The sequence below is a fragment of the Lepidochelys kempii genome, chromosome 1 (assembly GCF_965140265.1).
Source record: "Lepidochelys kempii isolate rLepKem1 chromosome 1, rLepKem1.hap2, whole genome shotgun sequence".
Taxonomy (NCBI): Eukaryota; Metazoa; Chordata; order Testudines; family Cheloniidae; genus Lepidochelys; species Lepidochelys kempii.
The window spans coordinates 84,949,803-85,021,891 of record NC_133256.1 but is presented as its reverse complement, the minus strand read 5'-3'; positions in this window follow the sequence as shown (position 1 = coordinate 85,021,891).

Genomic DNA, 72,089 nt, shown 5'->3' with positions numbered 1-72,089 from the left:
ACTTCATCGGATGCATACCGTGGAAACTACAGAAGACATTATATACACACAGAGACCATGAAACAATACCTCCTCCCACCCCACTGTCCTGCTGGTAATCAAGTTGGGCCATTTCCAGCACAAATCCAGGTTTCCCCCCCCCCACTCACTCTCCTGCTGGTAATAGCCCATCCAAAGTGACAACTCTCTTCACAATGTGTATGATAATCAAGGTGGGCCATTTCCTGCATAAATCCAGGTTCTCTCACTCCCTCACTCCCCCTCCAAAAACCACACACACAAACTCACTCTCCTGCTGGTAATAGCTTATCCAAAGTGACCACTCTCCCTACAATGTGCATGATAATCAAGGTGGGCCATTTCCAGCACAAATCCAGGTTTTCTCACCCCCCCCCCCCCATACACACACAAACTCACTCTCTTTGCTGGTAATAGCTTATCTAAAGTGATCATCAAGTTGGGCCATTTCGAGCACAAATCCAGGTTTTCTCACCCCCCCCACCCCCATACACACACAAACTCACTCTCTTTGCTGGTAATAGCTTATCTAAAGTGATCATCAAGTTGGGCCATTTCGAGCACAAATCCAGGTTTTCTCACCCTCCGCCCCCCCACAAACAAACTCACCCCCCACTTTGGATGAGCTATTACCAGCAGGAGAGTGAGTTTGTGTGTGTATGGCGGTGGGGGGGTGAGAGAACCTGGATTTATGCAGGAAATGGCCCACCTTGATTATCATACACATTGTGAAGAGAGTGGTCACTTTGGATGGGCTATTACCAGCAGGAGAGTGAGTTTGTGTGTGGGGGGCGGAGGGTGAGAAAACCTGGATTTGTGCTGGAAACGGCCCAACTTGATGATCACTTTAGATAGGCTCTTACCAGCAGGACAGTGGGGTGGGAGGAGGTATTGTTTCATGGTCTCTGTGTGTATATAATGTCTTCTGCAGTTTCCACGGTATGCATCCGATGAAGTGAGCTGTAGCTCACGAAAGCTCATGCTCAAATAAATTGGTTAGTCTCTAAGGTGCCACAAGTACTCCTTTTCTTTTTGCGAATACAGACTAACATGGCTCTTATTCTGAAACCTTTAAATTAATTCTGTCAGCTAATGCCTCCATTGTGTTTTATGTGTAATTTGAATTAAAATTTGATGGCAGACACTTCTTTTTTAGCATGCATTGTATTTATTAGGCTTCATGTAGCAGTATATCTAAGGACACACTTAAGGAATAATAATAAATAAATAATAATAATAATAAAAAACTGGTTATGTTAGTAGCTGCAGTTGTTGAATGATTGATGGACAACATAGGACAGATTCTTGACCCCTGCTATAGTCACTTTTTGCCACTGGAATGATGTAAAGAGACCTCAATTCTGCCCATAATGGACAGCAGTGGAAAGCAAGTATAACTAGTTTTCTGTCTCCTACTTCTCCCCTAGTATCCTCTAGCAGGGGTACTGGTCAAAGCCATGTCAAGGGTGGGAGAAGTTAGCACAAAATGTACTGCAGACAACCTCAGACTGCAGAATCGTCCCTAGAGTTCCTTTGCAGCTGACATTTTCAGTTCAAATAAATTTTCAACTAAGCCAAAATTGTACACCTCTCTCTTCCCCCACTAACACACCACTTCCCAGCCTACTTATATATGGTTTATATATATAGTTTTCAAAACAGTTTCTAAGTCTCTTCCCTAATTTCACAACACCATGGACTAGAGCAAATTGAAGACAGAAATAAATAAAGTATCTAAGGGCCAGGGTGCATGGAAAGCTAAATACCCAGCCCCACAGATCATGGATGGCTGTACAGAAGACCACTTAAACTGAGCTAGTCAAAAAACAAATTTCTTGCTATTAAAAAATAAAATCTTTCCTGTTTTCATCAGATTTTTCCAACCAGCTGCAGTTTTTAATAATGCATAATACTTGTTTATCTCACCTGGCATTATTTTCTTCTTATTTTCTTATCTTCTTATTTTCTTCTTATTTTCTTCTGTTTTTCTCTCTTCTTTACATCATGGATTACTCCACTTCAAGTCAGAGTATTCTGAACATACAATTATATTTTTATGGTGTTTTTCTCACTCCTCTGGTGAAAGAAAAAACATGCACCCTTTGCTGGTGACAATCAGTTTGTCTCAATTCAGTATATTCCGGATTAAACCCTCCATTGTTTAGCAAAGAGTTTTACATGTAAAGCAGGAAGAATTTTTCAGATGCATAATATTGTTCTCATGTTAGAGCTTCCCACAAGACCTTAGGTTAGCAAAAGCTAAAACATGCCTAACTTTTTGAGAGAGGGCACACTGAAGGGGAGGTGCCTGAACCATGCCATGAAACAAACACCTCATCAGTGTGAGAACCGTGAAATCTTATGTTCAATGCTTCCTTTAATCCTGCTTCCCTCTTCCCAGGATGTCTTGCTCCCAGCCCATAGTAACCTGATCCCTGTACTACATGTCCTGTGATTTGGGAGAAAAACTGGCACACAGGTGAGGACTCGATCTGAGCTCCCTTCAAAAGGCCCAGCTCTCCTTGTAACAGATGAACGACCTGCTAATGTTTGATTCTTGATCACAGAGTCACACAAATGGAAATTTTACATTTCTCTTCTTCATCCTAGCTAAACTAATTTTTTTGGATAATCTGTATTGGCCAACAAAGCTCTTAGCTACCATAAGAACAAGACTTCTTATAAATCATATATTTATCTATTATTCAGCTTTTGATATATGATACAATTTAATTATTTAATAAAAAAATGACAATGACCACCCTGCCCCTTTAAGCGGGGGGATATTTGGCTGGCTGGCTGAATGAAGGGAACTATGCTTTGTGGCTTGCGGGAGTGGAGAAGATTAGAACTACTATAAAAGGGTTAGTGTGTGCTCTGATTCATCCCCTGGGAATGAGGGTTTAAAAGAGGCAGCCCTGTGCCTTAACCCTTCCTTTTTTGCATGGAGCAGGCTGAGGCGACACCCACCCTCCCTGCCCTTTAAGTGGTAAAATACCAGGTTTGGTCTAGATCTGCTGTGGCATTATGCTAGCCACCCCTTTGTTGAAGGGGGCTGGGAAGGAATTGTTCCCTTGCCACCATATTAGCCTAGGTGGAGTTGGGTTTTTTTCGCCTTCCCCACAGTAGGTTCAGGAGTGCTCTGTTCATGCATGGCATGAAAGGCAGTAGGCTATATGTCACAATTCATTAGTTAAGAGTAGAGCGGATGTCCTGTGCAGGTACTCCATAGGAAAGGTATACAGTGACCGGATAAATGGCTTGGAATATGACTTAAAAAGAGTTTGGTAAAGGAGAGAATGGGGGTCATTGGGGACGCCTATGATTGGTACAGCAGAGAGCCAACCCCCTTTATTATAGCCCACCTTACCCCTCCTGTGAGGGGGGGTGGATGGTAAGGTCCTGGCAATGGATTTGCTGGAGAGACCTGGATGGAAAAAGGGGTAGCTGGTAAAAAGCATCCCCTGGGTAATTATGGAATAAACATGGGGTTACCTGTACTGTACACTTGTATCCACCTGGTAGTCCCAGATATCTAATGATAAAGTTGTGGCCTGTGTCAAATGTCTCCTGTCCCTCTTTCAGTATACCCAGACAATTCCTTTCAAGTAGTTAGAAAATTAATTCACTGTTCATTACTAAAGTTTTAGAAATGTTTTGAAAGCCAATGTTTTGTCCATATAGTACACTCTAAGGTCTGATTTCCCTAAAAGTATATAACTTGGAATTATTTTAATTTTAGTCTTCAGAAAGACTCTTTTGGAATTATTACAATATTATTTGCATGTACAAACTGTCAAGCTTTCCGTCTCTGTTTGGGAGAAGTTGATCTTCATTTCCAATATTTATCAATTTCATAAGCAAACCTTAACCAAAGAAGGTACTTCTCAATGTAAGATAAATATTATAACAGTCTTGACTAAATATCAGTGTTATAGGGTAGTGGTTTGGTAGTAGATGGGGAGTAAAAATCTCTTCTGCCGTTTAAAAGTAAATGCTTTATTTTTTTTAACAAAGAAGTGTCTGTTTTGCATTAAATAGTAATCAGTATATTACCGAGAAGGGGAATACAAGAATATACCATACGTCACTGAAGGCTTAATTTTGCCTCTGAGTATATATAATGAACCTGATTCTTTAGCTTTTCTTTACTCACATGGGTATTCTGTTGGTTATGTAATTGAAATCAGTAGGCTTGCACATGTGAACAAGGGCTGCAAGATTGGGATCAACAATAGTCTTTCCTCACATGAACCAGTAGCAATGGGAATCAAGCCAGGCTTTTAAACAAATAATGCAGTGCTGAATATGTCAGGTGTAATTTCTCTAGGCCATATAAAGAGAGAATACTAAATCTCTGTTCCATTATTTACTGCCTTTCTTGGCTTCTCCTGGAAATCCCAAGAGGAGGCAGCATACACCACCAGCCAGCTCAAAGTAGGGCCTAAAGGGGTTGTAGGCACTTAAGATTTTGATAAGATAAGGAGGATGGTCTAGGGACCTAGTAGGAGAAGGGGATTTTTTGTGATGGGAAGCGATGAATCTATCAGAGACTCACAAGGGTTCATGGTAAAATTTTGCATTACCACCATCTCTATCACTCCAAAGCAAACCCAATGGGATAAAAACCCTGAGATCATTACCTGCTTAGTTAGGTTTGCCAAGCCAAATAAAGTTTTGCTTTTCACACACCTGTAGTCTAATAAGCATTGCTGCTAGTGACAGATAAGAGAGAATTTCATCTCCGACAAGTGAAGAAATGATGGCAGTTAGATTGAGGGTCTTTAATTACAGTTGTAGTCACAGGGCAAGCTTTCTTCACACTAGGCCAACCCTTTCTGGCAAAGTATATTTGTACCTTTATCTCTGTTTTAGCTTATATACACGATATGTTTGTAGCCACAAGAAACAAAAGGATTAATCAAAATTTCAACTCCTACATTTTTAACAGACTTGTGCAGATGAGTTTATACCACACAAACAAGTTATACCACTGACTATATGAGGGATGTGACTAATCCCCAACGCACAGTGAAAGGATTTAGGTTCGCCAATTCTTGAACATAAACAATGCAAACAATGAATAAATACTTAGTTTAAAAGTAGTCATTAACAAATACCAGAAACATATTCCAATGTAAAACAAAACAAAACAAAAATTAAGTTCCTTACACAAATAAATAGAGCAGCACTATATACCATGTCAATAGCACATGCTACAGAAAAAAGGATTCAGAGAAAAGTTTTAAATACATTTACATTTATTATAGAGTAAAAAAAGCATGTTAAGGGCTAGACTGAGCTTTTTGCACTTAGCCAGGAGTTGGGGGGGGGTAGTGGGTGTGTGTGTGTAGGAGACAGGGACAAAGCTGTGCTGACCCAGGAGCACCCTGGGAAATAATGGAATGCAGTCACAATTCCTTCATACTCCTTCTTGCTCCAGGTAGTGAAGTTACTGCTTCTATTGAAGGGTGCAGTTTACCTCCTTTTGTGTGCCCAGCCAACTACCATGGCCAGTATGTAAGGAGGAGGAAGCAAAGGCTGAACTGCTCCCAACTCCTCTCTCCCCTAACCCAGCCACTTGCTTCACTGAGATATACCTCCAGGCTGCAGCTTTTGCACTCAACACAGAATCCCAACTGAAGACCATGGTAGCCCTAATGTGGCCACACAGAGTTGATAGGCCCCTTATTTTCCCTTACTCCCCTGCCTGGCTGTGTTAGGGCTAGTTACAATCTAGCCTTCGTATACAATAAATGGCATTTTAAATTAATACCAAAGTTTAAACAAAAATAACTTCCAGCAGAGACATTTATGGCCAATATTGTTCAAAGCATAAAATCAGGCAAACATAGCATTTGGAAAGGGGAAAGAGACATGTTTTAATTTTTTTCCTGCCCAACAGCCTACCTGGTAGCTTCAATTGGTGCATACATCATTACTGTCAGAGGAGTGGCCACAGATGTCCCCACTAGCACCAATCCTATTCACAATAGAGTCTCTTCTGTGGGTTGGCCATCTCAGAAAAATCATCTTCACTCTAAACATGCTTTGGGTAGCTGCAGACGGACTCTGGTCCCTGTGTTTTAAAGGCTTCTTTGGTTCTTCACTTGACACTAACTCCAAAAGTGTATTGTATATTCCTGTGTCTAGTGTTATACTCCTTGCCTAGGAGTGACCAGTTTTCCTCAATGGGTCAAGTCACCAGTGATTCTCACACTTCATTATGGAGGATGAGTCCCCTGCCTTGGAACCTATGGTGATTACCTGTTATTATTCTATAGAGATGTTGGTGTCAAGGCAAAGAACAAATGTTTTGGAAGGTGCAGTTATGGACTGCAAAGCCCAGGACAGACTGTGGCTGGCTAAAGCTTAAAGCAGAATCTCATTGTTGTGTTATATAATGTTTAAATAAGATATTAAATACAAGCTTTCTGTTCCTTAAGACAAATACAAAACCTTGACTCCAGGGATTTTAAGAGGTAGCTTTGAAACCACTTGTGAGGAGTTTTGAAATGTACAAATGTATGGTTCACGGTGGAGCAGAGGAGTTTCTTCATTCAGGTGTTCTTGTTCTCCCTATAGATCAGGGAAGAGTTTGTACATAGGGCTTCACTAGCCTGCTGGGGCAACTCTATGCAAGATGTCTTCTCTTAACCTCCATATAATCCTAAGGAAGACTTTATGAAGACCCCATTATTCTGATATCTACACATGATATTACCATAATCATGGTATAATTTATATATTAATTAGATGAGATATCAGAATGTTGGAGGGACTTATAACTCAGACACTTTAATTTATAGCTGGCTAAAATTTGACATTTAAAATTGTCACCCAATTTGACATTTTTAATTGCATTTTGTGCTTTTGTGGATTATTTAACCCTCTCCCCTTTTTCAATGCAAGTTATTTTTGTTAGTTTGAAAGGCTATTTTCTAACCTCTCTTAAAAAAAATTAGAATTTTGTAGAATATTAGTCCATATGGAATTATTTTGACTTTGGAAGATTTATTTTGACTCAGTTCAGTCCAGTTGATTGCTGTGTATAATCCAAAGATGTCTTTTATAGTAACCATATACCAGTAAACTCTTTGTAGATACAGAATATGGAAAGTGTTTGGAGCTGTGTGAAACCTACGGATTTATATAGGAAAGCAGAAAGGGAGGGATGGAGGGAAGGGTGTGTGTGTGTGTGTGTGTGTGTGTGAGAGAGAGAGAGAGAGAGAGAGATGGGGAAGAGTAAGTGGGAAAAGGGAAGCAAGAAGAATGACTGATTTCTACCGTGCTATCAGAAAAATATACCTTTTTTCTTCCCCCTTAATATATGGGAATCAAGTCAGCACAGGCTGCTTGCTTATTCTTTAGTAGACTGAAGAAGAATGTTTTCATTTAAATGGTCTGTCGTGGAAAGCAGGCCTTTCAGTTTTCAGAGGATTTGTCTTTATTAATATCCTCAACTCATCATGTAGATCAATTGAACTATATGTTCCTGAAAGAAATAAAAAAATTCCATACAAGAGTCTAGCATTGATATGCTTATCTGAAAACAAGTTAAAAGAGTAAAAAACCTCACTGAGCTTTTATATTATTATAGCCTCAAGCAACATGGATAATTGGTTGGGTAATTTAAAGAAGACATAAATGATACATTTTAGGTTTTCAGATAATTTTAACACTGTTCTTAAGAGTTTAAAAGCACATCGTTAGTGAAAAGACAGCTCTGAGTTTCCTACTGAAAAGCAGGTAAAGAAGTAATGATTTGTCTCCTTTGTGAACCACTTCCAAAAAACAAAGAAAGTACCGGATTGAGGATTTGGATGAACCTAGTAATAGGAAATAAAAGTGGAAGTGTGTGAAATGGCCTTAATTTAATTTAGGTAATTGTTTCTCGACTTGAATTTATTGAACAGGAGCAGCTGTGGATTTACTGGCAGAAGATTTTTTTTTTCTATTCACAGCCATTTACCCATAGGGTAATTTTTTTTTAAAAAAAATAGCAAGTGGTAAATGAAATATGGCATGTGTAGTATTTTGTGCAATGTGTTGATCCAATGATATCTAGAAAAGCATTACAGCTGTATCACAGGAATTTCTACAAAACACATGGGAAATGGCACCAGCAATGAACAACACATCTCCATTAAGGGTTTATTATTGTTCTAATACTAAAAAACCCTTTCACAGTTATTATTATACAACAATATTTTTTTCTGTACATTGTTTGCTGGAAAGTTACGGTAATAAGAACAACGTAATTGCAGCAAACCACTAAGGGCTGTGATATATAAAAATGGTCAGAGAGAGGGGGCATTTGGCACCCTAAAAAATAGATTTAGGTGCCCACCTCAAAATGGTGGGTGTGACAGTCTGTACCCCAGTGTTCACCCCTTTTACAAGACTATGATAAAATCTGTACAAAGTATACCGTGTGAGGTATCATTTGAAAATTCATAATTTGCTGATCATTATTGTCCTGGACAAATATGTGTGGCAACAAATTATAAAATTCTACTGTGTGACATTACTGAGATATGTTTCAGATTCAGAAAAGCAGACACAAACCAGTTCCTCAAATACAAAAGGCAAACTGATGCCTCAGCCAAGTGTCAATGAAAGCAAATGGACCATTACCTGATTAAGAGGCCATTCTTTGGCAGGAAAAAGGGTCTGACTGAGAAATTTACATCTTGGCAAAGAAGCAGCTGGAGATTCCCATCCCCACAAATGTTTTTTTATCCTGAGACCCAGATGGAGATGATTTTCAAGGAAGAGGAAAAAGTGTAAGAATTAGGAACAGATGCCCCAAGTTATTCTTCCCTTCCTGTCCTCTCCTGGAAGCCACAACATCTTAGCAACAAAGAAACAATTGAGGACTGAGATAGGGATCCTGCCTGAAAGGAATTCAATCAGTAAGACCAGTGAAGCATGTGGTGAGAAAGACTTTTGCTTTGAATTCAAAGCTTTGCTTGTTAAGTTATATATTAGTTGCATTTAGTTTTATTTCCTTGTAACCAATTCTGACTTGTATGCCTCATTACTTCTAATGACTTAAAATCTATCTTTCTGTAGTTAATAAACGTGTTTTATTGTTTTATCTAAACAAGTGTGTTTGGATTGAAGTGTTTGGGAAACTACATTTGAGATAACAGGATTTGTGCATATCATTTACTATTAATACAATGATGGACTTTATATGAGCTTGTATGGTCCAGAAGGGTGCTGAGTAATACAAAATGCACATTTCTGAGGGAAAGTATTGGACTGAGAATTTGCTGGTATTGCTCTGTAGTGTAATTCAAGAGTGGCTGGCCAGAGCACTCATACAGTATAGCTGAGAGTAATTTACAAGCTGTTGCTTTAACAGCAAAGCAATGTAAAAGGCACACTAGGTTGGAGAATTGAGGGGACACAGCTGTTCAACAGTCCAGATTGTATCCTTTGTTCTGTCTAAGTGGGCCAGTATTGTATCATCAGAAGTAAGGGGAGTTGATCAATAAGGGTAGTTTGGATAGCTTCATAAGACTCAAGTGGGAGCAAAATAGAAATGGTTGTCCTATAGAGTCCATAAGAGGTTCTGGGGAAATAGAATTGTGCTATTTTCTCCTAGGCTTTTTATATGATGGCACTGCGGCATAGGATTTAGTGGTCTGCATCTGTCACTGTACTTGGGAGCAGAGCCACCTGAAATTGTTTCTTTGCTCACTCATAACAAAGTATCATTGTGGATAATATTGTCACTCTCAGTCTAAGTTTCAGGGGTATCAGATACAGGGTGTGTAAGAGATAAAGAAGAAGTTCATCTGCAGTAGTGGGAGTAGATGCAATGCTCTGAAGGGATGTGATGATTCTAACTGCAGTGCATGTGGCAGCTTCTGTCTGCTCAACATGTATGGGTGAGCTGCATGAGCCATGATGGCTCTACTGACACATGGCTAGCAGCTGATCTGCAACCTCCACAATGGCTGCTTGGGCCTCATCTGCAGAATTTAGGAGGATGTCCTTTAGGAGTCTCTGTGTGAATCTTGTCTCCTGGCTATTGTGTGAGTGTTCTTGCAGACCCAAAATAGGTAGCAGAAGGAGGGAATGGTGGGACAGAGATCAAGATCTTGCCTAGGGGGATGTTGTCATCAATAGTTAGGGTGAGTCAGAGTGGTAATTTTCAGGCCTTTCAGGGTCTTTGGGTAGAGGATTGGATAGAGGGAATAGAGTCACAGATGACACTACTACCATCCTCACAGAGACACCTATTATCACACAAAGATGATGGAGGAAGCATCGGTGACACAGAGACTTCCCTTATATTGGTATTTTAACTGTCCTGAATAACCGAAACATGCATTTGTCTAAGGCTCCTGAGGGCTTTAGACTTGAGGAGAAGGAAGCATCTCAGAGGGATACTTCAGTTGATTGGGATACTGTGACTATTTTTCCAGGGTTTGGCTACTTTGAGGCAATGGTACATGCTTGGTTTGCTGGATAAGTTAATGTTTTGAGATTTACAATAAACATTTCACCTGTATATGCTTCATATATGTTTCTGACACTCTTGTGTGGTCTCTGGAACGCTGGGAAGTAAAGTTATTTCATTTTGTCTTCTCTTGATGGGCTGCCAAATTGTCTGTGCCTGCAACAAGGTTCTACAAAATACGTATACCAGAGCCCATATCCTGTCTCCTTGCCCAAGCTGATACAGAATAAACAGATACAATTTTTTTTCATATTTTAACAGACGGGGAGAGTTACACAATATCTTTTATTGGACCAACTTGTGTTGATGCGAGAGACAAGCTTTTGAGCTACACAGAGCTCCTCTTCAGGTCTGGGAAAGGTACTAAGTGTGTCACAACTAAATAGAAGATCAAACAGATATTTTACCATAAGTAGATAACTGTGGCATTCTCATTACCTTTCTCAGACCTGAGGAAGAGCTCTATGTCGCTCAAAAGCTCGTCTCTCTCACCAACACAAGTTGGTCCAGTAAAAGATATTACTTCACCTACCTCATCTCTCTATATACTGAGACTGACACAACCACCCCACCACTACACACAACATATTTGGAGAAATAGCTCGTGCTGGTACACCGCAGCATGGATTTCCCCAGAGGGCCATAGTGTCCCTTACCAGATTCAAATTATATTTTTGTCCCTCCTTGTGGCCAGACTAATGTGGCCTGCTCAGTAGGGGAATGGCCTCAGTCACAGGCTGCTTGCATCAGACCTACTGTCATCAGTAATAGCCTGGGTGGCCTGGTTCCTTCATCTGTGCACTTATATGTGGTCTTCCGATGCCTGTGTTTTTTTTTCCAGGCCCCAAAACCCAGCCCTTGGTCACTGTCAGGGAATTCTGAATAACCTGTGGGCTTTGGGGAAAAAAAAATCATTGCCCAGCCTTCAACCCCAGCTAGCTTACATTGGTTTAAAGGGGCTGGAAATTAACTTATTAAAAAAAATGAAAACAGTAATTTTTTGCTCCATTACTAGCTACCTAAATTATGGGTCCCACAAGTTGGTGGGCTTTGCTGAACCACAAAGGCTTGCTGTGCCTATTAGGTCTGGTCCTTAAACTGCCCTGGCAGAGCATGTTTTTTTTTTTTTTTCAGTAGTAGGGGGCTTCTGAAAAGTATTCACTGTTTGGCTGCAGTCCTCTTGTGTAGTTATTTTTAGCATCAAATGGGAAGTAAACAAGAACCAGAAGAGATTTCTATGACTAACCCCAGAAAAGCTCTCTCTCCTCCCAGCATCTCTTGACGATCTTTGTCAAAACTGTCATTGAAAAAAATTATAGAGAGAGAGAGGGGGACATGTCTCACTTTAAGGCGGGGGGAGGGCTGTAAACTAAAGTGTTTGTCTAACCTTAAAAGTAAATTTTCCTACAGTCCCCGCACAGTAGAACATTCTAATGTAGTTACAAACAGGTGCAATGTGGGACAGCCTTGTTGCACAGCCTATATGGAGACTTCTGTAATGATAATTAAGTCAGATAAATATGAATTAGCTATGTAAACTGGCCTAAAAAAATCCCCTCATCCTGTTACAGTCATGTAGATACTTCATTGAGAGATCTGAGCATGTGTCTGTATGGAGGTTTGTGTGTGGTCTCATAATGTAAGTAAATACACCACTTCATTTTTTATTACACATGCCTGCTCCAGCAGTTCCTTACCAGTGCTTTAAGATTACACGACTAATTTTAATAAACGTGGGCCAGGTCCTCAGCCAGAGTAAATTGGCACAACTCCAGAGAAGTCAATGCGGCTCTGCTGATTTTACCCTATGTCTGTAATGCTATTTCTAGGATTCAAATATTTAACAGTAACTAGGCTTTTTCTAAACACAGGAGGCCTGATTAAGGCCTTAATCACATTTACATCAGTGTAAATCTGGAGTAGCTTCACTGATTGCTGTGGAGCTATAACAGAGATCAGTATCTGGCATACATACTGAGAACAGAGCAGTGACACTCACATAAACTCTTCATTTTTCATGCTGATCTTTTAGTGTTACTCCCAAATGGTGTTGTAGAGATTTTCACATTGTTATGGGCCATAATGGGCCAGATTCTCTCTTCTGCTGTGACAGTTCTAAGGTTGTAAAGGGGTTGCAGCCAGCCTCAGGGAATACGCCTCAGCACAAATGCAGTGTAGATTAAATTACTTTATGTTCATTCCACCCTTGCAGTCACTTGTGCAGGAGGAGCAGTGTCTTTTACCCAGTAGTGCAGCCATGAGAGCCTGTAATGCTCCAGGCACAGACAAAGCTTGGACTCAGACAATGGAGAAAGGCTAGCGTTTTCAAAATGCAAATGCTTGTTCCAGTATTAAATGTTGATTTTTTTTTCTTTTACAAACTTTACCTGAGCGTGTATTTTATTTACTAATTTTTGATTTGTATATTTTAAGCCCCAGTAAGCAATTTTGCATCAGTATAACACAAATGGTATAATGTGTTTTCTAAACTTCTCTTTGTAGCTCTGTTTGTATAAAGCTATACATTGTAATTTTACGCTATAAAGCACTACCCTGTAGAATACCTTCATTGATCTCTCTTATAAAGTACAGCAGGGATATATGTGTCATCTTATTATCTGCAGTAGTATTTGGTATCAGATATAATTTCTGGGCTGGATCTGTCACATTCCTAAGCATAGCCAGTGGGATGAGTGTCATTTTCATCAAGAGAGGAATCTGTGACAGCATCAATATGATTAGACAATAAAAAATGAGTGAATAGTGTCAGGATCTGAGAAACACAGAAGATTAAAGGCAGCAAGATTGAGATATCTCATCTTGAAGAGAGAGAAACAGGGATCAGCTCTTGAGGATTCTATCCTACCCCAGTGCACAGATAAAGCAAGAAAGTAAGCAGGGAGAAAGTTGGAATAATGCCAGAATAATGGATGTAATGAGCAGAGATAATAAGCATTGAGCAGTAATGCCACAATAATGAAGGCTACTATTCCTTATAGGGTGAAGTAAGTGTGAACGGTTTACAGAGATTCTATTCTGATCACAATAATCAACTATTACTGGTGCAAATCATAGTTATTACATTAGGCAAAGGTAGCAAGAGACACAGGATTTGTAGGTTTGCAGAAGTACAAAGTGCTGGATCTTAATGAAGATATTAGGAAAGGAAAGCAGGCGGAGGTGAAGATTATACTGAAATTTAAAGAGCTAATATATTAGCAAAGCAATACAGCCAAGCTATCCTTGATGAGAGGACTTTAAACATTATGGGCAAAATTTATACCTGGTGTAACTCACACTTTGACTCACTGATTACACAGTGATTGTCATTTAAATTTATATATTTTAAATACTCTCTCTTGCTTAATTAATCTTACCACAGATTTTGGGATAGTCCCTGTATTTAGCACCATATTTAAAACAGCAATTGCAAGAATTTTATTGGTGACCAATGTAGATATAAATTGGTCAGATTTTTATATTACTCATGTACACAAGTGACCCCCATTGACTTCAGATGATCTGTTAGTGGAGTAGACCACTATGCAAGATCAATAAGGGTAACAGAATCTAGCCCCAAAGTATAGCTTCTGAACACTGTTGTACAATTGAACCCCGGCTTTCTACTAGCAATACAGCAACAGTAAAAGAAATTGTTTAGTCCTTTACACATACACACACACACACACACACATGTGCCTGATTCTGACAACTTCAGTCATACTTAGTACTATCGAAATCTGCAACTTGTTGAAATAAAAAGTTCTTGCTTCAGAGTACAGCACTACTCACTGTAAATAAGGCCAATAGAATGGGGTCTTCCCCCCCCCCCCCCCCGTGATAGTAGGGCAGAAGGATAGTAATGCTCCATTAGCAATGTAAACAGCCTGCCAAGGTAGGTAGCCTAGTTACCATAAGTTTGATGGCCTACTTGTCACCAGTGTCAGGTGATAGTCTGTCTAAATCTTATATAGCTGTGCAGTCAAGGGTGGAGAGAACAATAAAAGCCTTCTCTCCTCTTATACAACCTTTGAAATGTCCAAGCAGAACAGTAGCCCCTGTGTACTCTGTGGTGCTGTGGTGGGCAGGGAGAATGGGGGACATGGAATTGCCCCTCTTCCAGTTCCAGCTCATAGAATCATAGGACTGGAAGGGACCTCGAGAAATCATCTAGTCCAGACCCCTGCACTCATGGCAGGACTAAGTATTATCTAGACCATCCCTGACAGGTGTTTGTCTAACCTGCTCTTAAAAATCTCCAGTGATGGAGATTCCACAACCTCCCTAGAAAATTTACTCCAGTGCTTAACTACCCTGACAGTTAGGGCATTTTTTCTAATGTCCAACATAAACCTCCCTTGCTGCAATGTATGCCCCTTGCTTCTTGTCCTATTCTCAGAGGTTAAAGAGAACAATTTTTCACTCTCCTCCTTGTAACAACCTTTTACGTACTTGAAAATGATTATCATGTCCCCTCTCAGTCTTCTCTTCTCCAGACTAAACAAACCGATTTTTTTCATTTTTCATGCATAATCATGTTTGTTGCTCTTCTCTGCACTTTCTCCAATTTGTCCACATATTTCCTGAAGTGTGGCGCCCAGAACTGGACACAATACAGTTGAGGCCTAATCAATGAGGAGTAAAGCAGAAGTTTGTGATCAATTCAGTCCTGTCCAGATCAATGAAAGAGCTAAGTTTTAGGCTGTTGCTTATTCTCTAAGAATCACCTTCTTCATTCTTACCTCCATTAATGCAGTATGCACATTTTTATAAGATTTGTAGCTTCATTTGTAATTCACACACATTGCAAAAATACTCACCGGGATGGGAATTCAGTAGGATTGCTATGAATGTTTGAAGTCCAGTATGATTCACTGGAAAATTACTGCATCACCAGTCTTGGGACTGCAGTATTACTGCTGTTAATATGCTTAATTCAAACTAGCGTTGAAAAATGTCATCTCAGGCTTCCTGGACTGAAACAGCATTGCACAGAATTAACATGTTAGTAAGCAGTGACTGAAAAGGCACTTCTCAGATCAAAGGGATTAATTTAATACTCCTTTAACTAGGAACCTGTGAGTGGATTAGAGCCTCTCCCTACAGTATCACTGAGCACATAATGTGCAGTGCTTCTGCTTGTTTGTGACACTTGATTCATGACAGCAGAAACAGTGTCATAAATTCAGGGACCCATATTGTTTTTTTTCCCCAAAATTAAAGCTAAATGCTGCTCTTGAATATTGGTGCTGAACTCCATGAAGCTTGCAAGAGCTGTAAATCTGCACCTTCAGGCTGACTCTGCCCCTTCGAAAACTGCCTTCGAAAACTCCCTTCAAAAACTGCCCCTTCGAAAACTTCAGGCTGACTCTGCCCCTTCGAAAACTGCCAAAAACCAAGTGATTGGGCTCCAGATTGTATGCCACTGTTTCTCACCTAAGAGAGACTGTGGTAATATGAATTTCTGCTTCTAAATGTTGTGGGCATATGGTCATACATAATATATGGGTGTATTTTTTCTGGTATTTTCAAGGTATCTTTAGTCAAAATATGATTTCCCCCTTCTTCTTCTGCATTGTTTTAAGGTCATTGCATAAGGAATAACAAGCATTTAGGACTAGATTATGACTCATGCTTTATTCCTATGCTAAGGAGAAAAGAAACATAATCTCAAACACCCATACAGCAGCTACTGCACCTTGGGTATGCAATATAAAGAAGGGCTACTCACCTGCTTTCTCCCTTTCTTGGAGCAGAGGCACCTTGGCTCTATTCCCAGCATTTGCTGGTTACAGTTAACTCAGCTGGCATGGCAGGTTGTGGGAGGGCAGAATAGCAGTTTACTGTTGTTCTGGACCAGCAGGAGACAACAGTTCCCAGGGAATAAGGAAGAAGCAATAGAGGAATCATGACTCAGAGAGGTGTCTCTGATTCACAATGCCTCATATAGGTATTTCTGGGTTGGTACAGCTTATGCATTACCCCTTACTCAGGGTGGTGCCTAAAGTAAGAATCTAACATTTAATAAGCAACACAGTTTTCCTCATTCTGTCTCTATTATTGTCAATATAAATGTTAAATTATTTCATAATATCATATGAAATGTAATATTCCATTAATCGTTATTATGGTTCCAAAAATAAATGGATAGCAGTTTCACAGCTGCAAAGGAACTATAACCTGGAAAGGACTAATCTGTGGAGGTACTTACAGTTAAGAAAGAGTCAGTCAAGATCAGCAACTAAATGGAGATGACTTGCCTGTAAATCTGAGACTTCCAAAACATATGCTGAATGTGGACTAGACATATTGTAAGGCTTTATTTTATTTTATTTTATTTTATTAAATATATATATTAGGTTCATAAGTAAATACTTCAATGAAACAAGTCTATCTGGCAGATAGAACTGAAAGGACATGTAAAAGAATCATATATTGGTCAAACAACTAAATCCACATGAGATCTTAGTTTGAGGATGTTTCAGCAACAACTTTTTGCTGCATATAATGGAGTCCAGGACAGATGTGCAGAGTTGAGTCAATATAACTTTTGGAAGTAAAGTGAACTTACTGGTTCACTTAGACAAATGAATAGGATTGTTCTATTCTATATAGATTCTTATACCATACTCACCATCCTAGTATGTAAACAGTTTCCATTAGGACAATAAAAAAACATGACTAACATCTGTCACTTGTTTGTTCTTTCAGCATACTCCCAGTAGAAGAAGTGTGTGCTGCTGATGGTCATCTTTTGGAATATATTTATTTTTACAGAGAGAGAGAGAGAGAGAGAAGGCAAGTTGAAAAAGGATTCTTGCATTTTAAGCAGAAGATAGTGGGATTTGGTCTGTACTTCCTGTAAGTATTCTTCGTCTGACTCCAAGAATGCTCTGTCTCTTGCACAGATGAGCTGTACCTGTATTCTAGAAAGTTGCATTGTTCTACAGGAGAAAAGTATGGCTCTCAGACAACCATAACCTGACCTATACTCTCCCATCCCTCGCCACCTATACCCCCTTCCAACCAGACACCTTTTCTCAGCCCTGCCCTTCATGACCCATGTGTTAGATCGGGGTGGGCAAACTATGGCCCGCGGGCTGGCTCCGGCCCCTTAGGGCTTTGGATCTGGCCAGTGGGATTGCCCCCCATGGTGCCGCAGGCCCCATGCCACTCTCAGAAGCATTCAGGAGCACATTCCTGGGGCCTGGGGCAGGGAGGCAGAGGGCTCTGTGCGTTGCCCTTGCCTCCAGGCACCGCGCCCCGCAACTCCCATTGGCCAGGAATGGGGAAACGCAGCCGATGGGAGCTTCGGGGGAGGTACCTGGAGGCGTGGCAAGGGCAGCGCGCGGACGTGGTTCCTGCCACTTCCCAGAGCGCCGCCGCGTGGGGCCAGGGCAGGCAGGCAGGCAGGCAGGGAGCCTTCCCTGGCCCCTGTGCATGCCGCTGCCACGCTGGAGCCACTTTAAGTAAGTGCACCAGGCTGGAACCCGAACTCCTCCTGCACCCTACCCACCAACTCCCTGCCCTAAGCCCCCTGTCTGCACCTGACACCCCTCCTGCACCCCAACTCCCTGCCCTGAGCCCCCTCATAAACCCCACACCTCTCCTCTGCCCCACGCCCTTGCCCTGAGCCCGTTCCTGCACACCACACCCCCTCCCACACCCGGCACTCCCTTCCACACTCCAACTCTCTGCCCTGGCCTTGCATACAATTTCCCCACCCAGATGTGGCCCTCGGCCCAAAAAGTTTGACCACCCCTGTCTTAGATAGTTCAGAATTTTAGTGAAAAGGTTATTAATTTTATTTGGGGCTCTGATATACTTCAGCGTTCTTTGCTATTTATCCTTGGTTATGATGGAGATTTGATGATGAAGGGATTTATTTTGTACTCTTTAAAAAATATCTTCAGAATTTCATTAACTGACTAAAATATTGTTCTGCTAAAATGTAAAGACAAAGGGGGCAAAAAAGTGAAACTGATCCAACCCCTGCCCCTCCAAAAACATACCCCATGAAGTAGGAGAATTTTGCAATATTGACTACAACTTTATTAAATAACAAATCATAAACAGGGGAAAGAAAACATAGAATGAACAGCAAAGGCGACCAAAATTAGTCTTCTGACCACAGGGCACCCTTTGATTTGTTTGCAATTTCCTTTACCCCAAGGTCATGAAGGCTCCCCATGGCCAGCTTAACTATCCAACCTAACAAGACTTGGACACTGGGCTCCGAGCTCAAGCCAAGAAAAACTAGCCTTGTAAAATGCATTAGATCAGCCTGTTGGGGAACAATTGATTATTAAAGCCCTAAAATAAAATTAACCCTCAAAATGCAGTGAAGAAAATTACTGATAAGACCTTTTTCATAATTTACAAAAATGATGCTTCAACTTTGAGCAAAATTGCCTGAAAACTCATGTTTGAAGAAGATAAGAAATGTTGACTTTAGAGGGCACCGTGTTTCCTATAACTTCTCAATTTATATAAAAAAATTGAAAAGTTTGGATGAGGTAATACTTAGGCCTACTTTTGCTTGTCATGATTGTCTTGCCATTATTTCTCTTACATACACTTGTATAGATAATGCTTATTGCTGACAGGACAAAGGTGATGTTTTGTGATTGTGATGGAAAATTTAGATAAAAGGAAGTTATTTAGTATAATAAACATACAAACATAATGTTAAAAGTACTTCTATTGGGAAAAATAAGAGCAAGGTGACATGGAAACATAATGACATGAAAATAGCAAAGAAGCAAAAGTTGTATAAATTGAAGCTTCTACATGTGTATTATATGGGTAATGTAAGACACAATATTTCATGTTGTCTGGAGGAAAGCCAATGAATACCTAATGTGGAAAGATATTAAAAAACAACAGCAAGTGAACAAGGCCCAAAATCAGAGAAATACCAGAGCAGTAACTAAAGGAACAAAACTGAGACAACCATCTTGATGTGGAGTAGGGCTTCTAGGTAACTTGGGCCCCTACCTGTTCTTACTTATCTGTTACTGCCTGACATAAATGTGTGTTCAGAAACTATAAGTGACAATACAGTAGAACCTCAGAGTTACAAACACCGGAGTTATGAACTGACCTCACACCACATTTGGAACCAGAAATATGCAATCAGGCAGCAACAGAGATTTTTTTTAAAGCAAATATAGTACAGTACTGTGTTAAATGTAAACTACTTAAAAATAAAGGGAACGTTTGTTTTTTTTTAAAAATGAGAAGATAAGTAAACTATTTCTGTGCTTGTTTCATTTAAATTAAAATAGTTAAAAACATCATTTTTTCTTCTGCATAGTACATTTTCAAAGCTGTATTAAGCCAATGTTCATTTATACAAATTTGAAGGAACAACCATGACACTTTATTCAGAGTTACAAACATTTCAGTATTACGAACAACCTCCATTCCCAGGGTATTCGTAACTTTGAGGTTCTAATAAAATCTGTCTGAAAATTTATAAATAAAGATGAACATTGATTAAGCCTAAATTGGATGGAATTGTGACTCAGTTTCCCACCTTACACTCCCAACAAACCAGTTGGTCAACCACAGTAGTGAGTTATCAATGAGTTTCATTGTCCCAGGGCAACAATTGTGTCATCAGTTCCAGTTCGATCAAAGCTGAACCAAGCAAGACAGAGATTGTACGGGTGGGTTGAGGTAAATGCTTTGAAGAGTTTGCAGATGCAGTGAAGTGTCCTTTGGTTGAAGGAATACACACATATGAGTCAAATCAGTCCAAAGTTTAGGACTGCCCCTGTATTCCTCACTGACAAAGTATCATGCCTCGAAGGAGACTATCAACAAGTTTTCTTAGTGTTTGCTGGAGTGCTGTTGAAGGACTTCCCGGAATCCAAGGAGAGAAACTGTAAAGGAAATGGTCCTATAATCAGCACAGTTTTCACATTTTGAGTATTTTCTACAATATGCAGTCCCTTGGTTGTTATAATATATATATATTTTAAATCCTAAAGTCCCTATGCAGATAATTGGAGTTAGTGGTTATATTATCTGAGCAGGGTCTGTAGAACTTGGTCTTGTTGCATGTCTGAGTTAATGACTTGAAGTTGTCAAAATAACACGTTAATTGATATTATTGAATCTAAGATTGTTATTCAGGGATTAGTACAGCACTATACAGAATACAGAAATAAATAGATACATTACCACACTTTGTTTTCAGACTAAGAGCTGGTTAGTGTCTTTCCTGCATCTGGAAGGGATATGCAATGTTCATTCCCCCAACTTACATTTTCATATCACTATGATAATATATGGTTTCAGAAAAAGAAAGCCTAGTTGCTGAGAATATTCTCCCATTCTCCCATATGTTGTGATGTAATTTCCATACATTCTCAGTTTACCTGACTCATGTGTGAAGTTATGATTATTTACAGCTGAGAGCACGAACAATTCTTCAAATGAATATCTCTCATTGGGTCTTTCTTAACCCACAATCATTCTTCCATGTTTATTTCCTCAGCAGAAAACATCTGCTATAGGTATAATCTCTTATTAGTTTCCCAAGCCCATGTATACTTATGTCAGCAATTTAAATATTTATGTAAAGAAGATATTTCCAATAATATCTGAAGTTTCAGAGGGGAAGCTGTGTTAGTCTGTATCAGCAAAAACAACGAGGAGTCCTTGTGGCACCTTAGAGACTAACAAACCCACTTCATCAGATGCAGATCTTTCATTCCATGCATAGCCCACGAAAGCTTATGCCCAAATAAATTGATTAGTCTCTAAGGTTCAACAAGGACAAGTGCAGAGTCCTGCACTTAGGACGGAAGAATCCCATGCATCGCTACAGACTAGGGACTGAATGGCTCGGCAGCAGTTCTGCAGAAAAGGACCTAGGGGGTTACAGGGGACGAGAAGCTGGATATGAGTCAATAGTGTGCCCTTGTTGCCAAGAAGGCCAATGGCATTTTGGGATGTATATGTAGGGGCATTGCCAGCAGATCTAGGGACATGATCGTTCCCCTCTATTCGGCACTGGTGAGGCCACATCTGGAGTACTGTGTCCAGTTCTGGGCCCCACCCTACAAGAAGGATGTGGAAAAATTGGAAAGAGTCCAGCGGAGGTCAACAAAAATTATTAGGGGACTGGAACACATGACTTATGAGGAGAGGCTGAGGGAACTGGGATAGTTTAGTCTGCAGAAGAGAAGAATGAGGGGGGATTTGATAGCTGCTTTCAACTACCCGAAAGGGGGTTCCAAAGAGGATGGATCTAGACTGTTCTCAGTGGTAGCTGATGACAGAACAAGGAGTAATGGTCTCAAGTTGCAGTGGGGGAGGTTTAGGTTGGATATTAGGAAAAACTGTTTCACTAGGAGGGTGGTGAAACACTGGAATGTGTTACCTAGGGAGGTGGTGGAATCTCCTTCCTTTGATATTTTTAAGGTCAGGCTTGAGAAAGCCCTGGCTGGGATGATTTAATTGGGGATTGGTCCTGCTTTGAGCAAGAGGTTGGACTAGATGACCTCCTGAGGTCCCTTCCAACCCTGATATGCTATGATTCCATGATTCCTCATTGTTTTTGTAGTTGCATAGACATGAAGGCACCCTAGAGTTATTAAATAAAGCATAATGAATAAATTCCTGAAAAGGGTTACTTCTTGGTCAAGGATCAGTGTTCTGGGCCTTAGAATTCAGACATACTCTTTGTTAAAGCTAAAGATTCAACAGAATAGTTAATATACAAATGAATCAAATATGTAGAAATAAAGAACTAGAGATATAGAATCATAGAATATCAGGGTATTAGTGCACAAAATGAGGTATACCATTGTGACAGGCATGTGTCCACGTCCTTCTTGTAGTGTGGGGCCCAAAACTGGACACAGTACTCCAGATGAGGCCTCACCAATGTCAAATAGAGGGGGACGATCACGTCCCTCGATCTGCTCGCTATGCCCCTACTTATACATCCCAAAATGCCATTGGCCTTCTTGGCAACAAGGGCACACTGCTGACTCATATCCAGCTTCTTGTCCACTGTCACACCTAGGTCCTTTTCCGCAGAACTGCTGCCTAGCCATTCGATCCCTAGTCTGTAGCTGTGCATTGGGTTCTTCCGTCCTAAGTGCAGGACCCTGCACTTATCCTTATTGAACCTCATCAGATTTCTTTTGGCCCAATCCTCCAATTTGTCTAGGTCCCTCTGTATCCTATCCCTCCCCTCCAGTGTATCTACCACTCCTCCCAGTTTAGTATCATCCGCAAATTTGCTGAGAGTGCAATCCACACCATCCTCCAGATCATTTATGAAGATATTGAACAAAACCGGCCCCAGGACCGACCCTTGGGGTACTCCACTTGATACCGGCTGCCAACTAGATATGGAGCCATTGATCACTACCCGTTGAGCCCGACAATCTAGCCAGCTTTCTACCCACCTTGTAGTGCATTCATCCAGCCCATACTTCCTTAACTTGCTGACAAGAATACTGTGGGAGACCGTGTCAAAAGCTTTGCTAAAGTCAAGAAACAATACATCCACTGCGTTCCCTTCATCCACAGAACCAGTAATCTCATCATAAAAGGCGATTAGATTAGTCAGGCATGACCTTCCCTTGGTGAATCCATGCTGGCTGTTCCTGATCACTTTCCTCTCATGCAAGTGCTTCAGGATTGATTCTTTGAGGACCTGCTCCATGATTTTTCCAGGGACTGAAGTGAGGCTGACTGGCCTGTAGTTCCCAGGATCCTCCTTCTTCCCTTTTTTAAAGATTGGCACTACATTAGCCTTTTTCCAGTCATCTGGGACTTCCCCGGTTCGCCACGAGTTTTCAAAGATAATGGCCAATGGCTCTGCAATCACAGCCGCCAATTCCTTCAGCACTCTCGGATGCAACTCGTCCGGCCCCATGGACTTGTGCACGTCCAGCTTTTCTAAATAGTCCCTAACCACCTCTTTCTCCACAGAGGGCTGGCCATCTCTTCCCCATTTTGTGATGCCCAGCGCAGCAGTCTGGGAGCTGACCTTGTTTGTGAAAACAGAGGCAAAAAAAGCATTGAGTACATTAGCTTTTTCCACATCCTCTGTCACTAGGTTGCCTCCCTCATTCAGTAAGGGGCCCACACATTCCTTGGCTTTCTTCTTGTTGCCAACATACCTGAAGAAACCCTTCTTGTTACTCTTGACATCTCTGGCTAGCTACAGCTCCAGGTGCGATTTGGCCCTCCTGATAACATTCCTACATGCCCGAGCAATATTTTTATACTCTTCCCTGGTCATATGTCCAACCTTCCACTTCTTGTAAGCTTCTTTTTTATGTTTAAGATCCGATATGTCTGTTTACTAACAGGTACTAACAGCCTATTAATAACTGCTCCTAACCAAAAACAAATTTTGCACCAGACCCTTGTCTTTCATTAGAAGTTACCAGTGGTTAGTGAATTATATACATTAACATTTTATTTATGGTAAATGCAGCATTGCTCCTGGTTTTTTGCAATGTGCTGGATGAACTAGTAAGAAATATGTAGCAAATTCAGGTGGAGTTTTGCTGATATATCTCCTTTGTACTGTTTTGTAGCTAATCTAGGGTGCCTAAGCATTGATTTAGGAACCTAATTTTAGGCACCCATTTTTGGGATAATCTTAGTCCTTGACATGTTTTGCTACATCTGTAGATGTAAACATATATAGTAATGTGATTATTTAATGTAAGTAAAGATCATATAATAATGCATACACGTAAGATTGCAGGGTGAAGATCGGGAGTTCACTTTTAACTTTACAATTCCTAACTGGAATGTTTAACATAAAAGTCTTAAATTTCCATTATCCCTCCTTATCCTCCTGTTAATTTAACATGAGTTTAGAAAAAAACATTTAGAAAGTGGCCAGCACATCCCTTGGCCCGCGCCGCTTCCTGTAGCCCCCATTGGCCTGGAGTGGTGAACTGCGGCCAGTGAGAGCTGCGATCAGCTGAACCTGCAGACGTGGCAGGTAAACAAACTAGCCCAGCCCAGCAGGGGGCTTACCCTGGTGGGCCGCATGCCAAAGGTTGTTGATCCCTGCTTTTCAGTATTAGTAGGTGAAAATCCTATTTATGAATAACAGTTGAGGACACCAAACTAATGGCTTGATTCTATTACCCCCATTCATGATAAGTGTACCTTACTCAGTTAATAGTCACACTGAAATTGATGGGCTGGACTGTGCTTCATACATGGCCCAGTGTCAAGCTGTCCTGCTGTGGCTCAAGAGTGTAAACAGCAATCTCAGGGCAGACAGTTAAGAACTAGGGCACAAACCCCAAATTGGTTGGGAGGTCAATACTTTGATTTCACAAACCAATTATCAAGTGTAAACTCCTCAGGCACTATAACAGCTTTATCATGGAGTCACAGAGAGTCCCCTGGGGTACTTTGATCTGTCATGCCACACAAGTAAGCTACTTTTGTGATAGATGATCCGTTACACCAAGGATCACTCCAATATTCAGGTTACTCCCAGCCCCAAAGGACCAGCCACTTACCCCAGGTCAATTGCACTTTATATCTTACACCAAAGACAATGTTTCTTGCCAATCCCATAATAAACTACCCAAAGATTTATTATATAGGAAAAGGAAATAAGAGAGTTATTTACAAGGTTAAAGCCAGTGAACATATACACATACAAATGAGTTCTAATCTTAAGTTTCAAAAAGTAACAGAAGCTTTGATTTTAATAAGCAAGACCTACATGTCCTTTAGGGTTAACTCGGGCTAAGCACTGGGGATCTTTTTCTTATGCCTAGTAATGCATGCCCCCCAGAGTCCAAGTAGCATAAAGACACATATCCTCTTTTTAGGGGTTTTTATTCCCCTCATCACTTTTTCTTCAAACTGCAAACTCAGGCAATGGGATGAATTCACTTGCAAGACTCAACTTCATGGGGTGGGGGTGCAAACAACATAATATTTTGTCCTATTTAATGTTCCACTCTCGCCCATCTGGTGTCAAAGGGCCTTCCTTGTCAGGAAGGACATAACTCTTTCTGCTGGAGACCAACATTTCACACTAATTAATTTCCTGTCTGGTGTTTTACACGGTTACAAAGACTTACAATACAAATGCTCAAATATTACCTTACAATATGGGATACAGATGTTACAAGTGAGATTAATGCATGCAGCAACTCACAAGCATTCAATGAAATCTAAACACTAAAACACATTCTTGTAATTCGAATACCTATTTTAACAATACTAATACCCAAGTGAGCCACACTGATTCCAGCTCTGTATTTGTCAGTATTCTTTTGAGGCATGGGGACTTTGGCCTCAGCTGGCACCTGGCCTGCTAGTGTCATGCCCAGACCAAAGTGTTGTGGGCAAGGTGCACCACACCTGGAGAAACATTAAAAGGTATTGTGCCTCACATTCATGCCTCTGAGGAGATGTCTACAGTGTAATTAAACACCTGTGGCTGTCAGCTGACTCTGGCTCACGGACATTGGGTTGCAAGGGTGTAAAATTGTGGTGTAGATGTTCAGGCTTGGGCTGGAGCCCAGGCTCTGGGACCATCCCCCTTCATGGGATCCCAGCCTGAGCCTGAATGTCTATGTTAGGATATAGATATTCAGGCCTGTCTGTAAAGGCCTATACTCTAAGAATGTAGGTATATGTTTATCATTTAGCTAGTAATAGAAGTATACAAGAAAGAATCTGTGTAAGGGCCTTCTCTCACTGTGACAGTCTGAGGCCCTGTTCTTAGGCCAATGCCTTTGGCTAAGCAGCAGAGGCAGCCATAAGCTAGGAAGCGAACGGGCACATCCTCACATTCCAAACTAGTCAATATGGAGCTGTTAGGAAGGTGATCCAATCTATCACCTCCAGAGAAAGGAAAGAGCCTAGAAGATGTAAAAGGAAATGTAGGTTGATAGTTTTCTGTCTGGTAAGAACTCACTTATCAATAGACACAGCTGGGAAACCCTTATGTCTATATAGATGTAGTTGTGAAATCCTCACTTCTGTATTGTTTAGTCATTATAGTTTCCATTTTGCTATTGTTTATTGGCATGGTCTCTGTCTGGTTCTGTGATTGTTTCTGTCTGCTGTATAATTAATTTTGCTGGGTGTAAACTAATTAAGGTGATGAGATATAATTGGTTAGCTAATCATGTTACAATATGTTAGGATTGGTCAGTTAAATTTCAGTAGAATGATTGGTTAAGGTATAGCTAAGAATATTACTATATAAATTAGGGGCAAACAGGAAGTAAGTTGGGATTCGAAAATAAGGAAAAGGGAACTTGGATTTAAGCTTGCTGGAAGTTCACCCCAATACACATTGAATTGTTTGCACCTTCGGACTTTGGGTATTGTTGCTCTCTGTTCATGCGAGAAGGGCCAGGGAAGTGGGAGAGTGAAGGAATAAGCTCTCTAACAGTCTACACCACAATTTTACAGCCCCATACCCTGAGCTCTGAAAACCTGAGTCATTTGACATGGGTCATCGAGGGGGAAGCCGGAGCTAATGCACTGTAGACATACCATGAAGCACAATTCTCTTCCTTCTTCCTTGTTGCTCTGGGGAGCCCAATAGTAGCAGCAAAATGTGACTCCCTCCCCCATAGGGTGGCTCAGCTGTGCTAGCTCATGCATTGGGAGTGCGGGGAGCTTAGTTGTGCCCATTCCTTGCTCCTCTCAGGCCACCTGTTCTTGCACAGGAATGCAGCACATTCACTTACTCCTGCATGCCCATGTTCTGGGTAGCCTTCATGGGGATTCAATAAGAGTTCTAATTCTAGAGCTGGGAAGGAAACTCTTTTTCTGCAATAGTTTGAGATGTCAGAATTTTCCTATATTAGAACAGGATGGAAAGTGAAAAACTCAAAAATGTTCACAAAGCGAGAAAAAATAATATAAATACAATTCTTGGGTCAATCAAAATGTTTTATTTCAATCTTTTCAAAACACTCCATTTTGATTTTGACCTTTTAATGTTTTTACCGCTTTTTTTTTAGTGTGAAGTAAAATTATGAAAGAAAAAAGTCATTTTGAATTGAAACAGACAAAATTTTATTTCAAAAATGTGGAATTTCATTTCTTTTTTTTCCAAAATATTTTGAATTGGCACATTTGTTGAAACCAGCTCTTTCTCAATTAGTTTCAGTTTCAACTAACATTTTCTGGCAAAAAAGGCTTAGACAGAAAATTCCCAGCCAGGTCTACCTACTCCCTTTTACTTCTCTGTCCAGGAACCCAGTCAAGTCACAATCAACCCTAACTGGATAAGAGACAGAACAGGCACTACTCAACACTGCTAAGGAAGTTGGAATTGGGCCCAATGTTTCTTAAAGTTTCAGCCACCCATAAGTATCTCTGGACGACTATCACCTGAACCATTATACGCTATAAAGTCACATATATTTTCAGCATTATTAGATTGTAATGGGAGTGTAGAGTTTATAAACTAAAAAGAAATGGACAAGGTGGAAGGGGTCCAAAATCCAAGCAAAGTGATCATGATAGTGATAAACATGTCCATGTCTTTTTTTTAATTTGCAGTTTAATTATTTTGTTGCAGAGATGGGATGAGGGGGAATGGCAGGAGCTACTGAGGTTACAGGAGAAAAAGAGTAGGAAAATAGAATCATAGAATATCAGGGTTGGAAGGGACCCCTGAAGGTCATCTAGTCCAACCCCCTGCTCGAAGCAGGACCAATTCCCAGTTAAATCATCCCAGCCAGGGCTTTGTCAAGCCTGACCTTAAAAACCTCTAAGGAAGGAGATTCTACCACCTCCCTAGGTAACGCATTCCAGTGTTTCACCACCCTCTTAGTGAAAAAGTTTTTCCTAATATCCAATCTAAACCTCCCCCACTGCAACTTGAGACCATTACTCCTCGTTCTGTCATCTGCTGCCATTGAGAACAGTCTAGAGCCATCCTCTTTGGAACCCCCTTTCAGGTAGTTGAAAGCAGCTATCAAATCCCCCCTCATTCTTCTCTTCTTCAGGCTAAACAATCCCAGCTCCCTCAGCCTCTCCTCATAAGTCATGTGTTCTAGACCCCTAATCATTTTTGTTGCCCTTTTGAAGAAGAGAGACATAAAGAGAAGGGGAGATGAGGGAGACAAGTAAAGAGAAGATCACATAAGTCCTTGCTTCTCCGAGGGACTGGCATAATAAAGTACTATAGCAGGATATTATCTCTGTCATAGAGTGAGAGACAACATAATGGTGAACCATGACATTAAAAAAACCTACAATAGAAAGCACTGTAAAAAGAACCTATTTCATGTGCATATGTTGCAGCAAGAACAGGAATTAGAGATGTAAACTTTTTAATTTCTCTCAACTCTATCCTTCTGGTTCCTTCTCAGATGGTGGAGACATATTCAGAGTTTATTTGAAGGGAGAAGGTCGGGAAAGGAGGAGAGTTTGATAGCCCTCCAGCCCACGATTTCCCTGTGATTGTCACAAAAAAGAATGTTCAGTACTTACATAACCAATGCACAAGGAAACTAATGGTATCATCTGACTGTCAGACACACGAGCAAATTTGTTTTGCTTACACTTTTCCCCTAAACCAGTCACAGGGAAATCCAAAGCAAAAGATTTAAACTCATCGTCTTCACCCTCCAAATGGACTTAACAGCTGTCAGAAGTGCTCAGCCTCCCCATTTTAAAACCTGTTCTTTGTTCTTTCTTTGTTTGTTGTATAAAACAGCTACATTTTTTTTATCCTTTCCTAATGATTACACACTGGGTTATGCACTTTTATTCTCAGACACAGTATATATATGCCAGAAGAAGGCTAAATAAATTATCTAGATTATTTCTGCATCAACACGGCTTCCAATTTAGCTTTACTTTTCACAACCTGAGTAAACTGCACTACTAAAAAATCCACAGTGCACTAACAATTCCATTCTACCCTGAACCCCAAACAATTTCATTAGAAAGACTGAATATTGAGTATCAGCTGTATGTCAGTTTGATGACTCCATGGCTATGGCAGCATTGCAATAACACCTCTGCTATCTGCCAGAATATATTAACCGGAGCATTTGCTAACAGATAATAGCGGGACACATCTCTGGAAAAAAAAAAAAAAAACCCTTTAAGGTTTTGGCTGCTGTGCCTTTTTTTTTTTTTTTTTTGCTGTGCTATATTTCTGTTACAAGGTGATACAATAGCCACTCTGAAAGGAGAACACATTTTGGCACATCATGAATAAGGTGTTTTACACAAAGCAGATGATGTTTCATTAACTGCAAACCCTTTGGCTGCCTGCATATCTCTCCTTTACATATACTGTAGGCTCAGGGATTGCCAATGCCAGCTTAATGAAATAAATAAACTAGTGTTTCTCCATGGATTCACAGAGAGTCAAAATCTCTTTGACCTACTGATGTGCTAATCTGGATGGAACATTGTTGCCTTTGAGCCTGAACACGTGATTCATCTATCTTCTTGATGTGGCTATTTCACTTACACACAGCATCCTCATTTTAGTCAGAGGACTGTTATGTAAAACAGATGTCATACATTCTATTGATGATACACATGGTTACAAGTGACTTTTTGTTTTGTTCCTGGTAGGGAACCTCTAACAACCAGATGGACTCAGGCTGGGGGTTCCTCCAAAACATTGCATTTTCTATGCCTCCTTTTCACAGTGTGTGGTTGGACCATCATCTGTGGGTTTCTTACTGATACAATTGATTACCCTGCTTTAACTGGTTTTCATTACATTTATTCAGAGATGTCACCTTTCATGTCCAAAACAAACCTCAACGGATCCAGTACTTACCACTTATTGAGGAGAAAAAGCATCACACTAGTAGCTAAGCTAATTTTCTCTTCCTAGCTCCTTGCACTTATCTGGAGTAGAGAGGGGATCCATTTATTTCTCATGGGGATGCCCTTATAATACAACCAAAGGACTAATATTTTGACTCTTGAATCCAGTCCAACTACCATCCAAAATGCCAGACAGAGGGCTACAATAAGATAACACTACATTATCCAAAAATTTCTTCTCTTTCTCCTGAAAACTATTAATTATACCTTCACAGTGGCTAATCTGTCAGTGTAACATACTGCTGTTAGGTTTGCTTTTACCTGAAATCTGAACTATTATTTTATTCTTTCTATTAAAACTTTAAGCATTTTACAGGGCTTGTTTAAAATAGATCAGGAGGGGGGAAATAATTTACAATTTTTACTATATTTAAGCCTATATTCTCAATGGTGGGTGCATAAAGATAGACCCCCTCAAATCAACATTTAGACATCAAAAATATGTGGCTTAATTTTCTTAGGTGCTGAGCACCTCTGGCGTCAGTGGGACCTGTTGATGCTCAATTGTCTCTGTAAGTCACAGCATTTTAGGTCTCTAAATATGATTAGGACTAGATACTTATCTTTAAGCAACCATATTTGAAAATTTTGGCCTTGCTCCTATCACTTACTATCAGTTCACCAAAACAGCTAATGGATGTGATCTTGGAGAAAGAACTCCTACTTCTAGTGGCTTTATCAAAACTTGCTGACTTTTTTGCCTGTTTCATGTTCTTACAGAAGATAATATACCACACCCCATATTTTATATCCAAAAATAAATAGTTAAAGGAGGGGAATCACATCTTTAGTCTGGTATTACATTAATGTCTATTGGCTGCAATGGTAATGAACAGCTTCTATAAAAGCTATGCATTACCACTGTCATTGTCATTAAATTACCATACTACCAAGGCTCAGCTGTGCTAAAGTCAAATGTACACAACCACTTCCCTCACAGAAATATTAATATTTTTTTTAATCCATGAGGCTGATGTCTAAGAGCTTTTATAACAGGAGATTATTCTTCAGGAGTAACTTTTCAACTTCTCTTACATAAATGTGTCCAATTTTTACATTCTTTATTCAGTTCTAATAGTTTTTCAGTCAGGTTTACTGAATAGATTTTTAAAGATAAGAACATAAGAATGGACGTACTAGATAAGACCAATAGTCAATCCAGCCCAATAGGCTACCTTCTGACAGTGACCTGTGCCAGATGCTTCAGAGGAAATGACCAGAACAATATATCAAGTGACTCATCCCCGGCAGCCAGTCTCAGCTTCTGGGAGTCAGAGATTTAGAGACACCCAGAGCATGAGGTTGTATCCTTGACCATCTTGGCTAATAGCCATTCATGGACCTATCTTCCATGAACTTATTTAATTATTTTTTTTAATCCAGTTATACTTTTGGCCTGCACAACATCCTCTAGCAATGAGTTCCACAGGTTGACAGTGTGTCATGTGAACTGCTTCCTTATGTTCTTTTAAACCTGCTGCCTATTAAGATGTTATTGCCACTTAAAATTGTGACATGAAAAAAGATCAACAATAAACATTTTCCTATAGTTTTCATCATCCACTGAAACTGTCTTTGTTTTATATGTCACTTCTTTATATAAGAAGGGAGTAAATGCATTAAGTATTTGACCTCTGACACTGCACACAAGTTGTAAGAAATTCACTAAGTTCATATCAGAGTGATTAATCTGTAACATTATGTGTAGTTAAGACTAAAATGTAATTTCTATTCTAAATCCCTTTTCCTACATGCTGAAATCTCAAAAAGAAGATCTGAATCTGAGGGATTGTGTTTAATTAAATATGAATAAAAATTGGTTGGACTCTCAGTTACAGAAGGACCAAAAAACCTCTCAAGTTTGCTTTTTCTGTATGTGCTTGCTGCTTTCCAGATTCTGCTACTGTTAGTCAAACTGGGTAGCACCTTACTCTACATTGATCCCATTCACTTCAATAGCTGTAGTTATAGAGGAAGGTACTACACATTATGAATAAGGTGTGAGAATGTGTCCTTGGGTCCATAGTTCAAAATGTCTGTGTTTTAAAAACAATTTTTGGCAAATTAGTCGATTATGTAATTTGCTTTGGGGAATTTGATTATCCATCATCCAGCTGGAGTATTATATCTAATTCTTGGCATCATAATTTAGAAAAGATGCGGACAAATTGGAAAGAGTCAAGGGAAAACCAAAAGAAATGAAAAAAAAAAACGGTTTAGAAAATGTGACCTGTGAGGAAAGGTTAAGAAAACTGGGAATGTTTAGTCTTGAGAAAAGAAGACTGAGAGGGGACCTGATAAGAGTCTTCTAATATGTTAAAGGCTATTATAAAAAGGATGGTGATAAATTGTTCCCTATGTCCACTGAAGGTAGGACAAGAAGTAATGAGAATAATCTTCAGCAAGGAAGTTTTAGGTTAGATATTAGGAAAAGCTTTCTAACTATAAGGGTAGTTAATTTCTGGAATAGGCTTCAAAGGATGGTTATAAAGTCCCTGTCATTGGAAGCTTTTAAAACAAGTTGGACAAACATTTCTCAGGATTTGGTCCTTCCAAAGAGAAGGGGGACTGGACTTGACTTTTCTGGGTCCCTTCCAGCCCTACATTTCTATGATTCTATATATTAGCTGTAGTAGTAGACAGAAAGCATTAAGCAAAGGGTTGAAATCAGGCAGCTTCTCAAAATCACACAAAAATCAAGGCTTCTCAAACCAGCGCTAGTCTTAAAATGAGACTTACTTATGAAGTGCTGATCTCCTAGGCATGTAACAGTGCTTTCTGGCATACAGCTTGTCATAAATATAAAGGGAAGGGTAACACCCTTCCTGCATACAGTACTATAAATTCCTTCCTGACCAGAGTTGCAAAATCCTTTTCCCTGTAAAGGGTTAAGAAGCTCAGGTAACCTGGCTGGCACCTGACCAAAAGGACCAATAAGAGCACAAGATATTTTCAAATCTGGGGGCCGGGAGGGGAGGAGGAGATTTTGGTCTGTCTGTTCTGTGTGCTTGCCAGACACAGATCAAGGAAGCAAGCAATCCAACTCCATTAGAATTAGTAAGTGCTAGCAAGGAATGTGTTAGCTTATTTTTGTTTTGGCCTGTGATTTTCTCTGTGCTGAGAGGAAGGTGTATTCCTGGTTTTCTTTTTGTAACTTTAAAGTTTTGCCCAGAGAGAAATCCTCTGTGTTTTTGAATCTGATTGCCCTGTAAGATTATTTTCCATTCTAATTTCACAGAGGTGCTTCTTTTACCTTCTTTTTTTTTTTTTATAATAAAGTTCTATTTCTTTTAGAATCTGATTGGTTTTTTTTTTTTAGTGTCCTATAAAACCCCAAGGTTGGTCTGTGCTCATCTTGTTTAGTCCCAAGCGTCCCCAGAAAGGGGGTGTAGGGGCTTGGGGGGTTATTAGAGGGGAGAGGAACTCCAAGTGGTCCTTTCCCTGAGTTTGTCTAAAACACTTGGTGGTGGCAGCGTTACCTAATCCAAGGTACAAGGGAGATTTTGTGCCTTGGGAAGTTTTTAACCTAATCTGGTAGAGATAAGCTTAGGGGGGTCTCTCATGCGGGTCCCCATGTCTGTACCCTAGAGTTCAGAGTGGGAAGGAAACCCTGACACAACTATAGAAAGTATTATCAGTGTTGTATTTCAATGACCCAGCCTAAAACCACCTTCAGAAATTTTAGACAAAGACTCACATAAGTGAAAGCTTCTAGATAAATCTTAGTAAACAAGCCAAAGCAGTGGCAAACAGTATACAGATAACCAATAAGATTGGTGAGAGTGAAGCTGATGAGGAGCAGCAAGGAAAAAATTATGAACGAAACATAATGTACTGAGACCAATTCTGAAGAATTCCAGATCTTTGCATTGTAGTATTATAATAATATGTATCCTACTCATAAACATTAAATAGCTGTACTGAAGAGGACATAATCTTGACATATACATGCTAACCAAGAAAAGTGTCAAGAGACCAATTTAAATGTTTTATGAAACCTTCTATATCTTCTAAGTTTTATCACCTTCACATTTCTTTGTTTACCTTCATTTGAAGTCTTGTGGAAGCTTTCAGCCATTCATAAAAAAATATCAAAGTTCAACATCTAAGTTTTAGTCAGGATTTTTATCTCACCTATATCTATCTATAGCTATATGTAAATTTATATCTATTATCATCAGTCCCTGCCTTCTGTTTGAAAGCTCTTTTTAGCAAGTAAAAGTAGTATTTATACTCTGGTTGTTTCAAGTTTTCATATCACTTTTTTTTCTCCAAGACTTTGGTAGATCAAATGTTTGTAAGAAATATATACAGTATTATAAAAGCAGTTCATAGACTGACTATCAACAATCCAAAACATCCTGTTAGGCTTTCAAAGCAAATGACAATAAGGGGTTGAAAGTTGCAACTCTTTCCCCCTTGTAATCATGAAAAAAACAAAACCAAAAAAAGAGCACAGAATGTGTTTCTACTATTCACGAAGCCTTTCCATAATTTCATTTTAATCCAGTGCAGACACAAATTTTCCTACAAATGCAGGATTAGGACATTTAAGGATAAAACAATCCAGTTTCTTAATGCTATACCAAGCAAAATGACATGTATGACACAGAAGTGTAATTTTAGCTCTTCTGTAATTTGTGCTGCTTGCTCCTGAATAGAGATATTTGCTTATATTATCCAACAATGAACCCAGATGCCAAGTCTGGAATGTATTTCCCAGCACGTCATGTGGTTTTACGTCTGAATTATCTCTTTCATAGCCTGTTGGCAGATTCCATTTTTGTTGTTATTTACTTAAATGGCTGTAGGGTTAGTTCTAGATCAGCCTATTGATGGGCCTCATGGCCATATTTCCCTTTTGAATTGTCACTGATTGCAAAGACATAGTTCTTTGTGTATCTAAAAGTTGAGACCTTTGTATACCGCTAACAAGAGCCTTTAAGATTTTAAGCCAATATTTCACTCCACACAGAAAAGATTATTTACGTAATTTAGAAATTCTGATCAGTCATGCAGCACTGTATATTACTGTGCAATTAATGATTCTCTTTGTAAGAATACTGTAATCATAAATGGAATGTGTGCATAATAAAGTGTTCATACATGTGAAAATAGTGTTTCTGAGTATTTTTGGCTAAATGGTCTTCGGTAAACCACACTCCACTCATGTACAGACCCGGGTATTATGAGGAAGGAGGGTTAGGGAGTTGGACTCTATTAAATCAATCCTTTCCTCTGCCCCTTCTCACCAAAAAACCTCCCTCATTGAAAGTGTGAGCATTCTCCCTAGTGAAAGTTTTTAATCCCAAAATACAGACTAGTTTGCTTAATTCCATGCCTTTAATTCCTTAAATTATCCATTTGAATTGAATCTCCCAAAATGGGCAATATAAATTGTTATTTTTTTGTAGATTTTAAATTTCTACATTTCATTACTTTTCATTTATTTCTGGAATAACTTTCCTTAATGCAGAAACCAAGATAACAAGAAGTTATATTTTCCCCTCTCACAATCATGACTGTCACATGATTCTTAATCCTTTTTCGTCCAGGGAATATACGCACAGGATTGTGATAGAATGAGAGACAGATTTGGTATATCAGAAAATCCTTAAATCATTGTTCACTTGTTTGCTATTAAGGCTCTTGCTGCACCTTCTGCTGTTTCCATTCAGATATCAATGTCTGCACTTTTAAACATGTCAGGATATATTTTTCAATGAAATAAGACAACATGCCAAATATCTGATCACAATCTATTCTAAGCACTATGTACCTAAAGACAAATACAATGTAATCAATGTAAGAAAACAATGTAAATCATGTAAGTAAAGCTAATGTCATTATCCAGAAGCCTTGCTGCTAATGAAGTTGTGGAAGTGGGGAAAAAGGGATAAAGGGAATTTCGATGAAGGCCTCTTAGTTTTCTTTAAAATGAGCAGGAGTAGGCTAACTCTAACCTTCCTAAGGCGAGACTGAAAGCAGGGCCTGGGCTAGTGTGAAGCGAGTGGGAAAGAACTGTAAGAGATGTTCTTTGACCTTGTGTAAGATAAAAATGGAATGTAGACTATAGCAGACATTGCTGAGAAAAATAAGATATCATGAAGGAATATGTGTAAACAAAATGCAGCTGTTGATCATTACTGTATGTAACAAACGGTATAAATGCTTGCCCTAATTGTTTATCTTTTGAGAGACCTGCCTAAACACAGTGAATCCCTGTCAGTGTGCACTCTCTCCTCTCCTCCTTGCAATTGCTTGAGAATAAAGACTGTCTCTAACTTGCTGCAACAAACCTAAGAGTGAAGGCTGCGTTTCTTCCACAAAATTATTCAAAAGCCTCACTCAGCAGAGTTATCCAAAGGTCATCTCACCAGTACACTGACCTGAATCACACATACATTACCTCTTGTTATGGAATGTGCTTCTGCTTGCTGAAGTTTGTAACAATTTATTATACTCTGCAAATGGAATTTATCTGTCAGTGACTCAGTACCATGTTTTCCCACCTTACAAATAAAAGGATAGATTTTTCTAAATGTAAACTCAGGCTTGAATATAATACCTGACACAGTTAACTGCACCTCTGATCTCCTCGTGGTCTCCTCGAAGGAACCCCAGTTAGGACTCAGTCCTCTAGCTGTCATCATTCTCTGGACAGAATCCTGCAATTCACTTCCTCCAGATTTGGATCTGAAGTTGCAGACATCTGCAGTTCATTGTGATTACCTTAGCACATCTGATTTCATTTCACCACCTGCAGTACTGTTCTTTTATGGCCAATGACAGGATTATTCGGTGACTAGCCAGATTTCTCAAAACAAAGTATGATTTATTCAGAACAAAAGCACCCTAAAGAAAGCAAATGTTAACAAAAAGCAGTTTATATATAAACCTGTCTTCAAGATAGGCATCATCTTCCACATGGAGAAATCGGTCTGAACCTATGGGGTGCATCCTGGGAGTCACATGACCATAGTGCATCATGGGAAACATATTCCAGCCAGGACCCCTGGCCCATACAAGACTGGGACATTAGGCATCTGAACTACACTTCACATGAGACACATTAGCTCAGGTGAACACAGATTAGTGTTTAACTGAGCCAAAACAAAATGTTTTGATTTGGTTCAATAAACCAAAACTAACCATTCCAACATTCTAAAATGATTTTTTTCTGAACTTCCCATTCTGTGAAAAAAAATGATATTTCAACTTTTCATCATGATTCAGGATGAAACCAGAACTCAAAGTACTGGAATTTCCTGCGAGTTAGAAATTCAGATATTTGTCCAGCTCTACTGAACTGCAGTCTGTATAAAATAATAATAAAAATAATACTCTATGTATTGTCTTTTTTTTTTTAATTTGTGTGGTTCATGCATTCAGAGAACAGCCAAGAGAATGATTAAATAATTGGAAAAACATGGCTTATAGTGATAAGCTCAATGAGCTCAGTCCATTCACCTAACAAAGAGAAGGTTAAGGGGTGACTTGATCACAATCTTTGGGTAAGAAATATTTGATTATGGGATCTTCAATCTAGCAGGCAACGATCCGATTTTTAACAATGAGGATAATTAACTATTACAATAATTTACCTGGGGTTGTGGTAGAGTCATCATCACTTATTTGGCTGTTTTTCTAACGGGTATGCTCTATTTCAAATAAGAATTAGTTCAAAGAATTCTGTGGCCTATGATATGCAGATCAGAGCAGATGATAACAATAGTCCCTTCTGGCTTTATAATCTGTGAATTTATACATTTTCTTAACTGGTCTCTTTCCCCCACATCTCTGATTATGGTCGTATTGTGGCTGGCCTTGTGCACATTCACAAGGATGGGTTAGGAGAGGGAACAAGAAACTTTTCTACATTGTGGTTGAGGAGTTCAGGCATCAGGCTCCCTAAATCCAGCAAAATGTCTGCCTAGATTTGGATGGAATATAATGCTCTGGCCCCATCTCCTGTCTTCACTTATGAGCTTTAGGTGAATATATTGCAAAGTGTGATTCTGTGATGAGGTGAGCACCCCCAATTTCTGTGTAAGTTAGGAGTACTCAGCATCTTGCAGGGTCAACCCCAAAGAGAGAATCTGGCCCTTTGTGATAAAAAACCCTAATGTTTATCTTTTTCCCCCTCCTAGAATCAAAAAGGATACTGCAGATTTACAAGGGGTTCATGCAAGGGTGACGAAAATTATTGGAGTCATGTAAACACTCTCATATGAAAATATATTGGAAAGACTGGAATTGTTTCCCTTAAAAAAGAGGACAAATAAAAGAAAACATGATAGAAGAATATAAAGTAATAAATGATACACAGAAGGTAGATCAGGTATATTGGATTGATTTTAACACAAAAACAAGCAGTCATTTGGTGAAACTGATAAAAGCAATACTTCTTTTCAAGCAATGCATAATTAGATTGGGAAATTCATTGCCACAAAATGTTATTGAGGCCAAAAACTTAGCAAGATTCAAAAAGGGCATTTATATGGGTAACAAAATGTTATAATAGCTAATGCTAACAAATTTTGGAAGGGATATTAAACTTCATGATTCAAGAGTTAGAGATTAGCTTTAACTATTGGGGATTAGAGGAGGAGCCCTGCCATTGCAGATGGCAGTTTATCCCTCATCTGTCTTCTGTGGGGGTTCTGGAATATTCCTCTGAAGCAATTGGTTCTGGTCACTTTCAGAGATAGGATACTGGATGAGATGGGCCATTGGTCTGATCCAATTTGGCAATTTCTATGTTTTATAAAGTCCCTATCAACATAGTATGTGGGCACAATCCAAATAATTGCACAGTCTCGATGCTCTTCATCACATAGGATTGTTTTCAAATGTTTCTTCTTTTATGAGGAAAATTGACCAGCCATTTTGTAGCCATCATTTCTGGGGATAAGCTTGCACCAAGTGGTAGTGCTCAAACTGAAAGAGCTAAAATTAATTACAGTTCATACTTATTCATACAAGATATGGAGTAAAGAATCCACCAGTCATGGGCAATACCATTAGTAGCCTTGAAAGAAAGATTTGAAGGAAGAATTTTGAAAAATGCCCAGCAGTGGCCTAAATCTGATCTCTAAAGGATTTTGACAACTGATAGCAATGGGGAAGAAACTCTCATTGATTTCCATGGGGGAAGAGTTAGGCCAGCACTGAGCACTTTTAAAAATATCACCATCTAATACAACAGAGGTGCAGAAATTCTCAGCACACAGGGTAAAATACCTGCGTGCTATTCAAGTCCACGTAACATAAGTTGGAGTTTCAGTTCAGGTGAGTTCCTCCAGCCAAGAAGCTGTAAGCTGTTGTGAGGTTTAAGACGTAAACAAGTCTACCAAAGAGAAAGTCTACCTCAACAAAACTCAGATGCCAATGGAATACGGGTATCTCTTTAGACATGAGTGAAACCTCTTTCCACATTTAGATGCAATGTCTGTACCGAGCACTTTGATTATTCATCAGGTTTTCTAGGTTTTGTTTGTGAATTTAGTGTGAATATCCAAAAGGCATTGTGTGAGTTTCCCCCCTAGTATTGCCATACACAATTTCAGACATGCCAAACTTTTGCTTTTCTGGTTCTGCAACTCTCTCCCCTGACCTGACTAGCAATCATGCTGACAGTGACCTTTTAAGTCTTCAGCAACATAATGACATTTGCTGGGCATTTAATAAAGGCAGGTGTTTTCAGAGTATCTGCAAATTTAGATATGCTTGAGAAATGTGCTTTGGGGCCATACAGCCTAGAGTAGCTACAGCAGTCACGGAAGGCTGCAGTATAGTAACAGACATGGAGTAAGTCAGCTGCCACCCATAGGCCCTGGGTACAGGAACAGGGAGTGGGTAGGGGGTGAGCACAAGCTGAAAGTGGGGGCTGAGCCAAAAGCTCTATCTTCAGTTAAGCTTCAGATGTTAAAGGTTTTCCTTTAGAATTACGCTGACAAAATAGTTGTGTTATATTTATGGGAAGGGTTTACTTCAGGGTTTAGGATCCCTTATATGGGGTGGAGGTGCAGTCAAGCTATTTACAAAACTTTGAATTCCTTAGTAGAGTTAGATCATATCATAAAGAAAAAGATTGCACAAAAATTAAATGCTAATAGAGTAACAGGACCATTCAATCATTTACCTATAAAGAACCTGGAGGATCTCCCCTAGGCTTGGTCCCTAAGAAGGCCCTAGGTGAATATTACTTGATTCGCTGCCTGTCATACCTCTGCGGCAGCTCATTTAATAATGCAATAGAACCAACCTTATGTTCTGTTGGCTTTTTCTCAGTTGATGAGGCTTTCATCATGGTCTGGTCTTGTGTCCCAGGGTCACCGATGGCAAAGCATAATATCAAGTCTGCCTTTCAACTGCACCCTTCTGATTTTAACTTTTGGGTTTCTTTTTTAAGGGACAGTTTTATTTTGAAAAATCTATGCCCATGGGATGCACAACATCCAGTTCGCCATTTGAAAAGTTCAATACGTTGTTACACTGGGCAGTGTTGCAGGAAACTAGATCAAGGCATGTAGTACACTACTTTGATGACTTTGTTTGCAGACTGGGCAGATTCAGAGAAGTGTGCTAGCCTGATAAACACCTTCCAGGCACTGTCTGATAACTTGGGGATGCCTCTAGTTGAGTCAAATATGAAAGGGCCTTCCACTTGCTGACCTACCTGGGGACTGAGCTAGACACATTGGAGGGTAGATCTTGACTCCCTCAGGATAAGTTTCAGGAGCAACTGGGCTTGATTACCAGGAGTAGAGTGAGCTGCAATCTATTATTGGGCATCTTAACTTTTCCTGCTGGATGCTGGCCCTGTGGCAGGTATTTTGTACACAGCTTTCAGCTACCACTATGGCAATATGTAGGCCCCTCCATTTCATAAGACTTACCAAAGAGACTGAGGATTTGAGAGTGTGGGAACAGCTTCTGAGCCACTTTAATATGGTGTCATTTTGGAGAGAGGATTGTGAACTAGAGGCTAATTTTAAAAGGTAACAGAAATGAAAGGGAGTGGAAGGTACTCATTTTCTCTTCCACAACTCCTTGGCCTCATTCATACAGGGAAGATAACCTCACTAGTTAGGTGCCTACATTCATATGAGTAGTTCTTAGAGATATTGGGTATAAGCACTTTGCTTGCCCTCTTCTGATGGTAGCAGCAATACTTATGGACAAAATAGTAGGAGGTAATCCCTGATCGGTGGGAGCAGGGGAGATAAAGTTTGTTGTGTTACCACCGGAGTATGAAGTGGGCTCAAAAGACTCTTTGTGCAGCCCTCCTGCCTGGCAACCCTGTGAAGATAGAATTATATTATTTTGATCACCTGGTAAAACAGCACCTCTCATTGCACGTTCTTCATGCAACTGGTTGAAATTGTGACATTGAAAATGACACTGCTTTCTATGGAAAGAGTGCAGTCAGAAGTGATGTTAAAATTCTAACTTGCAGCGTCTTATTAAATCCCCTCAACAAGCAGAAACACAAAGGAAGAATGTTCTAGGATCCCATATAGTTTCTACCCAGCAGCAAGAATTCTTCTTTTCAGGCTAGAGGACAAAATAGCTGGGTCATATCATGCTGACAATAATTGTTCAAGCATTCACCAGAATGGAGACCAAGCTTAAATCAGAGCTTTTTATCAGGAGAATCTCACCATTCTTCACATGAGCTGGTGTTATCCTATTTTAGAGGTAGGTTAAATATGACTCCCCAAAGGCCACAGAACAAGTCAGTAGTAGAATTGAGAGTGCATACCAACTTTCCTGATTCTTAGTCTCCAGCTCTAATCAGAAGTCTTGGCTCCCTTGGATCTGAATGAGAGTCTCTGGAGAGGCTAGGGAACACACAGCATGCACCAGAGTTATACTTATTAGAATATTGAGCAATTCTTCACCACAGATTTATTATACTGCAGTTAATTATTATTCCCCCATAGAGTTTATTGGCAGTCTTCCCAAATTTGCACACAACACAAACACAAGGATGAATCAACAAATGCCTGAGCTATATAGAAAAACAAAACAACACCCCCCATGCACATACATACACATATTCAAGGTACAACAACCATTGAATAGGTGACTACAATACTCTGCCAGTTCTGTGTGTTCAATGTCAGAGAGGAAAAAATCAGCATAAGGAGGACAAGCTGGAAAACGGCACCCTGTAAATTTAATCCAATACTGCTTTGAGCCAGAAACAGAGAGTGGAATATTCTTATTGTTTTAACTGTGCTGACCAATGGATTTGATTAAATTATTCAAGGGAATACATCCTGAAAGCACCAACCTCCATGGAGTGAATGAAAACAGGAAACTTTTGTTTCCTTCAGCACACTTATGACATTAATTTTACAAAGTTTCTAATGCAAATCACTTTGACTACTAAAATGGATCTGGAATGGTTTTATTTTCTATTGATTTTATTGTCTCATAGCATGCTGCCATGTGCTGTTTTGTGTTAACTGCAGCAGATCAGCATTTTCTAGATGAGTCTCTGTAGTGTGTGTGTGTTTCTTTTTATTACTGTTATGGCTTGGGCACTGTAACATCTTTTTTAACTGAATTTCTTATTAGTTTTCTTTGGACTATGATACTTAAAAGCTCTGAACTTGATTCAATGTTAAATACTACAAAAAGAGGGTGGTGGTTTTTGTTTTGTTTTATTTTGTTTTTTGCTGCAGTAGTTTATTCCTTAAAGATACTTCAATCATGTATTTTAATGTACTGACTTCTCTGTGTATGGTGGCTATAACAAACCATGTTTATATATATCTTGCAAAAATAATTAGTGACTAAAAATTGAAAAACAGAAGCAGTGCACATGTGAATCTGGCATAATATTGTGGCACATGTATCTCTCATGGAAAAGGGTTAATTGGGAAGTGTCATTACCAGAATATGATATCAATAAATCATGCCCTAAAGGTCTAATCAGCCAACAAAAGTGTGTTCTGATGATTTACTGATTTTAGATTTTGCAGCATTGTTGTAGCCATTTTGGTCCCAGGATATTAGAGAGACAAGATGGGTGAGGTAATATCCTTTATTGGACACTTGCTGGTGAAAGATATAATCTTTCACATTACACAGAGCTCTTCAAAGAGCTCAGTGTAGCTTGAAAACTTGTCTCTCTCACTGACAGAAGTTGGTCCAAATAAAGGTATTACTTCACCCACCTTGTCTCTCTAATTTAATTTTGTGTTTTATTTGTTGATTATATTCTCACTTGATAGCTTACTGTGAAAGCATTATGAGCTTTTCTGAACTGCATGCAGTTCAGCTGAATGCCTGTGCCAGTACCAAATCCAAATACCTGTGCAAGGACAGAAATCCTCCAAGAGACCATGAAGCCACTTCATTGAATTTACTCCAGATTAATGGATACTGCAAAAATAGGACACACCCACCCCCCCACCTCCTGATAGCATATACAAATAGCTATAATAAGTTTTGAAGTCAGCCCCATGGCTTGCCTATGCACCAACCCCTCAAATCTGGTCCCCTGCCATAGGCAGTGGCATTGCACCAGTTTGCCTGTCCCAAGAGCATAGCACCCATTGAGGAAAGGACAGGATTTGTCCTTTATTAAACAAACTCCACTTACACATTTTTACTTGAATCTGAAAACTGGTGAACAGTAGTATTAATACTCACATTGTTCCCCTCCCCATCCCCCACAAAATTATCATTTTACACATAGATACCACCCTTAATCCAAAGATGTCAAAGCGTTTATTCTTGCCACACTAAAAAAAATGTTGTTTTATGTTAATTGCCTACTAGTAATATGTCAATACTTTAGGAGCAGTTGTGGTTTATAAAGTGCAGAGAATAAAAACACAAAATACTGAATGAAGTTCTTAAATCTGCAGATTCAAAAGAACAGCTAATAAAAGAAAGCTGGTGTTCATTATTGGTCTAAATACTACTTGCAAAAATATATCTGTAAATGCTTTGTTACAGTAGATCTATTAGTGACAGGATACTTCCCAAAATTTAGACTAGAAATAGTTTCTAAAGGTCTTATTCTGAAATCCTGACTCATGCTCAATAGTGCTTACTCATGCAAATAATCTGCCTGAACAAGGATGGATTCTGATGACTCAACAAGGTGGTCTTTTCATTTATGTCTGCAGAACCTCCTAAGCTTATCTTTACCAGCTTAGGTCAAAAACTTCCCCAAGGTACAAAATATTACACCCGTTATCCTTGGACTGGCCGCTACCACCACCAAACTAATACTGGTTACTGGGGAAGAGCTGTTTGGACGCGTCCTTCCCCCCAAAATACTTCCCAAAACCTTGCACCCCACTTCCTGGACAAAGTTTGGTAAAAAGCCTCACCAATTTGCCTAGGTGACTACAGACCCAGACCCTTGGATCTTAAGAACAATGAACAATCCTCCCAACACTTGCACCCCCCCTTTCCTGGGAAATGTTGGATAAAAAGCCTCACCAATTTGCATAGGTGACCACAGACCCAAACCCTTGGATCTGAGAACAATGAAAAAGCATTCAGTGTTTTACAAGAAGACTTTTAATAAAAAATAGAAGTAAATAGAAATAAAGAAATCCCCCCTGTAAAATCAGGATGGTAGATATCTTACAGGGTAATTAGATTCAAAAACATAGAGAACCCCTCTAGGCAAAACCTTAAGTTACAAAAAAGATACACAGACAGAAATAGTTATTCTATTCAGCACAATTCTTTTCTCAGCCATTTAAAGAAATCATAATCTAACACATACCTAGCTAGATTACTTACTAAAAGTTCTAAGGCTCCATTCCTGGTCTATCCCTGGCAGAAACCAGCATACAGACAGACACAGACCCTTTGTTTCTCTCCCTCCTCCCAGCTTTTGAAAGTATCTTGTCTCCTCATTGGTCATTTTGGTCAGGTGCCAGCGAGGTTACCTTTAGCTTCTTAACCCTTTACAGGTGAGAGGAGCTTTCCCCTGGCCAGGAGGGATTTCAAAGGGGTTTACCCTTCCCTTTATATTTATGACAGGTATATATTCTCCCTAGTAGAATTTTGGAAGCAACAAAGTCATATTTTGAGGTTGTCTAGGGAGATTCTCTTCCCAGTTACACACAAAGTCCTATTTAGAACCAAGAATGTAACAGGTCATTAAATATCTCTTTAGCTAAACTCTGTTCCAGTGTACATAAAATTCACTCATATAAATTGTTCTGCAAGCATATTTATATAGGATTCTTTTTTATTCCTCTCTCAAAGGAAATGTTTGAAATGCATGGAACAATATATGTAAATGTCACAAAAATAACATGGATCCTTATTGTACTTATATGAAACATTAGTGATCTCTAAGCCATTTTGCTGGCTTGGTTGTACTCTTACTGGTCAAGAAGCTGAAGATGTAATTTACTATGGAGCTGTGGAGCAGCCTTCTTCCACCCTCTCACCTTGTTTCTCTGGTAAATGTAGGCACACCACTCACTGCACCATGTTGAAGTAGCACTCAGACTATTAGTATGCTACTGTGTTAGCAGATTTATACAAAAGAAAATTGTTGAAGTATACGTGCCTGGTAGATTTGAAATGTAAAACACTGGATCTCTGATATCTTACTTAATGACTTGAAGTTCTCTTCACATTGAAAATTCGGGTAATAATCTGGTTACTTGTCAAAATAATTGTGTTCAGAGAAATAAAGCAGTGATATTTCAGTATCTTTCAACTTTAAGGAGTCTAATTTGGAAAATCTTACTACCATTCAACATTGGGTCTGTCGATTAATCACAGTTAACTCACACGATTAACGCAAAAAATTAATCACGATTAAAAAAAATTAATTGTGGTTATTCTCAGTTTTAATTGTACTGTTAAAGAGTAGAATACTATTAAATATTTTTGATCTTTTTCTTCATTTTAAATATATTGATTTCAATTACAACACAGAATATGGAGTTTACAGTGATCACAATATTATTTTTATTACAAATATTTGCACATAAAATGATAAAATAAATAGTATTTTTCAATACACCTCATAAAAGTATAATAGTGCAATCTCTTTATTGTGAAAGTGCAACTTACAAATGAAGATTTTTTTCTGTTACATACCTGAATTCAAAAACAAAACAATGTAAAACTTTAAAGCCTACAAATCCAGTCAGTCCTACTTCTTGTTCAGCCATGGTATGAGAAACAAGTTTGTTTACATTTACGACAGACAATGCTGCCCGCTTCTTATTTACAGTGTCACCTGAAAGTAAAAACAGGTGTTTGCATGGCACTTTTGTAGCCCTCAATGCAAGGTATTTACGTGCCAGATATGCTAAACATTTGTATGCCCCTTCATGCTTCGGCCACCATTCCAGAGGACATGCTTTCATGCTGATGATGCTCGTTATAAATATATGTTAATTAAATTAGTGACTGAACTCCATGGCAGATAATTGTACGTCTCCTGCTCTGTTTTACCCACATTCTACCATGTATTTTATTTTTTAGCAGTCTCAGATGATGAGCCAGCACAGGTTGTTGCTTTTTAAGAACACTTTCACGTCAGATTTGACAAAAAGCAAAGAAGGTAACAATGTGAGATTCCTAAAGATAGCTACAGTACTCAAACAAAGATTTAAGAATCTGAAGTGCCTTCCAAAATCTGAGAGGGATGAGATGTGAAGCATGCTTTCAAAAGTCTTAAAAGATCAACACTCTGATGCGGAAACTACAGAACCCATACCACCAAAGGAGAAAATCAGTCTTCTCCTGGTGGCATCTGACTCAGATGATGAAGATGAACATGCGTCAGTCTGCACTGCTTTGGATTGTTAACAAGCTGAACCTATCATCAGCATGGATGCATGTCCTCTGGAATGGTGGTTGAAGCATAAAGGGATATATAAATCTTTAGCGCATCTGACACATAACTATCTTAGGATCCCAGCTACAACAGTGTCATGAGAACAACTGTTCTCACTTTCAGATGACATTGTAAACAAGAACAGGACAGCCTTATCTCCTGCACATGGAAACAAACTTGTTTGTCTGAGCAGTTGGCTGAACAAGAAGTAGGACTGAGTGGACATGTAGGCTTAAAAGTTTTACATTGTTTTGTTTTTGAATGCAGTTATTTTTTTGTACATAATTCCTTGTTTGTAAGTTCAACTTTCATGATAATGAGATTGCATTACAGTACTTGTATTAGGTTAATTGAAAAATACTATTTATTTTGTTTTTTACTGTGCAAATATTTGTAATAAAAATAAATATAAATTGAGTACTGTACCCTTTGTATTCTGTATTGTAATTGAAATCAATATATTTGAAAATGTAGAAAACATCCACAATATTTAAATAAATTATATTCTCTTATTAACAGTGTTATTAATAGTGTGTTTAATCATGATTAATTAAATTATTTTATTATTTATTAATACTTTTATTAATTATTTTAAATACTTGACAGCCTTATTTAAAATATAAATATTTGCATGGATATCTTAATTTATTCCAAGCAAGCTTTCAAATTCCTGTGAATCTTTTTTGTCAGAACATTATGTACTGTATCACACTGTATCCCAATTTGTTTTTAATTGGTACTCAGACTCCAGATTTTTGGGTCCCTCCAATTAAAGATGTAAAACCAAGTGCATATGAATGAGTACCAATCTTCCTTTAACTATTCATTTCCTTACTTTTTAATGCTTGTGGATGCTTTTGTTTTACTCAGAGTAGGAACATTAAGTTTAAATTAGCATATTTGGATTCTTGTTTACCTTACTGTCTAATTCATATGATACTAAATATTGTCAATTTTATTAAGTCTGAGATCTGTCACTAACATATTGCAGGGCACAATGTCACAGAAGAATACTATAAGCACATCATCTATTCAAGCCCCAAGAGCTAAAATTTCTGTAGTACAAAAGCTATCATCATCCTTAACATGGTACAAACTAATATGACTGCAACGTTGTATAATTCCATGCAACTCTAACTACATATATGGTTTCTCTGGATCTCAGAAGACATTCTTTAATTCTTTACTGCTATCTGCAAGCTACAGTTCATGCTTATAAGAAAATGTGAACTACCATGAGCAAACCACCCTCCCAATGGAACCTGACGTAGGTGGTCATAGAGCTGAACAACTGACAATAAGTATAAGAGTCAACATATACAAAGTCAACAGTTTTATCACCTCTGATTAAGACATTTATTCCCAAGGAGCCTGACTCAGTGAGAGGCTGATCGGTAAACAACTTACATGATCAGACACAAAGATACAAAAAAATCCATTTTTTTAAAAATTCATATGCATCATATTGATTTCCTTAATTCACATAACCTTACAACCCAATGAACCTTAATTATTAAAGCTGGCTGTGAATTTTTTGGAAAAAAAAAATCACTAGAAAATGATAGTTCAACGAAACCTAAACTTTTTGCAAAATCATATTTGTTTCAATGAATCTAAATCTCTCAGATCCATGTGAGTGCCCTAACCACAAGGCTATTCTCATTGGTCCAGCATACTATCCCTCTCCCCTACCCTCTTCAAAGAGATATGAATGGTCTCAGATTATCCAGATGCAAAAGGGGGCGGGGGGGATTGAAATTTTGAACTATTCATGGGGCAGGAGAACCATTTTCCTTCCAACTCTATTTATAAGAAACAATGAATATCTTAATAGAGCATAGCAAGTTATGTATAACATGCTTTGAAAATTAAATAGCAAAACAAACAGAATATTGCTGATTGGAGAAGAAGGTTTATTAACGCAATTTTCGACTACTAAATAAACAGATCAGCAAGAACCATGTTAAAACAACTGAAATTTCCCTAGTTTATAAAATGCATTAAGTGATCCCACTAAATGCTAATACAAAGTGTTAACATCAGATATTAATACTCTAGTTCAGTGGCATATATAGTAAGTACTGAGGCATTCCAGTTGAATCAAGAGCAATGCTAAAAGCCCAGCAATGTCGGTAGAGCTTCAGTAATTAAAGTTGTGCTTTTGACAGTTTTAGTTCACACATTATTTTTAATGCTTAACATTAGTACAAGTGAAAAATAAAGGTGGGAACAAGGAAAAGCCCCTAGAAATGTAAGTTTGTGTGTCTCAATCACTAAATCCTATCTTCTCATCTCCTCAAAAAAAGATGAAAAAAATCCTCATCTTTATTTTAGAAGTCACATTTTGTTCTGCTTCATTCAGGCATCCATTGCAAGTGGTTATTTAATGCTTAAATGAAGTATAACAAACTATTCTATTTCACAACTGAGTGCCTTTATGCACATGCTCCAGTCAGTATAACCCTCCAGTCCCATCTGACAATAACAATACTTTTTCTGTTATGCTTTTTTGTAACATGGAACACTGATTTCATGGAATTGCGTGTTTATTTCAAACTGCTGAATTATATATGCTATTTTGAGCTCATATTGTCTTTCATAGAAAACTTTGAGATAGTTGCCTGTAAGCATATAAGACCAGATTTACCAAGGCTATGACATTTCCAACACAACACATTTTTATTGGGGGACACAAACTCAGTCACACGGCAAAATATTTCCTTTCTCCAAGTTATATTTGTACATTCACAGTCAGTGCTTCTCAGTGTGTGGGAAATACATCATCTTTACATCTGCCGCAGCATTATATTGGGATATTGCAAATAATGTTGCTTTAGTCCAAGTTAACCAGAAACAATTGCTATGAGAAAAGAACACTGATAATGACCTACCCATTTTGTCAGTGTGTGGTGCACAGTTTATATAGCCAGTTGTTTTCTTAGAGAAAGGTGGTAGAATAAGCTTTAGACTTGCCTCAAACCTTCCATCCAATGTTCTTTAAAGAGCTTTACAAAAGTAAATATTACCCATGGGAAAATTGAGGCATAGAGACCCTAAGAGTCCAGTTGTCTGTTGACCTCCATCTTTTGTAGTCACTTACACCTATGCAAGGTGAGTACAAATCTGAATGGTAGCATTTTATGATCACTTTGTTCTTATGTAAATAATTACACAAGTTCAAGACAATGGAAAACTGGGCAAAATCACATAGCAAATCAGTAAGAGTGGAAGAGGGACTCGAGGCATTCTAGAGTCTTAGACTTCTTGGCTAATTTTATCAGTTTCCCACCCTGGGTAAAATCCCAGTGCAGGTGGGTCACATGATTAAAAGTCAGGCCCTCATTGAGTGGTTGGATCCAATAACCATACTAAAAGTCTCTGTATGGAGATAAAGGAGACCTCTGCAACATCGGTTATGCACATCTTTCCAACAAGACAGCCAAGACTCCTCTTATCCCTCCATCTACCTCCCTGCATACAGAATCCTTTACATTGTCTGATATCTGTCAAAATCTCTTTTTTACCTTGATTTGCTTTCAGAATTTCGTTGATCCCTGAAGCCAAGAGGAGACACAAAAAGTGGAAGAAGTCAGAGGATATAGGCACACACTCTCCCATCTAAAGGATGCTCCCCAACTCCAGAGTGACAAATCAAGCTCTTCTATGTTTTTGGAATACTGTTTATACATATTTAAATATAGATCTCACCTCTTTGTAATCCCACTGTAGAAGAGCCCAGTGAACATATGGCACCATAAGTATAAGGTTTTGTATAAGGCCCATTTAATAAAGTGCCTTATGGATAGTTAGAGTAGTATAAAGCTGCATTGGTTTCTTTATGGTAGAGAATTTGTAAGACCATTGAAGCTATTGCAGGGGGAAATATTCGCTTAACTATAAAGGCCTGTGAAAATATTCGTAATCACACTACTGTGAATTTATGACTGTATTTATATACTTGTCATTCATTTTTCATTTGATATTCCCCATTGTAAGGGCATAACCAGATCCCCTGAGAGGAGAGTTTTCTAGAAGTATTAAGAAAAAACAACCTAGGGCAGTGGCATAAGACCGGGCTATCCAGCATCCCTACTAAAAGTTAAGATTTTCAAAATCATGGGTGGTTTTTTGATCTTCTTAACCAAATTTCCTGTCAGTCATGTTCTACATTGGAGTACTGTTTTCTCAGTTATTAGTTTTAACAAGGACAAGCAAATCTTTAAAAGGCTCTTCCATATTAGTATGTTGATTCTGATACCTGCAAAAGGTATCTATCAATAGGTGTTAATTAGACTGTGGTTTGCATCTAGTGTAACTCCATAGTGTTCATTGGGTTGAATGGGATGTATGTCAGCAAATTTCGACCTTTACACTATGCATTGGAGAGTGCACTCATATACATTACAAATGTAGGGAAAGCTCTTGCAAACTCCAGATAATCTATTAGCTAATACCATCATAGTAAACCTAGTTAACCACACATAACTATCACAAATATTTTCAGTCAATATTTTATCATACTACTGTATCATATGTGATCCGAAACTCATCACAGTTCCTGTAATGTCCACAGTATGGGCAGCATTTTTTTATTTGAACTTTTGAAAACTCATCTTCTAGCCCTCTCTCCCAGTGATTATCTTTTCTTCCCTTGGAATTATTTCTGGGAGTGAAGGCAGAGTCTAGATTAAGTGGTTTGTAAACTTTCATTATATTGTTTGTCTTTGAGACCTAGGCAAATGGCTTTCTATATTCTTCCTGGGACCTTTAAAAGGTGCAAGGTGAACTCTTCCTGCCCCTTGGTCTTCCAAGAATAGGGGGAAAGCAGCACTTACAATGGTCCCTGTCCCCTAGTCCTCCAAAGAGTGTTCCAAAAAAGTTGAAAAGCACCCAAACTCCTCCTCCTGCAACAGGCTCGGAAGAGCTCTCAACTGTTATTGCAGCTATTATTTTTTTTGTTTCTAGGCCTGAGACATGCACCTCCACTAGTATTTTCTAGTGCTTGAGAAATTGATAGAGAAAAAGGGCATAGATTCCTCGCCAAGCAGACAGAGACCTATGTATACAATGACAACAACAGGGGAAGGACTCTATCTATCTTGCTAGTGCAGGAAAGCGTGGCAGGTATGTCCATACGAGAATTTTTATGGATTTTGATGAGTAATGACTACCAGACTGCTTACTGAAGAAGCAAGATAGCGGTATTGGCCAACAGGTTTTCCATAAAAATCCTGGGAAACATTGAGTGGCCATCTACTTCCCTGATAATATGTGCGACTGTTGGGGCAGGAAAGATTTCTCTCATACTGTCCCTACCAATGTCTCTAAAGTTGAAAGTGTGGTTCATACTAGCCTGTCATGAAGTTTAGAAATCTAACTTGAAATGGTTTCAGGGAGTATAAGCCTGTGAAAGCCACACAAAGTGAAATGAACAGGTATTGCACTGCTCTTCCAGTATGTTCAGAGAGTCTTCAGATAACCTTTAATGTGAAGAGCGTTTTCTTTCCTTTTCCTTTCACTGCTTTTCTTTATAGCTGACAGATAGATGCCTATGTTCTTCCAACTAAGTAAAAGAAAAAAAATAATAACAGTGCTTTGTTTAGAATCTTTCATACAAACTGTATTTCAAAATGCATTGCAGAGTTAAACAATAGTGCTACAAACATCACATAAAAATAATAGCAGAGAGAGAGATTAAGAATGTTGCACAGAGACATATGTTTTCAGATGGGATTTGAAAATGTCTGGAGAGTTGACCCGGCAGAGAGACAGAAGAGGGCTGTTTCAGATAATATTAGCTGCCAGGGAGAAGGTGCATGCACCGATTATTAATATTACAGTAGATGCTCATTAGTAGCAACATATTGGTGCCCTTCTGCTATGTTGTTCCTAAGCGACTGTTGCTGTCATGAGGAGTGTCATCTGACCAAAAGCAGCATGCTTTTTCTGATACATAAATCAGCTACAGTACATGCTAACAATCTATAATTGTAACAATTCAATGTATGCTTATTATTATTGCTACAGTATTACATTAGTATACCTACTGTACATTTAAAATATGTGCTCTGTTCTTCTCTTGATTTGTAGCCCACTACCATATTGTATCAAGAAAGCAGTATTAATTGAGTCAGGGTTATAAAAGTATCAAGTTTTATTTTTATGTTTAAGAACAATCAAACATCAAACTGACAACAAACGCAACCTTTTGCTCTTACCTGGAAACATTTTTTGAACTCACACTTAACCGTAATATTTTGTACGATCTGTAAGTCACCCTGGGTAAGGGTGTCTGCTAAGCAAATAATAATACTTTAATTTAGGTTATTACTCTATTATTATTCCACATCCAAGTGTATTCTATTTATACAGCGAGTATCAACTTATAAATTAATTAAGAATAGATCAATGCACTCATTTCAGGTGAAAGAACTACGTTAATTTGCTCTTTTTCTTCTCAGTCACAATTTTGCTTTGAAGGTGGGATTCAACATCCTAGAGAGACCTGTAGACCCCTGTCACCAAGTCCCTCTAGCTATGAAAAGTGCCAAAGTGTGTACACAGCCTTTGGAGTTTGTGAGAGGTGGAACTTCATCAAAATCATCCTCCCACTCCCTTGGTTATCTTCTTGATTATATGTTTCATCAACACAAGCTTGTCTCTCTGGCCTTGCAGCAGCTGCAATGCTCAGCGATTCCTCATCAGGTAACTCTCTGAATGCAAACAAACACTCATTCATGGCAGCTACTGAGTCCTTTTTTATTTTTTTCCATGTTGACTGGAAGTGGAACATCACTCCGGGGGGGGGCATCAAAATCTTCAATAGCCTCACTCTGCGCAACTTCCACTGGCAAATTTGCCTTTCCTGAAACAGCTAGAAATTGTTGTCATTTTTACCTCTTGTTATGCCTCAGCAACAAGATGAATGCAATCTAGCAAATTTACAGCTTTCAGGACTGTCTGAACATCTGCTTTGGGGTCTGCATCAAAAGCAACAATAATCTGGTTTGCGATTTTTGATTGGTAATGTCTGTTCACATTCTTAATCCTACCTTGATCCATATGTTGAATCAAAGATATAGGGTTAGGGGTAAGAATTCAAGCTGAATGTTTATGATAACCAATCTTTGGGGGTGAGGGACGGAAGTAGTTTTACAGTAAGAGGCATTTCTTACAGCTCTGCAAGTCAAATGGACACTCCCACTTCTTTAGTCCATTGATGAAAATCTCACCTGTCATCCAGGCATTCGCTGAACTGACATAATTGAGGGGTAGTTTACTGAAATCCTTTGGAAAGCGTGTGGCTCATATTGACTTCCCGATCAGGAACAGCAGATGTTTGTTGCTACCATCCATGCTGGCACAGATGAGCACAGTTACCCTCTCCTTTTAGCTTTTCATTTTTTCGACTTGTCATCGGTCACAGAGCCCTTTCAGATAAAGTCCTGTTTCGTCAGCATTGTAGATGTCAGCCACAGAAAACTTTTCAAGAATGCGAGGAAGTTTTTTGCACCACTACTGCCAGGGCCGTCCCTAGGTTGTGGGGCCCGGGCAGAAATGATGGATTCATCGCTTCCGGGATCAACCACACTGGGCATTCACACTGGCTGCGGGGCCCCCCAAAGTGGGGGGCCCGGAGTGGGGGGGGCGGGGCAGAAGTGATGGATTTGTCTCTTCCGGGACTGACCATGCCAGCAAATTGCACCGGCCCTCAGGTCCCCCCCAAAGTGCGGGGCCCAGAGCAGTCACCGCAATTCTCCCTACCCAAGGGATGGCTCTGGCTACTGCTCAGCTGCTGGTTTGTCTGCTGACTATTTTTGACCTGCTCTTTTCTGTAAGTGACATTGAAGCGTTTCTTCCATCTGGTAAACCAACCATCACTTTCCTTAAAATCATTTGATACAAATGAAGCAGCAAGCTGAAGAGCTTTTTCCTTGATTTCAGGTCCAGCAAGCAGTGCTCCCTGCACCCTCTTCTCCTTAAACCATATAAAAAGAGTCTGGCAGACATCAGGGGGCTTTTCCTTCATGTCCGTGCTTACAGCAGCTATTCGACTGTCTGTCTTCATATATAGGCGAAAGCTTATCCTTCTGCTTCCACATTCTGCATACAGCTGATCTGTGCAACTCCCACTTGACTGTGATTTGGTTTTGAGTAGCTCCCAGGAGTTTGACAGTCTGGAGTAATCTATACTTTTTCTTTCAGTCAGAGACCTCTTGGCATATTCTCTGTTTTTGCACAAAAATGATGCAAATAAGCCCAGGATGTGACATCACAACATCACAAATGTTGCTTTCATGTCACTTTTATAGGCAGTGATCGATCCAGTGGGGGCTGATTTACCATGTCTAGTATAGAAGCACAATGAGAAGCAAAAGGGGTATCAACAAGAGAGTGTCTCCCATCAACACACCACAGTGAAGACACAACAGTAAGTAAATCTAAGTACATCGACTTCAGCAAATCTAAGTACGTCAACTTCAGTTATTCATGTAGCTGAAATTGCATAAACTTAGGTCGATGCCCCCCCCAGTGTAGACCAGCCCTTAGAGATGGGAATTGAATCCAGAGCTCCTGAGACCCAGGCCAGTGCCTTGACCACCAGACTATCCTTCCTCTCTGCTGCTCTTACACTAAATTTTCCACTAGGTCAGTCCTGGGGAACTTTGACAGGGAGAATTTAAGGGAAAAACTTGAACTACTTCTGCCTTTGTGTGTGTGTGTGTAGTCTTAAGGGATCTAATTTTGATACTCTTTATAACAATTCAATTAATAATTAAAATAAGATGGTGAATTTTAATAGTCAGGGGTTCAGTCCTGTAAACAATTCTATACATGAATAATTGTAATCATTATTTTTTTTTCCATGTGCCTAAGTGTCTGCAGGTTTAGGTCTCAAATTAGTAAAGTGGTAGCACAAGCAAAAGACCAATAATTGTTCAGGCAGTTGCTGTGTAAATTCTCCAGCACATCCTGTTAAATTACTCCTTTCTTGGCCTACAAAACACCTTTTATATTAGAGGGCTTCTCTGAACAAAGATTGCCAATCATACCAAATTGGGTGGTAGCTTTGTGAGGATGGCAGATAGCTAGCAGAGTTTAGATTCAGACCACACATCTCATTTCACTTGTGGCTGCAGACAGATTTAATCTCAGGGCTTAAAAAGTAATGAATTATTCTATTCCTTTCATTCCGCCCCATCTTTGGTCAGTAATTGTACCTTGTTAGCAAAATGGCGTGCAAAAAATAATATTCGCTTGATCTGAACCACATATTTGTCAGTGTTAATGTACTAAAATGTGTTTTTGAATGGAAAGGTTAGAGATCCATAGTATGAAAGAAGAATAATGTTAAATGTTATAGTCCTCTGAAAGCTGTATTAATGTGGGATCAATAATTCTGTTAACTAAAATTATTTTACAATGGAATAATATTTTAAATAGAGCACATTTTAGATATATTCTATTAAAAGACCAACGTGATATTGCTTACAAGGATATTGCATCTGTCATGGACATTTTTAATTCATTTTTGCACTGTTTATAAAGGAAACTGAACATTCTTTTTAATCTTATTGTCTCTGTTTCCAGTGCAGACCCAGTAACCTCTTCCATCTACTTTGAGACTGATTATACATATGTTTATGTGGAATAGAATTTGCTTTCAAATACCTCTAGAACTTATCATGTGGAACAACTACCTGAATATCATGTAAGCAGCAATGAGTCAGTCATAAAAGCTACATTTTAAAGGGGTCTCCACCAAACCTCAGAAACTATGCCTACAGTTTTTGACAATTTCTGTTAGATGTAAAATGAGTTTAACCACCAAATCTGCACATGCTAATGCAGTGTGCGTGCACATATCTGAATTCTGAATGCTCAAAAACAGGTGACAATGTGCTCATAAAAATTGCACAGATAAATGTTTCCAAATGCACCCCCACTTCAGAGAAAATATGGATTTCTAAATATGTTGTATCATTTTGTTCTTTAGAAAACTTAATAAGAAAGAACTACATGGGCACAATGGGATCCAAATAACTGTATTTATTAACTGTATGCAACATGCAAGGTCTATTATAGAGAATGTGTTGTTTAATTGTTTATATGTAGAGACAGAACTGGTGACTGGGTACAAGAGTGGAGAAATTCCAATGGGTTTGTTTAACTATGTTGTGTATTTCTATGCTGATTTGTGTATAATTGTTTTCAATTTATGTGAAAAAATGCAATAGGCCAGATTCTCAACAGGTCCTTTGTAATTTTAAAAGTAAACTTAATGGGAAGAATTCAGATATATTATTATATTGAAGAAACAAAACAAAAATATAAAAGAAAAACATTATCTTATTGGAAATATTACGTACCAGATGAGGCTCGGTCATGAGGCACTTTATTTCAATTTCCACAGAGGAAATATTTGAACTTCTTGACTGCAATAGTCTGTTAGGCAGAAGTTTAAACCTTCTTTCTTTAATATTAAAGTATCCCTTTCCTGCAGTTCCAAAAAAAGATAAGAAATGCTTCTACTCCTTTAAGCAACTTATTTATTTCTCCTTCATTCAATATATAGGTTTATGGTGCTTTACAATGCAGATAAAAACAGTTTTCCCAACTTGGAGAGACACAAACATTATACTGAATATTTTTTTTTAAATTAAATTGCTTTGTCTCAATATAACTCTCTCTCTCTCACGTATCTCCCGTTCCACTGCCCATGATGAACTTTCAAACAAAACAACAAACAAACAAAACATAAAACCAAACTGTTTCCAGTGCTATCTAATCTGCAACTTTGGCCATTTTTGTATCTCTATGCCAATACTTGTCATGGTCGTATGTCATGGAAGTTTCATCATTATTGATCTAGTCCCATACTTGACATACTTTAGAGGTACTCAAGAAAACAATGTCCCTGTCCTGTACAACTTATAAATCATGGGTCACTACAACAGTCTGCACCCCTGTATTCACCCATTACACATTGTTGTTATACCCTTTATACTTGCGAGGTATCATTTGAAAACTCATAACCTGCTAGTCAATATTGTCCTGATAAAATATGTGTGGCAAGATTGTACGTGAAGTTATAAGATTCACTGTAAGTTGTTGCTAAGACATATTCCAAGTTTGGGGAGCATCCAAACCAATTCTGTAGAGAGAAAAGACAAACTGATGCCTTAGCCGGGTGTAAACAGGCCAAATGGACCATCACCTGCTTCACTGGCTAGTCATTCACAGGAAAAGGGACATGGGCAAAAAAATCTACATCTTAAAAAAAATCGTGTGGGAGTTCCCATCCAGACAGACTTTTGATCCTCAGCTGGAGATGCTTCTCGAAGAAGGGAAAGATCTATAAGAGGGGAGGGCAGACACCCCAAATGTTTACTCCCCTTCTCCCTGCCTATGGCATCCATGACACCTGAAGAACATAGGAACCAGCACCGGACCGAGAAGGGGATGCTGACTGAAAAAAAGTTCAGCCATTGAGATTGCTGAAGCAGGTGGTGAGAGAGAGACATTTGCTTTGAATTCACTCTAGTTTGTTAAGTGTACTTCATTTCTATTTTTCTTGTAACCTATTCAGACTTTTATGCCTCATTACTTGTGTTCACTTAAAGTCTCTTTGTTGTTAATAAACTTGTTTTATTGCTTTATCTAAACCAGTGTGTTTGGATTGAAGAGTTTGAGTAAGTCCACGTAGGGTAACAGGATTTGTGCATATCATGTTCTATTAATAAAATGACAGACTTTATATGATTTTTTATTGTCCAGGAGAGCTGGGCAGTAGAACATGTACATTTCTGGAGAAAGTCTGAGACAGGGAGTTTGCTGATGTTTCTCTGCAGTGTAATTCAAGAATGGCTGGCTATAGCACTCACAGAATATAGCTGGGAGTGATTTATATGCTAGAGGCTGTGTGTGAGCAGGCCAAGAGTGGTAGTTCTCACAGAGAAGCAGTGTAAAAAGTACCCCAGGTTAGACAGCTGAGATGACACAACTGTTCATTAGTCCAGATTGTATCCTGGATAAGTTATAGATCCTGCATGAGCACTCCCACTTCAGTTTGGGGTTAATTTCATTAATAGACAAAAGTTGCTGGATCGAACCCTAAATTAGATAGACAAAGCAATGATCGATGGTAATAGACTCCCACTTCCATCATAGCCGATGTGGGATATGGTTATATCGCGCATCAAACAAGGGAGCGTTTGTGGAAATTTTTGTTTGCAAGGCAAACCAAATTATATATAGTGTTGCATATGCCTGTATTTCTTTTCCTTTTTTAATGACAGGTTTCAGAGGAACAGCCGTGTTAGTCTGTATTCGCAAAAAGAAAAGGAGTACTTGTGGCACCTTAGAGACTAACCAATTTATTTGAGCATGAGCTTTCGTGAGCTACAGCTGTAGCTCACGAAAGCTCATGCTCAAATAAATTGGTTAGTCTCTAAGGTGCCACAAGTACTCCTTTTCTTTTTCCTTTTTTATTTCCATTTATTATCTCTTTTAACTAGATAGAAACTACAGCAGGTAATGTTGCAATAGAGAGATTAGTGATAGAAAATAACTCAAAGAAATGAGTTTTTAAGGGTATTTGAAGGAACAAAGTATGCAGTCAATTTCACAAAAAGAGGGAGGATGGTCCAGGAACAGAGGGTGGCAATAAACATAGACTTGAATTTCAGTCTGGATCATCTGTCTGCCAGAGAAACCAAAGAGAAACAGCCACATGCACTCTGTGTAAATGAGGTTTCCCCCACTAAGACCTAAATGGTAATATTTGTGTCGCACTGCTATTTTCCATGTGTCACTATGGAATATAACTAAAAGATGGCAATACTATACCCACTATACATTCTCTCCACATTAAATAATGTAATCTTATAAACTTTCATATCATTAATTGATCATTTTAAATGAACAATTATAAATATAAATTAAAATACTTAAAATCACAGAGAAAAATAGAGTTCACTTGATAGATTTTTCATTGTACATCAGTAATAGCAGCCTTATTAGCTGACAATAAAAAATGTATAATACGCAAGATTATATCCTCCGAGATTATATCTATCATTAGAAAGAAAAAGGAAAAAGATATAGCATACATAAAGCAGGTGTCTGTCACAAGGGGGTGACCTTCAGAAGCATGAAGTGTAACAGGTTGGCAGCGTTCTCTACTGGCACACTACTTTTTAGAACCTTGCAAGGAGATGCACTTCTAAGAGAGGAATTCTTAGAATAGACAAGATTTCAGTTGGATTTTCTTGTTTATTTTGTGTTATTCACTTGTTAATAAAGTCACGCCACTGAAGTGAGTTTGGAACCCACAAAGTGTGGTGATAGTTGTGAATGTTTAGAGCAGCCATTAGGCGATACAGAAAAAGGGAGCTCAGAATCTGTGTAAGCAAGAAATAAAGAGACTTGTATTCATCCAACCACAGTGTGCTCAGTCTCTATAACATCTGCATGGTGTCAGAGTGGGATCAAATAAAGACCCAACAGATCATAGAACACCCTTAATAAAAAAGAGAAGAGAAGGAATGGTACATAGACAAGCAAGCCACCAAAGACCAAAAAGAACCACCACGGATCACCATGATTACCTTAGGAAATAAGACACAGGTACTGATGTAATAGTGATTCCAGAACTACTTTATAGGAGGATAAAAGCAGCAACACTTTGATAGCCATTATATATTGAAAGGCCCAGGACTGTCCCCAGTAAATATGAAAGGAAACTTTTTGGTCACTCAAACTACATCCCAAGAGACCTACATTGTAGATGACCTATACAGTGCTCTACTTGGCCACCCAAGAACCAGTCACCATGGACCTAGAATCTGTGATCAGGAGGAATTTTCCAAAGTTTCCAGAGCAGAGCTCAGTAACATGGAGCAGATGGGTGTCATTTCCAAAACAGGCACACCAAATGAATTGTGTACAGGCATAGTAGTGGTCCCAAAACAAAATGACAATGTTCATTTGTATACCTTAATGTGTATACCTTACCAAGATCAATGAGAATGTCTGTAGAGAGCAACATGTACATCCATGTGTTGAAGACACCTTGGTGAAGCAGATGTCTTCTCCAAATTGGATGCCCAATCTCCATTCTGGCACACACCACTCATCGCATCTATATTGACAAGAGCCTTTATTGCATCCTTTGAAAAGTTTTGTTTCAATGGACCACAATTTGTCATATCATCCACTCCTGAACTCTTCCAGAGGAAATTGTCAATTCCTGCAGGGTCTGGAAGGGATTCTTTGTCAAATGGATGATATCTGTATCTATATATCAACTCAAACCAACATGAGCAACATCTCTTTGCAGTCTTGGAAAGACTGGAGAGGTAGGCGTAACACTTAATGACAAGTGTAGATTCTCAAAAGACCGAATCAAGTTTCTAAGTCATATCAATCATAAAGGCCAGTTCCAGAGGAAGTGGAAACAATTAGCCAGATGAAAGAACCTCGGAGTTTCAGTGAAGTCTGTAAATTCATGGACATAGGGAAACACATGGGAAAATATCTGCCTTACCTGGCAATTAAGTCAAAGCTGTTACAGGATCTCCTGAGTCCACAAAATTCCTGAGTCACACATTCAGAGAAATAAAACAAGACTTGAGCATGTTACCAGTTCTGGCTCTATATAAGCCAAATAAAACCACCACCATTTCAGCTGATGCCTAATCCTGTGAGATAGGTGCAGTCCTCCATCAGGAATAATTATCTTCACTGTGGCACCCAGTAGCATATGCCTCATGAGCACTCATCAATAGAGATGGTATTATACACCAAAAAACAAACAAACAAAAACCTCCTAGCCACCACATGGACTTATTACCATGTCAGAGACTTTCTAGTGGGCACAACATTTCATGTGGAAACTGACCAACAACTGCTAATCAATCTTCTAGGTTTTAAAAAAAATAGTTACCACCTAGGATACAACATTTTCAGATGAGGCTCATGAGGTTTTAGTTTGTGATTGCTCATGTACCTGGAAAGAATTTTGCCACAGCTGATACCTTCTCAAGGGCTCTGATATCAGAGACACCACAGCAACATTATAAGCAAGAGAAGGGTTTATAGATGCAGTACTTACTACTTTACCAATTACAGAAAAAAATGCCTGCTGGAACTGAGAGAGAAGCAAGAGGCAGATAAATTACTGAGCCAAGTCATGACTCACTGCAAATAACACTGGACAAAACAGTCAGAAATCTATGAAACCAGGGTGCTGGAACAATCTGTATAGTGGGGGTATTGAGAGCCATTGAACTGAACTGTAAACCCTGTATATAATGGAAAACACCTCAAGCCAGAGGGTGCTGCAGCATCCCCACACCCTAGTTCCAGCACCTATGTATGCAATCTATTGTGTCCAGGATTTTTCCATAAACCAGGGTCTATGGTTGAAGGGATCCACAGACCAGTTATCCCTACATGAATGCAGCAGGAAATCATGAGGGACATGATGGGACACCAAGGCATTACAAAAGGCAGGGAGAGATCCAGATGGTCTATTTGGCAACCTAGTGTGAGCAAACAACTACAGAAATGTGAAATGTGATATTTGTGCTCACATGAGAATGAACCCACCTGAACCATTTTTACTATTTCCTCTACCATGGCAGAATGTTGGAACCAATCTTTTCTATCTGGATAATACAACCTGTCTTTTGATGACTGATTATTTCTCCAGATTCATTGAAGTTGTCAGGTTGCTGCCTGTTTTGGGATTCCAGAGCAAGACATCTCTGACAATGGTCTTCAGTTTTCCTCTAACAATAGTATGAGGCTCAAAGATAACTACAAGTATCAGAGGGGTAGCCATGTTAGTCTGTATCCACAAAAACAATGCAGATAACTACAGTTTCACTCGTGTCACATCAGGCTTTGAAGGTAACTACAGTTTCACTCATGTCACATCAGCCTCATAGTTCCCTCAGAGTAATGGTGAAATAGAATGTGCAGTAAGACAAAACAACTTCCTTCTAAATAATCAGATCCTCATCTTCCTCTTTTGGCATATTTATAGCAAATGGATTCAGCCCTGCAGAACAGTTGATGGGAAGGAAGTTGAGGTCCACTATCCCAAATGACCCTTCCCAACTAAATCCTTGTCCTGTCTTCTAGAGACTACGGAATAAGGAAGATCAATATAAGACCTGTCAGAAGAGTGACTTTTACAGATGTCACAGAGTCAAATCCTTGGGAGTACTGAATCTATGAGATCTTATTTGGGTGAAGGATTCTCATAAAATGGGGACAGTGTAGGCATGTGCCAGGACACCTCAATCCTATTTTGTTAGGGTGCCAGCAGGAACCATGTTTTGGAATATTGGTGTCATCTTGTTGCATCACCAGGTGGACCTCCAGTAGACCCTAATTGCTACCCTGAGACAGAACCCATGACAACCACCATCCTACCTGTCCACGTAGAACTGACTGCATGAATTCCAGATCTTCCTTCTGGTGAGAGATATCCACCAAGTAAACAACAGGCTCCTGCAATCTTGGGAGATTACATAAATTCTTGAGAATTCAAGAAAATCAGAGGACTAATGGTCAAATATCTTAAAAGGGCAGAACAAATCTCTGACAGAAGGCTGACAGTTCAATCCACCCTGTCCTTCACAGGGCTGTTTATTTTTGTTTTATATTGATACTTCATTCCTGTTATATGCTGCTTAATGTAAAGTTTGGATAAAGATTTTATTCACCCTGGAAATAAGGCATACATTTTTGACTCTCAGGGTAATCATCCATTGGAACAATTTACCAAGTGTTGTGGTGGATTCTCTATCACTGATTTTTTTACATCAAGATTGGATTTTTTTTTCTAAAAGATATGGCCTAGGAATTATTTGAAGGGAAGTTCTATGGCCTGTGTTATACAGGAGGTCAGACTAGATAATCACAATGATCCCTTCTGGCCTTGAAATCTATAAATCTATTATCCTTTCCTTTTCAGGAGAGGGCAACATGATGTTAGGTCTGAATGCTTAGAATGGCCACTTGGGGGATAGAAGAGGGAGATAAGAGTCTGCATAAACAAGAAATAAAGACAGTCTTTCATTCTCTCCATCCATAGTGTCCTGAGTCTCTAATCTAAAAAAAAGCATGTGTTGACTCTTTTGCAGCAAGGTGGGAATGTCAACTGCTCACAGAAGGGCCTGATCCTATTCTTGCTGAAGTCAAACATAAGACTCCTAATGACGTCAGTAATGTGGAACAGAGTCCACAGTAGACAATACTATTGACTCATAACATTTCTATTACACAAAAAAGATAGGTTTTCTTTAGAGCCTAAAGTATTAAGAGATAGAATTATCACACTGAGGTGTCATCAGGATTGAAGAATTAGGAACAAGAAACAAAAGGAGGTACTGAAAAAGTTGAGAAGACAAAGATAACAAAGGAAAGTTATAGCTCCCTATTGTTTATAAAAATCCTGTAGGTTTATAGCTAAGTTTTAGTTCCCTTTTTCTTAGTCCCTATAACTCCCTTTAGTAAACACTGATAAATTAGAGATTGAGAGTTAAGATTGACTAAAGTAATTTCTATAGCTGGGAGCACTTGAGAAAGCCAGCCTGGAAAGCAACATCTCTTTAAAAGTGAAGAAAGAAACAACTCTACAAGCATTTTTTTTTGTCTAGAGAGGGTTTAATTAAAGAGGAATAAAAATAAATCACTTGAAGGGATATTCTCAGCTACTTAAAATTGGTTTTGTAGCGCTTCTTTTAAATTCTTCATTGTTTGCAATGTCCTTCAGAAATCTGGAATAAGCTCTCTTACCCCAACAGGAAGATTTTACTGAGCAATAAACTTTTATTTTCTCTCTAGAGGTCAGTTCTGCTCACATAATGTCAACAACAGAACTCACATTGATTCCATGGAAGCTTGATTGAGCCTTTATAAGGGAATTTGCCTCTTCCAAGGTCTAGAATGTAGATGTGGTTTTCACAACATGTTAAATGATTACCTCCTCCTCCATCATGGCCTTTAATATTAGAGTTGGTAGGAATTTTTCCCCCCACTGGAAAATTTCAACTTTTTGCCAAAAATACAAAAGCAAAGTTTTTGGTTTGGGACTGAAAAGTCAAAGTTTGGAAAGAGAAACTTCCTAGGAAAAAAATGTCTTTTGTTGAAACCCCAAAATAGTTTTGACAAAATTCAGTCTGCCAGACCTACTTAACATATAGATAATCCCTTCAGTGCAAGCCAGATCCACTAGCAGCATTCAGGTCTTATATCTTGGTATCCAGACAGGATAAAAACACCTGCTCTATCCCAAGGAGAAGCCGGGATTTCTTGCTTTCCTGTCATGTATTCCATTACTTTACTGTTTATTATCACAAAACATTTAGCTGGTATTCATCACTGTGATAACAGAGAGATATACAAAGTTTAAATTTTAACATTCAAAATTTCATCACAAATGTGAAAATGATAGGTTCCATTTCTATCTGCTGTTCTTCCAGTGAAACAAGAAATCTGGATTTAAGAAAAAATTTAAAGCACACTGAAGTCACAGAGAAAAAAAAATGAGGGGAGGGGTGGGGGGAGTTTCCTGTTTCTTTAATTGGCTTTGGATTATGCCCTTATTCACTTAAAAGTCATCTTTTTCAACCCTGACAGAAAACAAGAGTTGTAAACCTTAAAATTACATCTTAATTTATAGACTCTCATAGATATTTTAAAAAAAAGAAAAGGAGTACTTGTGGCACCTTAGAGACTAACCAATTTATTTGAGCATGAGCTTTCGTGAGGAGCTGTAGCTCACGAAAGCTCATGCTCAAATAAATTGGTTAGTCTCTAAGGTGCCACAAGTACTCCTTTTCTTTTTGCGAATACAGACTAACACGGCTGTTCCTCTGATAGATATTTTAGAGGTTTAAAATAGTTTTTGTTTTTCTGTCTTCCCGTGTGCACAAGTTAAACTAGTCAACCCTTATTGCTATAATAGTTTTACAGACATAAAGGTATTTTAAGGGATCATCATGGCAACTCATTTCCTAGAAACCTGAATTTAAATACAATTTTTTTAGCATACACATTATTTGCATTCTATTGCATTTCCAAATGCAACAGTGAGGCTTATCTTCAAGCATAAATGTAATCCAAGTTTGCAAAAGGAAAAGACTGCCAATTTCATTCTTTATCATCCTAAAAATGATCATCTTACATCCGTTTCAGCCTGGCTTCTGTTCAGATAGGAAGCAGCTTTGCTTTGATGAAGACAGCTCATTTTATGTTGTATGTCCATGATTTTAAAGCCTGGCACTAGACAAAATGATAAGATTTTCCATTGGGGAAGAGTAGAATATAAGATGTATTCCTTTAAATATGCTTGTAGGATATTTTCTGAATTAGATCAGAAAGCTTCAAAATGAAGTCTATTTTACTCTTTACTGATAAAAGAAATTGAATTCTTACCAGATTTGTTGAAATAAAACCAAACAATCACCAAACGTCTTCCCTTGACACAACAAAAAAACCCCAGGAATCTGGAACTGGAATACTGTATGTTTTAATGCAGGGAATTAGTTAGTTCCCTGCATTTACATTAAGACATTCAAGTTGCAATATTTATGAAAACTGAATCTTAGAACCAAACTTCAACTTCTGAAATTTTGTGTACAAGATTTAAATGTTAAAATAAATGTTGCCTGGAAATACACACACATACAAACACAAACACAAAAGAAATGTATGTTATAGTTTGAGAAATATGGGATACTAATTGAAATAATTCAGTGAACCTGGAACAAGGTTGACAGGTACTGTGAATGTTTAATTATTCACTCTGCTCTCATCTGTTGCAGTAAACTGAGGTTAGATCATCAGTAAAGTAGTTTAAAAACTGAAAGCTATCAGATCTACATGGATGCTTTTTTTCTATTCCTGGTGCCCTATGCTGGAGTATGATGGGATATGAATTTTGTTTAATTAATTACTTTACATTGTAAAAGTAAGATTAAACAGAAATGATCTAAAATACTAAACAACTGAGGAAAAGTCAAACCAGTCCAGAAGCATTAATATTTTGGAAACACATTGATTATTTTATATCATTGACTTTTCACATCCATGATATTGTTATAGAAAAAAAGGGGCAACAACCAAAAATTTCGGCCTTCAGTGGGAGTAATATTGGACCCTACGAGTTGAATATTATACATTATTTAATATGTTTATAGAACATAATAGGACTGTAAGGTACTTTAAAGAGTACCTACCATAAAGATCTAGAGGAAAAACCTGGCCCCATGGAAGTCAATGGAAGATTTGCTATTGGTTTCAGTGAGCTCAGTACTTCACCCCTATTTCTTAATAAGAGTAGAGTATAAAGGCCCAGTCCTGCATTGAACTCACCATGGGAGTACCGCTGCAGCTGTGTAGAGTCCCACTGTAGTCAGTGCCTTTGGCCCATATTGCTAAAGGTTCATTGAAGGATCAGGGCCTATGCTGAGTATAAAAGAGATAAAAAATAAGGGTAAATCAACATCTGACAAGGAATCAGAAGTAGAGAATACCAATGGGGTGCTAAAATGGAATGCATGAATCATGTTACTTACCAGGTTTCTTTTTAATTTTTTATTTAATTAATTGTATGATAGGTGTTTTATCATCCAACTCTACATACCCACCACCAGTAGTTATTTTTATTAAAAGAGGAGTGAATTAATTTACAGCAAATCAAAATACAGCCTGTACAGCCTGTCTACATGACTACTTAATTTGCAGCTAACTGTTGTGTAAATATACCCTGCACTAGTCTGCCACACATTGGGTGTCCGTGTGGACACTGCTACTGCATGTTTAAAGTTCCTTATTGTGCTTTAATATACTCCTGTTTTCAAAGAGGTGTAGATCAAAGTTCACTATGTGAACAGAGGGTAGGGTTGGATGGGCCCTTCTGGCCTTCGAATCTCTGAATCTTCTGTTCATCCTCTTCCCCCTTGGATTATGGAGCAAAGTGCAAGCTCAGCATTGCCCTCATCTTGCTCAGAACAATTGTAGCTCTGCATTAAGGCAATGACTATAATCAAATCACATGCTTCAGGGTTTCAGCTGGTCACCTCATGACCAATGCACAATTGGTCAAATGTATTCTGTGTGACCCCACTGCCCCATGTAGAGATATGTTTGTAGAAGATTATAATTTAGAGATGCTCCCTCATAAGGGACAGTATTATGAACACAGGAATTTGGAGATGTGCCCTGGAGTACGGGTGGGGAACACCACACGGCTGTGTGCAGCAGTTCACCAGAGGTGTTTTACAGTTTGTTTTATTAAAATTTTATTATTTTCTCATTCACTGGTTTGTTATTTAATGAACTCCAGGATTGTTACATGGTGTCAGAAGTGCATAATGAGAAGGAAAATGCAGTCATTCTGAAGTTAACTCCTGTGTTTGCAACGAAAACATGGACAAAGGGAGGCACCAGAGAAGCACGTGGACCACCAGGCACAGAGGCTTTTTCATGTATTTGGTGAGCACAATAGTAACTTGACTAGTTTAAGAAGGGGGGAAAAGCCAAAAATGGATGTGTTACAACCTACATCTAGTCTGCAATTCTCAGGCAATGTTACAGAGAACTGGAAAAAAAATCAGATAGAGATTTGAATTGAATTTAACAGCCATAGGTGCAGAGGAGAAAAGTGCTAAAGTGAAAAAAAAATCAATCTTTTTGCATGTTTTTGGGAAGGAAGCATTGGATATTTATAACAACTTTAAGTTTGAATAAGGTGAAAACATGAAATTATATAAAATACTGACTAAATTTTGAATGTCAAAAAGGAATGAAACCTTTCAGAGAAACCACTTTTTTACATGCATGCAAAAAACTGAAGACACCATGTGACAGATGACCAGAAAGGGTTAAACACCCTGCAAAATTAATTACCCAAATTCAACCCTTAAAGACATGTGGGGAGATAATGTTTGTGTTTTTGTGTATTTATATATGTATGGGTAGTGGTCAACAATGTAATCAACAGTCCCTGTCTATGATGTATTTTGTTAAATCAGAGATCAAAAGAACATCCTAGCATTTAAATTAACTATAAACATGGGATATATCTGTATTCATCTCTCTTTGAAATGTATAGCAAATCATTGACGAATGGTGGAGGAACAGTCTTATGTTTATTCGTATAGCTAAGTACTGGTGATAGACTGCCTGATGGATAAATTGCCTTATGTTAATCTGTGTGAATAATTAATTATTCACACGAATGCTTAGGAAACAAGGTCCTGTTGTTCCCCAAGGGACTCCCAGCTTGTCAAAGAACACCTGAAATTGTATGCAAACTCCTTGGGTCCTGATCCATTTTATCTCAGATCTGCTTAAGCTTCATCAGGGGAAGTTTGAACCACAAGATGAGATCACAATTAAACTCCTACACCCTGGATATGATATTGGACATTGGACTATAACCTAGGAACAAAATTCTAAAGGAACTCTTTGCAACTATAAAGCTCATCATCTCTGCTATGTATCTGATCCTCAAGAATTGAACTCATCTGTATGTATATTGATCTTTCAACTAGCTCCCTTTTGTTTTTTAATAAATTTTAGTTTAGTTAATAAGAATTGGCTTTAGCGTGTTTTTGGGTAAGATCTGGAATATTTGTTAGCCTGGGAGGTAATGTGTCCGTTCTTTTGGGATTGGAAGAACATTTTCTTTTGTATTATGAAATAAGATTTTCAGAAATCTTCATCATATTTGACTTGGGTACCTGGATGGAGGCCTGAGGCTGGGTTACTTTAAGGGAACTGTGTTGTTGATTTCTGGACAACCAGTGAGGTAATAAAGCAGCTGTTTTATGCTGGTTTGGTAAATTTAAGTATTAAAAATATCCATCAGATTTGGGGATTATCTGCCCCATTCTTTGCAGTTCACCCTAATTGAGTGACCTCAGCTGACCCCCACTGGGACCCCGGTCACACACCATAAAGCAATATGTCACCAAATTAAGGAAACTCAGTAAAACCTTTGACTCTGGTGAGCTGACAGAGTCTCTGGTCAGAAATAGAATCATTTGTGTCATTAAAGATAATGTGGTAAGAGAGGGACTGCTTTCTTGAAGGAGACTTTACATTATAAAAAGCTCTCCAAATATGCATGCCTCATCAAATCCCATCATCTAATTAATTGTCTGCCATTGCAGGAGCTTCAGGCATCGGTGTCACCTTGGTCTGTACTGTTCTCTTTGCGGCACATAACGGTTTCGTCTTCCAAGGACTGAGATGCTTTACTTAAACTAAAGTCTTTGGGCTCAGTAAAGGATTTTTTTTGGAATGGGGTGTTACGTTATTGACATAAACTGTGACCGTATAGATCATTATTGCAACCACAGACCTATGGTTGCACCAGTTCTTATACAGAGGAGGCCAAGTGGGGTGTCTGTGGGAAGGTTGTAGTTTACTGGTTATGATTATGCTTTCTGTATGTGTGTATCATTTTTGTAATTGAATTTATGAATATTGGCTATGTAGTTGTTTGATTCTAAGTAGCCTCACTGAAGCATTTGGTCAGCTTCTTGAGAAAGGGCTATTCTCAGTAAGTGCTCAATCAAGAAACACTTAACTGACAATGGACTTTGGGAGACACCAATCCACATCTGAGCTTTCTTGGGAACGTTCAAACTAACATGTAAACAATGGTGTTGGCCTGCAAAAAGCTGAATTATTCATAGACATGTGACTTGCCCAGGTGACTGAAAACTCCATCTTGCTGAGGGGATTTTATACAGGAAAACAAAGGGGTTTCCGCCCACAAGAGAAAGACTATATAAGCCCCTGGAAACCCCTCCATTTTGTCTTCAGCTGGCTCAAAAGATAGCCTCTCCACCCCAAAGAGATGCCTGAAAGAAACGGAACAAAGGACAGTAACTACAGGGGTAGTCTGCTGGACGCAAACTAGGAAGGAGTCTAGTCTGTCAAAGAAACTTATTGGAACATCTCTGAGGGTGAGATTTACCTGCATTTAGTTTTCTACTGTATTAGGCTTAGACTTGCATGTTTTATTTTATTTTGCTTGGTAATTTACTTTGTTCTGTCTGTTATTACTTGGAACCACTTAAATCATACTTTTTTATATTTAATAAAATCACTATTTGCTTATTAATTAACTCAGAACAAGTATTAATACCTGGGGGAGCAAACAACTGTGCTTATCTCTCTGGCAGTGTTATAGAGAGCGAACAATTTATGAGTTTACCCTGTATAAGTTTTATACAGAGTAAAACAGATTTATTTGGGGTTTGTACCCCATTGGGAACTGGGTATCTGGATGCTGGAGACAGAGCACTTCTTAAACTGTTTTCAGTTAAGTCTGCAGCATTTGGGGAACTTGGTTCAGACCTGGATCTGTGTTTACAGCAGGCTAGCATGCCTGGCTCAACAAGACAGTGTACTGAAGACCCCAGCTGCCAGGGAAAATGGGCTCAGACGTACTTTCAGCACATCAGGTGGCAGTCCCAAGGGGGTTTCTGTGACCCATCCTGTCACAGGAGGGATGTAATGGGCTGTAATGCAGACTATCTGCTCTAATGACTCCCTTCTGGCCTTAAACACTATGAACTTCATATGGCTGTTGTGGACTGTAAGAGGCTACATTAGTATTAGGGATTAAGAATGTACAATATAGGACAGAGTGAATGATAATGACTGGTGACTGGAGACAGTTTTGAAAGAGCAAGTCAAAAGTCAAATCCATGTATTCAGCATTTCCAGTAGTAAAAATAAATAAAGGAAATGGGATCTTAAAAATGAGTTTAGACATTACAATCTAAAAGACAGAAATTTAAAAAATAAAATATGTTGGGAGGGAATCATTTAATTTATGTTTAAATTATTGTTAAGAATTCACAAATTGTGGGTCACACAATA